This window comes from Eschrichtius robustus, chromosome 14 (assembly GCF_028021215.1).
Source record: "Eschrichtius robustus isolate mEscRob2 chromosome 14, mEscRob2.pri, whole genome shotgun sequence".
In the NCBI taxonomy this organism is placed as follows: domain Eukaryota; kingdom Metazoa; phylum Chordata; class Mammalia; order Artiodactyla; family Eschrichtiidae; genus Eschrichtius; species Eschrichtius robustus.
The window spans coordinates 97097298-97169386 of NC_090837.1; the positions used below are offsets into that span (position 1 = coordinate 97097298).

The 72089-nt window shown below is 41.0% G+C and overlaps 2 long non-coding RNA genes across 2 annotated transcripts; both read right to left on the reverse strand.

Moving 5' to 3' along the window:
- Window positions 1-5679: 5679 nt before the first annotated feature.
- Window positions 5680-15908, reverse strand: LOC137776617 (uncharacterized). The gene is made up of 3 exons (XR_011076273.1): window positions 15786-15908; window positions 6369-6473; window positions 5680-5825 (listed from the first exon to the last, which is right to left on the reverse strand). It is a non-coding gene; the product is annotated as an uncharacterized lncRNA (long non-coding RNA).
- A 12795-nt stretch (window positions 15909-28703) lies between these two features.
- Window positions 28704-49860, reverse strand: LOC137776616 (uncharacterized). The gene is made up of 4 exons (XR_011076272.1): window positions 49765-49860; window positions 43153-43331; window positions 35785-35993; window positions 28704-29173 (listed from the first exon to the last, which is right to left on the reverse strand). It is a non-coding gene; the product is annotated as an uncharacterized lncRNA (long non-coding RNA).
- Window positions 49861-72089: the final 22229 nt, after the last annotated feature.

The window sequence follows — 72089 nt, forward strand, 5'->3', positions numbered from 1 at the left end:
AGTAGGTCCTTGTTGATTATCTACTTTATTTATAGTAGCATGTATATGTTAATCCCAACCTCCCAGTTTATCCCTCTCCTGCACCTTTCCCTTTGGTAACTATAAGCCTGCTTTCCAAGTCTGTGAGTCCGTCTCCACTTCATAAATAAGTTTATCTGTATCATTTTTTTAGATTCCAGGTATAAGCGACATCATATGATATTTATTTTTCTCTGTCTGACTTATTTCACTCAGTATAACAATCTCTAGGTCCATCCACAACGCTGCAGATGGCATTATTTCATTCTTTTTATGAGTAATGTTCCATTGTGTATATATATATATATATATATATATATATATATACCACATCTTCTTTATCCATTCATCTGTCAATGGACATCTAGGTTGCTTCCATGTCTTGGCTAATGTAAATAGTGCTGCAATGAACACTGGAGTGCATGTATCTTTTTGAAGTATGGTTTTCTCTCGATATATGCCCAGGAGTGGAATTGCTGGATGATATGGTAGCTCTATTTTTAGTTTTTTAAGGAGGAAGTCTTTTCTGATTAAGGAATTAACATTTCTCTATTCAGAACATTATTTTATGCCTCTTCCCTCCCTTCTTCTCCTGGGTAATTCATATGCATTCTTCAAAATCCAAGTCAGACAGCCTTTTTCACAGAGAGTCTTCTCGGCCCCTGTAGACTAGGTAATAGTTCAACTCCACCCATCACAGCCCTGGTCGCACGTGACTGTGTCTTCCTTGGACCTGGCTTTTATCTCTGAGTCTCACAGATCACATTCATGTGCATCTAACAACATAGTGTGGTAGTTAAGAAACTGGGTCTGGGGACTTCCCTGGTGGCCCAGTGGTAAAGAGTCCACCTTACAATTCAGGGGACGCAGGTTTGATCCCTGGTTGGGGAACTCAACACCCACATGCCGCGGGGCAACTAAGCCCGCATGCCACAACTACTGAGCTTGCGCACCTCAACTAGTGAGGCTGCATGCTGCAAACTACAGAGCCCACGCACCCTGGAGCCTGTGTGCCACAACTAGAGAAGAGAAAACCCAAACGGCGTAACTAGAGAGAAGCCCATGAGCCACAATGAAGAGCCCGTGTGCCACAACTAAGACCTGATGCAGCCAAAAATAAATTAAATAAATAAATAATAGTAAAAAGAAACTGTGTCTGAAGATATTTACACTGAAGTTCTAATATGTGCTTTTACCACTTAACAGCATTGTGAACTTGGGAAAAATTAACATTTAAAAAAAATTATCTCTGAGTCTCCATTACCATGTACAGGGGACGTATCTGAAACATGTTTACTGAATGAATGAATGAATGAACAAATGAACAATGGGTGAAGGTAAAGGACAAGAGTACTGCACACCTGCCTTTTTCTTACCTTCAGAGACCAAGAGGACACAGGGGCATAGCAGGGAAGTGTGTGTTCAACCCTAGAAAAACCTAAGGTGGACGACATCTATCTCTGACTGAATACTGACAAATGCCAGGTACATCTCTACTGTATGTTTTCTCATTTTTCCCTATGAAATAAATACCCAGTGAGATAGATATGATTAGCCCTTTCTTACAGATGAAGAAACCAAAGCTAGTAAGGTCTACCTGAGTTCAGAGTCTTTTTCTGCTATAACGTAGCATCGCTCTAATGAACGGCTTGAATATCCATTTATTTCAAAATGAGGCATTGGGTCAATGCAAAGAGGATAGCTTTTTTACCTCAGTACTTTTGTCAAGCCCTCTTAGAATTCAGACTAATCACGTTACTGAATTGACAGTCTAATACAGTGGGACTTTCTCCAAACATAAATCAGAAGCTCAAGAAAACAGGAGCTAAAGAATTAGACCAAACTGATGCTCCAATAAGACCAGAGAGCCTTGAGTATATCTTGTATAATAGCTTTTCCTCAATACCAGGAAATGTGTTAGGTCATGTTTACTTGTAATGTCAGTTCCTATTAAATCTGGATTTTTAAAAATTCCTTTGATTTTTGCTCCAGATATAATTTCTATCATTTAATTTATTGTAGAAAATAGCTCTGTGTAACAACCTAAATGGGAAAAGAATTTGAAAAATAGATACATATATATGTATAACTGAATCACTTTGCTGTACACCTGAAACTAACACAACATTGTTAATCAAATATACTCCAACATAAAATAAAAAGGTTAAAAAAAACTAAAAAAAGGAACTAGCTCTATGTTACACTTTACTAGGAAATTTTTTTCTCTTGAAATTGTTTTCAAATTCATCACCCCTGTCCTGAATGACGGTTAATTCTCTCCTTACACACATATCTAGATGATTCAACGTAGTCATGCTTACAGATCGTGAAGTCAGACAGATTTGGGTTTTAATTCCTGTTCCACTACTTTAAATTATAGATTGGGGCAGAGAACTTAAACTCTCTAAGCCTCCATTGTTGTTCTTATTAAAAATGGGGATGAGAACACCTACTTTACAAGGTTATTATGAGGTTTAGGGAAATGCTAAACATAAATTGGCACCTACCGCAATGCCTAGTACTAGAAAGGACTCAATATAAAGGTAAGTATTAACTCAGTCGCTTCCCATCCTGATTCATTTTTTGTGCAGCTGCCACATTTAAACTTCGGAACTCATAAAACTAATCACGTCATATCTTGGATCAGAAATACTGTTGGCTTCACGCGAAATAAAGTTCAAAGACCTTAGTCTAAAACTTAACGGTCAATTCCTTTGACTACCCTTCATATATCCCACATCCTACTTAAAATGAACAAAGTATTAATTCCTCCACATAACTTAATTTTCTACATCTTTGTTCTTATTTCCTTGCTATTCAAACTATTCAAATTTGCATTTTTGGAAATCCAGTTTAAGAACAATTCTTATATTATATCCCCATGTATTCATGTTTTATCTCTCCTTAAGGGGACGAGCCATTTCTTCAAAGACAGAGGAGCACGAAAGATGCTTGAAATTTCACATGATTCAACAGTCTTCCATCCCCAGATGGGAGTGAAGAATTGCTCTTTAAGGAAGAGACACTAGATTCCTTTCCAGATCAACCCATGGGCATCGAACTTCTCTGCTCCTTGGGAAGATTCTGTTAGAAAGGAACTTCTGGACACCGACCATCATTACCATAAAAGGAAACTAAACTCTTAAACCTAAGTCTCTTAATTCGGTGACACATTAAAATCATCTGGGAAGTTTTTCAAAATGCATATGCTTGCCTTCCACAGACACATCAGGTCTGCATGTCTGGGGTTGGGACACTGGCCTGAACAAGCAGGGAATCTCCCTCTATAGATGATTCGAAGCTCCCTCCTCATCCTAGAGCCAAACGATTCTCCCATCATTTGCCAGATCGCATATTATAGCAACTTCCATCTAATTATTTAATTGACACCATATTCTCATATATATTTAGTCCCCATGCTGGACAAATATTAGACAAGTTTCTAGAACAAATAAGACTATCTCACTTTATTTCATCCTACTGTAAAGTCTCTCCCCAGGCTTTGAGTATCAGTGATTTTGGCTTCAGTTAAACTCTACGGATCTTTATAATCACTACAGTTTCTCAACATGCCAGAACAGTTACAGCTTGTATGAATGATCCTGCATTTAAACTCATGGAAAGATGTGATATTAAGATTTCTCTACACAAAGCTTATGACTTCAGATTTGGCAAACTGGTAACTTTGCAAATCTCCATTTCTCTCCCATACGGCTTTATTTATCTTTTCTGACTAGTCCTATACATTATTCAAAGGATACATTTCAGTGAATGTATAGAGTGCCTATATTGCTACGGGTGTATTGTTTGTCTTTAAAAAAGCTGCTTGGGGATGAGAACGCGTGCATTTAGAAGGAGGAGGGGGCGCTTATAACAATCTTTAGCAATTCTTAAATATTTTCTTCCCCAGTTCACTGTGGTCCAAAGAGAGAGCATGCTCAGTGGTACTTTGAGACATTTTGTGCCACCTGGTGGAATTTCCCTGAAAGAGAATTATCAGGGGTCTGAATTACCACTCAGCTGGATCACCACCTGAGGCATTTTCTCAGTGCTTAATATTACTAGTCTAAGTATAGATTCCCTACTGTGTCAGGCAATTTAACTGCACTAGGCCCATAATAAAGATTTTTTTTAATGCGAAAATTAGTCTTTAGTGAAAGAGACCGATTTTGTTGGCTGCTGGGTAAATTCAGGTAACACATCACACTTTGGATCATTCTATTCTCCTCTGGTTAATACACGGAGATTATTGCCAACCTTCAAGCAGGCAGCACACAGATGTTAACGCTACTTTCCATTAGTTAGAGACAAAACTAATTGTAATTAACCTTTTTTCCTTACTCTCACCCCCAGGAAGTCAAAACCATCTGATAATGTCATATTTAGCAATTAGTGATGTAACTGTTTACTCAGGTAGAGATTTTCACCAAACATAAAAGGTATTCTAAAAACACATGTGCTGAAGTGATAACTGATCTGGGGAGCTGAAAGTCTCTTTCCTGAGATGCCCAAACTAGTGCCAGTGAAAGGCAGCTGGGGGGGGAGACACCCGGCCTCGCAGGAGGCTGTCCTGGAAGCCCTGGTCCAGGTAGCCATCCTGCTCCAATAAGACACTAGCTTTCATCCTTCCATTAACCCAGCCGCCATGTTCTATGATGCAGAGAGATTCAGTACCGACAGAATCCATGGTTCCAACGCTAGTTTATTCATTCGGTTTCCTTTTATTCCACGAGATCTATGATGAAAAGAGAAAAATTTCTCTTCCAAGCCAAGGACACTCTTCATTTTGCCTGGGGCAAAAAGGTCAAATGAACAAAAGAAGGAGATAATGCATAAAAATCCCCAGACTTCCCAATTCAACAGCAACGAACAGAGGAACAAACAAGAACCCATCTTCTTTGAAAGTAGAACTGGCTGAATAGGCAAAGGGCCACGTTTGGGGGAATATTTATATAGAATTCCAAGGAGCATCGATGTAAGCCCTGCGTCCTCAACCAGACGGTAAATTGGTGGGGATGGGGGCAAGGATTGAGTCTAGCAACACTAATTCGAGTGCACTGATGGTGTCATTGTCCTTCGTGTTCAGTGAGGGTGCCTCTGAGATGCTTTTCTGTTGTTGGTATTGTTCAAGTTTGTCATGATCGGTTTGGTTTAATCCATGTCGGCATATTTGCTGCCAGGCATTCTTTCCACATTGACTCATGTAAAGACTTTTCCTTTGGCCCACAACTCTAGCCACTATGTGCACGGCTTATAACTTCTGACATTTCTATCTCTTAGATTCATGTTTGCTGGCTTCTCCTTCACTAAAAGACCCACCCAGCTCTGATTGCTCTGTGCCAGGCCGGTCCCAGCAGTGCCCAATCATACTGCTTCTGCTGGAAGCCATTCTTCACCAGCCCCAGGAGGAATTCCTTCACTCCACCCTGTTTGGAGATCTCCATTAAAGCTCATCCCACAGCAGCTGCTTAGGCGTCCTTTTGTCGTCTAATATCTATTTTCCATAAATGTCCATGGCAGCAGCATTGCTTGAGTATTTGTAGATGGGCTGTATTCCATGGCTCGGTTTTATAGCCGTGGTGAAAAATAAAGCACAGGAACCGAGGATCCTAGCTCAGAATCACTGATCCAACTTAATCCGAAAAGTGAGATATGGTGGTATCACTGATAGGACTGAAAAATTAGGCTATTAGATCAAGAATGTGTAAACAATGGGTCTGGGGGAAAAAGCATGTGGAAGGTGCTATATAAAAATCTGTGTGATTGGAGCCTAGTCCATGAAGTTCTCTGAACATCAATATTCCTATCTGAAAAAAAAAACAACAAAAAGCAGACAACAACAAAAAAGCCAAAACTAATTGTACCTACTTTGTAGAATCATTAGAAGAATTGGACACAAGTTATACAGATTCAGATAAGAAATAAAATCTCAAAGCAAATGTAATAGATATTGTTATTATTAAATAATTACCATTAATATTATAAAGCAAAGAAAATCATCACTATCTTCAAAACCTAAAGATGGAAAAGATTGACTGGACTAGAATAAAAATGGAAAAGAATGAAAGAGTAGGAGCTATAATAGAAGTCAGAATAATAAATCAGTTGGTTCTTAGCCACTCCTAAAAATTGTTACCAAAAGGGATACATAATAGACTGAGTTTACTAAGCTAAGCTAAGAATGCTGAGTCTGTGCTATGTCCTTTATAATTCAGGTTAAGAGGTGACGTTCACTGAACTTTTCTAGCGCTCCAGTAGGTCACTTATAAAATGCTATAAATTTGATTTTCCCCAGTGTTTTACCATTCTATCAATATATACCTTAATAAGACCAGGAAAGAGTCAAATACCTTCTCTGCTTATTCATGAGCCAGGTCCTGATGGAAGGGAAGTTGAATCCATTGGTTTGAATGGGGTCAGCACACCAGGCCTCTGGACCAAATCCTGCCCACTTCCTGTTTTTGTGAATAAAGTTTTATTGGAACACAGACCCTCATTCACTTACATATTGTCTATGGTTGCTTCACATTACAATCGAGTAGTTGTGACAGGGACCATGAAGGCCACAAAGCCTAAGATATTTACACCTTGAGCTTTACAGACAAAGTTTGTTGGTTCCTGTTCTAGAGACAAAATTAAAACAAAAAACAAAAGAGTAAACCACAGCTTGTCAAACAATTTTTTGAAGTTGTTTGGGGAGCAGTTTCTTATTTTAAAAGACAGAGAACTCTTGGGATTTGTCTTTTGTCTATTCCTTTTTTGGGGAAGGGTTAGTTACCTGTATGCAAATCATATTGGAGGTGATCATGAGAAACTCAATTCATGATTTAAAAGAGAAAAATAAGTAGAGAAAAAGAGATACATGTCAGGGAAATAAATTTCAACAAGTTCAGAGGATGGCTAAGAGACATTTAATTGGAATAAAATGAGACAGCAGAGTTGTGGTTGCTCATAACTATCCTTCTACAGATAGAAGAACAAACTTACCTTCAACCTTGGGAATAAACAAGGAGTCACATGTCCCCAGATACTGAAATTTTGAAGAAAATTAAAGCCTGAAATGCCTGCAGGGATTCTCCTCAAGTCACATCCCTACCTTCAGTTCCTAATTACTGACCATTCAATATTCCTCTTAGCCAGTAACACTAATGACTCAGAAACCAGCATGGCACCAAGGCACTTTTGAGGAACGTTTTCTGCTATTTATCAGGGGATGAATTAATCATCTAACACGCACGTGATCTTCAGCAGTAAACTCTTCCAGGGACCAAGGGTGTGCATGTCATTTTGTAAAGCTCTAGATCACCAAATACAAGTGCCAATGGCCCCGATAACAAGAGAGAGGCAAAGTTAGAGTATTCTGGTTTCTCTTCTAATATCGCAGAATCTTAGTGGGATGAATGAAACTAGGGCTATAGTCCCAAATGGTCAGTCATTTCTGAGAAGCCGTTTTGGGTAAATAACAATTTAAAAGATGAATATCTTATAATATATATGCTGATGAATAATTTATTTGGTTGTCATGTTAAGTTATATCCAACACTTTCTTTTTAATTCTTTGGTCAATCATGTCAGCTCTTTACCACCCCAGGCTGTACATTCGCCTGAAGCTCTCTCAGCAACGTCCCAGCTTTCTATGCGCTAGACATACTTTCCTGCCCTGTAAATCTCTCCTAAAAATTTCTTCCAGCAGTACTGTCTTCTCACCTTCTCTGTACCAGCCATAGCTGCACAAATGGGATTTTTACTGCTGGCTGCTGTCTCCTTTATGTCTGGCTTAGGTTGTAAACTCTTCGGGGCTGGGGCCTTGTCTTTTTCTGTTCCACAAAGTCATGTGGACACCTGCAGCCACCAACAGTGCAGAAGAGGGAGAAAACCTGTGCTCTTTACCCCCCAGCCTGCTTCACCCGGGAGAAGAAACCATCTCAGACGGGCTCCTACACCCTAAGTCAGAGAAACCATTTGCTGAGCAAAAAAGTTCTCCCCTTCCATAGGTTATTTGGAATGGCTACTCGTGTATGCTTTAAAGCCAAGGAAGTTGAAGTACGTCCAGCCATAAGAAACAAATGACACAACTTCTTGGCATCCCTTGGCTGACAACTCACTGGATGGGAAACAAATTTGGGTGCTACTGACTTGAAAAGGTGAAAGTGTCCCTTCGGATTGAAGGTTTAACTTATGATAGTCAGCCTGGACCTCAACTTTGAAAGGGATAAGTTTGAGAAGAAGAAAATCAACACTCGGCATCAAATGAGTTGAAAACTCCCGAGCGGGGGTAAGTGGATCAGTTGTTTAAAGGTAGAGAAGTAAATCAAAGAATGGGCTAAACGTGGAGCATGTTTGCTGGTGGTATTCACTGCTGGGTCAGGATCTGGGCTTTGTGGGGAGACTCTCACACCTGAACACTAGTTTGGGGGTTATTCCCTTGGACATCCTTTCCACATTTAGGCTGAGTTCTTGGCTTAGCGTAACTTTGGAGCTTCTGTCCCTTTCCCGCTGGGCGAATTTGGGCAAAGAACCAGCCTCCGGGATTCGCTGAGGGGAAGAGAGGAGACAGGAGCTCCACAAGCCCCTGGACCCATGTATGTGCTCAGTTAATAATCTCTATTGTTCCACTACCCATACTCCTGGTGAGTGACCTGCTATGTAGAACAGTGCCCTTGCAGTCTCTGCTGCTTACACACACACACACACACACACACACACACACCGCTTACATTGCGTGCTGTTACCTCTTCACTAATTGCAAACGTGGCTAACCTCCCCGACAACATTTGAAGCTCCTCATGGCTACAGTCTTATAATACCATTGTTGATTGATTTAGCATATTTCAAATAGCTTTGTTCCCCTATTCTTTGACTTAATAATAGCGTTCTCTGATGTATAAATTGGGCTGCTATGTATCTGAAAATGATATTCTTTCAGCTTTGTCATTTATGGGAGTTTATTTTCCCATCCATCAAGTATTTTTCCAATATCACCTTTGTGCTATCACCTAGCATGCCACAGAGGAAAACAGAAAACAGTGAACAAAACAAGCTGGCAGAGGGAATCCACGGAGACTCTGGAACCCGCTCTACTCGTCAGGTACCCCTGGGATCACCCGTGGTCATGGGCCCTTCCTGCTCTTTCCTGCTCCTGGGGCCAGTAGAAGAAGCAAGCAGGGCTTCTTATTTCCCATGTGGAGTTTCATGGGGGGGAAGAGACATTCTTGGTTGCCCACGCGGGAAGTCAAATTGAGAAATACAAATACTTCACAAGGTATTTTGTGCGATATCAGGACTAGAGTCAGGGTCCTGGGGTGTGGCATGCAGAACAGCCCAGGAGGGGCCAGGAGACTGAGCGAGGAGGAGAAAGAGCAGAGGCCAAGCGTCTCTGGATTCAGGGCAAGAAGCTCAGTAGTCGCAGAGAAGGGCAGGTGAAAGGTGATATGTTTTCAGCATCAAAGGTCAAAGTCAGGGTATCTGCTCAAACAGAGGGAGAGGCAAGATTCACATTTAAGAAATTTGGCCAGAGTCTGCATTTAGTGACCCAGGAGGCAGGGTCAGAGGGTCAGAGCAGAGGCAAAAACAAAATCCAGGTCTCAAGAATCCCAGTGAGGCTGGAGGAGAGGCGGGGCGGAGTCAGCACTGAGCCAGGCGCCGGAGGTGTCCGCATCACATGACAATTTGACTTCACCTGTCTGAGTCTTAGTTAATGGACATGATTGAACTTCGGCCTTCCCACCTCTAAAGCTTTGTAATTGTACGACTCAATACCAGACATGAGTTTGTGAATTTATCCTGTGCTAGTGGGCAAAGGAAGAAGAAAAGCCTTATTGCATGCTTGTTGCAGTCAAGACTCAAGCAAAGTAGGAAACAGGCAGGGAAGGAAGATGGGAACCGGGGACCTTCCCTGAGACTGTAGACTAGGTGCTGACTTTTGTCCCACTTTCCCATCGCTGCCCTTTACTTGAAAGCAAAGGTCTCACAGGTGAGGGACAGGGTTCTGCAGGGCCAGGTCATTGCAGCAAGATTCAATCCCTGGAGGACTCTCTGAACTTGGAATGCCTCGTCTCATCCTTCCTTTTTTTTCCAGAAAGGCCCAGTGGATGACATTCCCCTCTTGTAGGACATGGACACTTTCAAAACCAATGTCTGAGCTCCAAGTTCACCCAATTCCCATTTAGAGGTGAGCCCTCAAACCCTCAGAGTCCTGAGCCATGAGGAAGGGCACTTAGCTGGAGAACAGAATGAAGGACCCCACCCAAAATGAGTCACTGGAAGACGGTGGACATCTTGAGGCAACTCAGGCATTGGGGGATGTGTTATAATGAAGGTTCCATAGCACCAGTGGCTACATGTGGCAGCTTGAACCCCAATCTAAGGTGTGTCTCTTTGTTCTTTCTGGTAATGCAGAGGCTTTATACCTCATGGCCCCTTGAGTGGATGGGAGTGTGCCATGCTGATGATTTCCAGTGCCTGTATCACGGTTTTGCCTTCTCCAGTTACTGAATCAGGATGGCACGCGGGTCAATGCATTGGTCAATATGATCCAGTTTACAGCTCATCTAATTAGATGAATGCAGACAAAAAAACACCGACAGGGAGTTCACCAAATATGGTGGCAGTGAATCAAGGCATGAAGAATATAGGTGAGTGTGTAAACTCTGGGTTGATCAGAAGAAGAGCCTACCATCTGCTTACTACTCTCAGGAAGTTCTTGAAAATATAACTCAAAATCTTAATTCTGGGTGTGCAGTCATTTGCTAGGCGGGTTGAAGAAAGATGCAGAGTGGATGTGGAGTGAGGGCTTTGGTCAGAAAGCCACTGGGGGAGTCGATGTAACCTGCAGCTGCATCTCAGCAAGAGACGGGCAGTGCGGGGGTGGTGTCAGAGGGGCACCTGCCCAGGGAAGCCTGTGGATGAATTCAGTGAGACCACCGCTGAGGTCATTCTGTCCATGGAGAGAAGGAGGAGGCGGTGCAGAGAATGAAGTCATGGTCTGCAGGACTGGGCAGGGCGTGGGGATGGTTTCTAGCATGAGGTTCATTTGGTCTGGGGTTGCCCACTTCAGTGTTGATCCTGATGACCAGCTAAGACTGACCATCTCCAGCATGTTGGTCCTCAAACAGCGGTCCAAGTCCAGGTCCGTGGTATCGACACACCTGCAAGCTTGGCAGAAATGCAGACTCTCAGGCCCCACCGTGGATCTGCTACCTCAGAATCTGCATCTTCACAGGATCGTCAGGTGATCCACATGCACACTGAAGCTTGAGGATGATTCTAGTTCTCAAAGCGTGGTCCCCAGACTACCTGCATCGACATCACCCTGGACTTGTTAAATTTTCAGGTCCCAACTCAGACCTACTGAAACAGGAACTCTGGTGGTGGGTCCACCATGCTGAGTTTAGCAAGTCCCTTGGATGATTCCAATACATGCAAAAGTGTGGGAACCACTGCTGCAGGGTAAACCCAGAGGCAGCTACTGTACATCCTTGCTTAGGTGAAGGTCCCCTGAAATGACAGCATTCTGCTGGGTCAGCATCTAGAAGTCCTAGCACAGGAGCTGCAGGTTCTTATGGAACTTCTCTGGGTTTCACTACGTGCCAGGGGCTGCCCTAAGGTTGGAATGAATAAGACGATGATCTTTCCTGAGGATGATCAAGGTAAGTAAGCCTGTTGCATCTGTCTGCGGCTGCAGCACATGCTCTCTCTCCTACAGCAGTCCTGGCATGAAATCTCCTCCTCCCCCTCTTCTCACTGCAGAGCTTTGCACGTTTAAGAGACAAGGTAAAACCTCGGGTTGCATCTTAAACTCTAAGGCTCAAAGAAGGCCAGATCACTGCCCGCAGGTAATATGATTCCTCAAAGATAGCTTTGATCACTAAATAGTACTGGATCAAATTGTCCTTGTTTTATTAGGAGATGCAAAGGTCGTAGCCTGAGGCAAAGAAGGGTAGGTCCCTGTCCAGCTACCTTGGTCACCAGTCAGCTCTTGGGATTGGAGAGGAAGATGGTGGATTCACACTCAAGTGAACGTGACCTAGAACTAGTCAGATGGTGGACACTGAAAATGGAAGACATGAGGGAGACTCTCGACATAGTGTGTACAGGTCATTAACGATGAGGTCCAAGAAGAAGTCAGTGATAGATTATAATTTCCAGCCTTTTGAAGGAGCAACACCACGTGTAAACACCTGTCCCGCATGATTTTAATACTATTCTGCTGTTAACTACGTGAGTGTGCTTGCGCTTTCTTAATGGAAGAAACATTGTATCAAGTTCATGAGCACTTTAATTATGAAGTACTGATAGTTTGTCCGAGCACCGTGATACCCAAACAGGATCGCCTGAACGTCATACTGCACACAGCACGTTGAGGGCAGTCTTCTACTGTCTGATCATCTGCACATAAGACATAAACGTCTTTTTCTGCTAGAAATTTACACAACCAAAGTTCCCCTGGAGCTGCTTAAAATGATAAGAAATAAAAGTTTCTTGAACAACTACAGTGTGAGAGGCCCAGTGTCACTGCTGTAGGGGACACAGAGATGAAAACAAAATACAGCCCTGGCTATCAGGCACGCAGTGTCTAATGAAGGAGCCCACCATAGAGGGAACTTAAGTCATAGGAGCGGAAAGGAACAGCCCTATGGGGAGGCGCATGGATCGGTCCTGGGGCGAGGGAAACTGCACGGACCAGATGGCTTTGTGGAATGCGTAGGTTTCTTTTTTCTTTCTTTCTTTCTTTTTTAATTGGAGTATAGTTGATTTACAATGTTGTGCTACTTTCTGGTGTACAGCAAGGTGATTCAATTATATATATTCTTTTTCATTTGGTTTATTACAGGATATTGAATATAGTTCCCTGTGGGTAGGTTCTTGATGGGTAATGTTAAAGGGAAAGTCAAACCGCACTTTCCTGCATCCCTCCAGGGTGAGGGCTGTTTCCGGCCATGAGTGCAGAGAAGGGTGAATGCAGGGAGGATGGAAACTGGAGATCAGTTAGGAGTCTCTAGAAATATTTCAAGTAGTGGATTATGAGTGCAAAGGAAGTCAAGAAGATGGTTTAGGAGGCATTTTGGAGATAGAATCGATAAACGCTGGCAAATGTGAAGTCCAAAAAAGTCAAAGATGATTCCAAATGTTGTAGCCAAGTGACTGGGAGATGGTTGTTGAGTTACCTCCCTCTTCACTTTGAAAGCTGAATGTCACGTATAAGGCTCAATAAGCATTTGTTGGAAGAGAAATACGTTTTGGAGAAAAGAAATTGAAGTTAGTTTCAGATATGTGTTTGGAAATCAGGATGCTTCCGTGGTGGTCCTGCAGGCAGTAGAAAATGAGGTCTGAAGCTTAGGAGGGAGGTGAGGTCCAGGGGGGTAACCTGGAAACCTTGGGTGTAGGGTGGGAGTTGGCCATAGAAGGACAGATGAACTTGCCCAGCAGAGAACACAGAGGGCAAAGGGGAGGCTGGGGTAGAATACTGAGGATGTTTCTACTTAAGCCATAGAAGTAATCAGGGTGGAAAAACCTCTGGGTAAGAGCAGGCAGTGAGGTTTGAAGGGGACCCTGAAAGCAGGGTTACAGAGAGTAAGGACGGAACGCTTTCAAAGAGGGAAGGTTACTTATCCATGCCTCAGAGATTGCTGAAGGAAACCAAGCAGTTTACAATTAGAAGGTGACCACCAGAGATGCCAAACAAAGGCCTAAAAAGCCGACATCCTTCTTGGAGCGCAACTTAGCACATATATCAAAAGGTAAGCTCTATAAACTCTTTACCCAAAAATTCCATTCCAGGAATTTACCCTAGGGCACAAATTGTGGAAGAGGATGAACATCCGGGTATCTGGAGGAATAAGACGGCATTGTTAACCATAGTCTTCTTCAACAACCGGGGTTAGTTAAATACATATGATGAAATATCACAAAACAATGAAAAATTAAATATTATGCTTCTCCTAAATGTGATACTATGATGTGATTATTAAATAAAGCTGTGCATCATATTTTGAAGAGTGAAAAAGGCAGATAACAAAATAGTATGTATAATACCCTGCCTTTCTGTGAATATATATGTAGAAAAAAAAACTGAATGGTTTTCTCTGCCCAACAGCAAAAAGTAAATATCAGAAATAAGAAATGCCTGAGTTTGAATCCCAGCTCAACCGCTTCCGAGCAGTTGTGTGACCTCCAGGGAGTTATGTGTCCTCTCTGCCTCACTGTCTCAACCTGTAAAATGGGAGGATAATAATTGTACTACCTCACAGAGTTATGAGGATTAAATGAGCAGATGAATTAAATCACTTACAAGAGTAAATAGCATATAATAAGTACTCTATATGTGTGTGCTATTATTACAACAAATTATACTTTCTAATTTTTTTCTCTTTTTGAATCTCTTCTTATTTTTCTAAAAAGGAAAAAAGATTTATGTTAATTTTTTGAAAAAGCAAAATTACTGATGACATGCAAGAAAATACGTTTTTGTGTACGGGCTAGAGAATCTCTTCTTGGGGTCATACCATTCAGAATGGTGTCGTTGGAGGACTTTGGGGGAGTATTAGCGTGGCCATTTGAGACCTGATCATTCTTGAGTCACTGATTTGAAAGGTCTACTTTGAAACAGCACTTGTGGGTTTCTCTGAATCATGCATGATTATTAGCAATTAAAATTTACCATTAAAATAAACCATTCTGTTTCATCTTTACTGAGATATATTTATTCAAAAATATCAACACGGTTTTAAAAAGTTTGGAGACATCTGTCATATGGTTTCAAGTCAGATATTAAAAGAGAATATAATCTGGAATGTTTTATTAATTCTGGTTGGTTTTTAAACTATGCCTTAGTTTCACTGAGGATGTTTCATGCAAAGTTTTCCTTGTTTTTTCAAATTCAGAATAATCGTTACATGCTGATTCAATGGTATATACAGGGCCTAGTGAAATTTATACATATGGAAGATTTTTCTTGATTAATAAGTGCACATTTCTAAAATTACCGATGCCATTTGGCATGGAATTGTTGATAAATTTTGTAATCGCATTTTTCTTTCAATCTTCTTTTAAAATCACAATAAAATATACCTCTTTAGAGATATTATTTAATAGAAATGCACAGAATCAAGAAATTCAAAACTTCAAGAAACGAACATAAATTATAGAAATTAACATGTAACAGATACACCTCAGTAAGGAAAGAATACTATTAACTGTGAAAGGATTTGTTTTCAACATAAATCAATATTTTAGTTTTCATTCAAGGAAACAGAAATAGGCTGGTGCCTAGGACTCATGAATTATTTTCAAAGTAGGGCGAACTGCATCCAGTCATATCAGCCAATTGCATTGAGAGATTCCCTGTGTGGTTTGGAGCAGTCTGTGTAGATCTCTAGCCACAAGTTACCTGACGATTTGGACCAGAAGATATGTAAGGTGCTTTTGTGTGGTCATTACTCAAAGTATCTAAAATGAATAGATGTTAATACTGACCTGTTAGGAAGAGAAGAAATGCAGTAGGGACTCTTTCAGAATCTAAAGATGATGTATTCACTTTTTTGGTACGTGCTTCCAAAGCACCCTATGTCTGGCACCCTCCACATTATAATAAACTTATTTATTGTCTGTCTTCCCTGTTGAACTTGAAGCTAACAGCAAGATCAGAGATTGTGTCTTATCGCGTTACTTGATCCAATGCTGGTTACACTGTTCCACCAACAGCCCTCAGGGCTTACTTAGAATCTGAGGCTGGGATCCACTGCCAAGGAGACAGGAACAAATCTTACCAGAATGCCACGTGCTTCGTATCATTTCACATGGGAACAGAGGTGGCGGAAGTGAAGACAAAAACGCTGGAAAATCACATTTCTTCTCGCATTTTATTTCTAGCGTTTCTTGATTGTTGGTATGTCTTTCTGAATCAAAGTGGGAGAAACCAATTAAAATATGGCATTTAGGATTAAATTTCTCCTGGTGGAACACCAAGCTGATCACCAAAGGTCACTATTTCATCTTTTCGTCGGTGCCTTTTTTTAAATCCTCCTGTGCTGACTTTATCATTTTCAATACCTATTTAAGTAATTCAGACCACTCAATTACTCTTTAACAAATTTTTTATCAATGACCTCTCTCAAGTATGGTATGTGGGTTATCTGTTATTAGCTTAATGTCATACAATTAATATCTTCTCGGTACTCCCTCTTCATCCAACAAGTAACACTGGTAAGGGCCAACCTATCTTTTAAAGGTAAACCTTGTCCAGTTCAACAAAAGAATGAAATCGCTCTAGATCTATTATTTCTCGGAACAGAATATTCCCATTTGCATAACATATTCTTCCTTTGACAAGTTGCCAGGAAGAAACACCTCATGCCCATTCTTCACAGAGCTCTTTCTATGGCATTAAGAATAGAAGAAATTACCATGGTGGCCTTAACACTATTATTCTCTCCCCTTGCACCTCCTGGCCCCTCCTGATTTACAGTATCATGCCTTTTTGAGAGCTCTGTCACTGAAATGCCCAGATAGTGGACAAAGGGGAGCCTCCTACATAATGTAATTTCACACGAAGGAAACTGGTTCATAGGTTGCAATATTAGGGTCAAATGCAGAGCCTATAACCCTTGGGTTGGTTGAGAAATAATGGCTGGAGTCAAAATTTAAATAAAACTTAAATCTGAACATAGTCAAATGATCTATGATCTACTTGTCCAAGGGCAAGTAGAGTAGTAGACCAACATGCTTAAATACCAAGGGAAATAGTTGCTACTCTCAGGGGAGCACTGTGATATTAAAAATTATAGCTTATAGAAAAGTGGATGTCTTTCTTTAAAATATAAGTGTGCAAGATAATGCTGATAATGCTTCTAAATAGAAGCGTTCCGGTTCTTGAGGAAATGGGAAAGTGAACCATTTATGAATAAAGACTTCCTCTATCAGTAGGCAAGTGTGATGGTTAATTCTGTGTGCTGACTTGACTGGGCCACAGAAGGCCCAGGTATTTGTTCAAACATTATTCTGACTATGCCTGCGAGGGTGTTTCTGGATGAGATCAATGTCTGAATCACAGACGGTGTCAAGCAGATTGCCCTCCATAATGTGGGTGGGCCTCATCGAATCAGCTGAAGGCCTGGATAGAATGAAAGGCTGACCTTTCCCCAAGCAAAGGGAATTTCTCTTGCCTGACTGCCTTCAGACTGGGAATCAGCTTTTTTCTGCATTTGGACTCAAACTGAAACACCAGCTCCCTGGGTCGTGGGCCTTTGGATTGAAACTAACCATCAGCTCTCCTGGGTCTCCAGATGGCTGCCCACAGATGCTGGGACTTGTCACCCTCCATAATCACGTGAGTCATTTCCCGATAATAAATCTCTCTATGCGTACATTTATCTATACATCTCTACACTATATATATACTTCTGTATACATATACACAGTTGTGCCTTGAACAACAGGGGGATTGGGCTGTTGACCCTCTGGCAGTCAAAAATCCATGTATAACTTTATAATCTCCCCTCTGAATCTGAGGTTCCAAATCTAAGCTTCCAAATCCACGGCTCTGCATCCTCAGATTCAACCAACCTTGGATCCCTGCAGTATTGCAGTACACATTGATTGAAAAAATCCACGTATAAGTGGACCCATGCAGTTCAAACCCATGTTGTCCCAGGCTCAACTGTGTGTGTGTGTGTGTGTGTGTGTGTGTGTGTGTGTGTGTGTGTTTATCTCCATCCTACTAGTTCTGCTTCTCTGAAGAACCCTGCTCTACAGCAGCAGAGTTGTGGAGAGAGCTCACATCCAAGTAGAGACAAACCATCCCGTACCCCGTTGCGTGAGAGGCGTCACACCCATAGAAGAACCAGGGTCAGAGCATCAGGACTTTCCATGGTGTGACCAGCGGTGCTATTTGGCTACTAGCCACATGACATCCCCAAGGCTTAGAGACCCTTTCAATTTTCTGTGCCTTCAAATCGGTTTGGTAATTTTTCCAGTTGCCATTTGAGCGCGTGTTTGGCGTGTGCGCTTCTGAAGGAACCGATTGGAGAGCTGACGGAGCAGAGCACCCAGGCTGGAATGCCGTCCGCCTCCTGCAGGTATGTGTTCACATCCTCAGCTGGACGCTTTAATTTTGGAGATTAAAATATGGGGTATACTTGTGTCATTGGTTTACTAAAATAAAGCTGTCATTTTCGATTACTCAGTCATGAGGGACAGCTTTTAAAAAAGGGAAATGCAGAATTTCAAGCCCTGATTGGTTGGCTTCTGTTTCCTCATTTGTGGGGCAGGTGGTTCTCAGTTTACAAACGGGACACGGGTTGATGGTGTATCAGCCGGCCGATCTTGATATTCCAGCCCTTGTTTATCCTTCAGGGGCCCTAAACTTGAACAAGTCAGAAAGCTCTGGAAGACAGAGCTTTTTCCCCCTTTCCCCCTTTTATTTGTAAAAGGGGAGTGGGTTATGTTCCTGGAGTTGCTGTAACAAAGTACCACCGTCTGGGTGGCTTAAACAACAGAAATTCATTCCCTTGCTTCTGGAGGCCAAGAAGTCCAAGATCAAGGTGTCGGCAGGGTTGGCTCCTTCTGTAGATTCTGAAGGTGGACCTGTTCCAGGCCCCTCCCCAGCATCTGGTGGTGGCCAGCAATCCTTGGTGTGCCACTGCATCCCTCGAGTCTCTGACTCCATCCGCATGGGACGGTCTACCCCCTGGGTCTCTACAGTTTTCTCTTTCCCTCTTTTCTTATAAGGACACCAATCATACTGGATCAGGACCCACGCTAACCCAGTACGACCTCAAATTAACGAATTACATCTGCAGAGACTCTACACCTACACCTGCTCCTCACAATCACACAGGCCATCGCTTTGCAGCCTCTGAACACACTTATAAGGAAGGAGCTATAATGGTCGTTATTTTGTAGGATGTTCATCAAACATACATCCGTCCATTTAGGTCACCTTATCAGAAAGGTGTCTAGTGACAAGATAGCACCGCCCCTTGCCTACGACCCTCTCTCCCTACCCTGTTTTGTATTTTCCTTAGGAGCACCGGCTACCCCCTGGCATGGTGTATACAGTTGGTCCTTGAACAATGTGGGGTTTAGGGAAAGACCACATGTAACTTAGGGTAAGCCTTCTGGTTACACAGTTTTGTATCTGCAGATTCAACCAACCTCCAATCTTGGACTACTGTCGTATTTACTATTGAACAACACAAGTATAAGTGGATCCACGCAGTTCAGACCCGTGTCGTTCAAGGATCAGCTGTATTTGGTTTGTTTGTGGTTTTTCTACCCACGAGACCAGGGATTTTTATCTCTTTGGCTCCCTGCTCTATCCCTGGCACCTAAGATAGGATGAACAAATCCTATCTTATAAATAAGTGAACAAATTTATTCTATAAATGAATGAACAAATAAATGAAAGAAAGGATAGTTTGGGAAACAGAGAGGTTAAATGAATTGCCTGTCACAGCAGATATAGGACTCAAATCCAGGTTTTTCTGACCCTGGAGCCCGCGCTCCGTGAGCAGTTCTGTCCTTGTGCGTTGCAGCCCAACCGTGTCTTACAGTAACCCGCCCCCCATCCCTGCCAAGGTCTTAGAATTCCGGGCAGAACAGAGTTGCTCCAGAGGGGGCAAGGCCTTGGGATTCGGTTTTCTTTTCTCTGTACTCACCTGTGCCCCCAAAGTACTGCTGTGGATAAAACCATTCCCTTTCTAGAACCAATATTTCTAGGGGTTAAAAATAAAAACAGACTTACTGCCTGTGACAGCTGATGTTGTTTGCCCAAATGCTTTGTGAAATGTCAGAAAACATACATACAATCTAATGTCAGAGTCTAAAGATCTAAAGATCTGAGAGATTATTTTCGTCCAAAACCCTCGTTTTAGCTGAGGGTCCTTTGACGTGTGGTCCTTCCAGCTAACTGAAACACATATGAATATCTGATGCACACTTTATATTTTTTTTTCTCAGATTCATAAGGCTTTTTTTGTTTTCCAAAGGAACTAGGAAACTCCTCTGCATTAGAGATCAGGCTACGTTTCTTTGTATTTCCCACATCAGTTATTAAAACAAAATGCTGGATGATTTCTTGGTCATTTACTGTCCAGGAAAACCTATTTCAAGTAGCTTGATTTCTTTTGGGTTTTTTTTAGATTTAGGAAATACAGAACTTTGTTACTCTGTTGACCAAATACAATATTAGGAATAACCCTACATAAACATCTGCCTTTGCTGGACAAAGAGCCTTCTTTAAAGAAGTGAGATGGGGAAGCACCGAGCAATCCTGGGGGCAGAGGTTCCAGCCTCGATGTTGGGTAAGGGACAGACTTACAGTTGTTTAGGGGCCTTAGAAATGGATAGAAATGTCTCCTAGGAAAGAATCTGAATCACTCAGAAATGCAGCCACGTGCCATGGATATGGGGCGGGGGGTCAAGTTCTCCCCTCAAGAGTAGCATCTTGCGTTACCCATGCAGCAGAGGGAGGTGGGCACATCCTACGTGAAATATTCCAGCACTCTCTGTGTCCTGTAGAGAAGGATGAAGAACCGCTTACCGACACGCACAAGTGAATGCAAACGCACACCAAGAGTGCCCTTTGGGGGCCTGCCTGGAATCCCACACAATCCCCTCTGCTGCCCAAGGAATCGTGTGAGAAGAGCGACCCTGGGGCCCAGCCGATTGGGAAACACATCACCGCTCCTCCGGGACCCGGGCAGCCTTCAAGAGGGGATGTCGGTGACGCTGGATGAGAGCTGGGGTCTCAACACAAGCCTAGGAAGCCCGTGAGGCCACAGGCGTTGCCTGATTCGTTGTTAGAAACAGTTAGATTCTCTATTTTATATCTGGAGCTCACCGTCCCAGCCATCTCACGCGCGTAGAGCCACAGAGATTCCAACAGACGGGAGGGTGGGTCGGTCCCTTTTAAAAATTTGGCCGGCTTGGCTTTCAATGCCTGGCAAGCCGGAGCCGCTCCTAGGAGCTAGGCCCCCTTCCAACCCGCATCCATCCACACTGCCTTCTGCCAGCCCGTTAGCAGCGCTCGTGGAGCCAGGATTTAAGTGCAGTCTGTTTGCCCGCGATGAGTCGTGGACCCCGCGCTGCAGCCCCGCGCCGCTCTCAGAGAATTAAATTACCTGCTAACCACCTAAAGTGGTCCTGGGAGAACGGGGGTCCCTGCTTTCACTTCCACAGGACAGGAGGGGACGGAGGGGACGGGAAAGGGCAGGAGATGGAAATGGAGGGCAGCGGGCTCTTGGAGAGCGGGGTCTGCTTGGCACCGGGCCTGGCCCTGGGGGGCCGGCAGCCAGTGCGGCCCTGGCAAGAGCTCCTGGCGCCCGCGCTGCTCCTTCCAGGGGCGGGCGGAGTAAACCTGTCGTTGCTATGGCAACTAGTCTCCCTGGTTACCTGGAGGGGATGAGTCCTCGGAGAACGGAGCGAGGAGCAGCTGAGGCGTGGTGTGAACGGCCGGCTCTGGGCTTGGAGGGCGGCGAGGCTGGGAGGAGAGGCGCCTCCGACAGAGCGCCCTGGCTGGAAAGCATCGGGGGGCCCGGCGCCCGCCCCGCCCAGACGCGCGCCGGGGGGAGGGGGCACCTGCAGGCACCGCGCCTGAGATTAGGGGTGTGCTTCAACGTGGCAGCAGGCCCGCCCGCAGGTGCCGCTCTGGGGACCAACTCTGATTCCTGAAGCTGGTCTCCAGGGACCTGGGAGGCTTTACAGGAACGATTCCTTAGGGGCAAGTGTGGGTCCGAACATCCCAGGACCGAGGCTCCAATGAAGGTGATTCAGAGAGATCTAGAGAAATGGGCCATTACACAGAGAACAGAGAACCCCTCCCCGGTGAAGCGGTGCAGGATCGGGAAGACCCAAGTGAGAAGGGGAACTTCCCGGGGCCCGGACAGAACCTTCGGAGTCTCAGCTTCCCGGGTGCTTTTCCGCCTCTGGGTCTCTGCTGGCCTCTCTCTGTCTGTCTCTGTCTGTCTGTCTCTCTCTGTCTCTGTACAGAAGTAACTCCGGGCTCACACCTTCCCTCCAGCACAATCTCAGTTTCCTCTTCATGTAAATGCTGAAAGAACCAGGAAGCCAGTACTTGAAGATTTGAGAAGGACCATTTAACTAGCGTCAATCTTTGCCAGTTTATTTCTTCTTGTTAAAAGAAGGAAAATAAAAGAAACAAAAAAGCACATGCACGGCCCAGAAACACGGCCTCTGGATGGTTCTCCTGTTGGAGTTGCAGCTCAGCTCCATCAGGTAGGGAATGCTATGGACGCAGTTTCCCAGGAAAACGTGTTTCTAGAGCAGACTGCATAGAAGGTTGTCCAGGGAATTGAACCCCCTGCAGCCTCCTGTTCCCCACCTACATCAGCCACTTTTCTGTAGCAGGGAGCCTTTCGGAACCTATAGTGCCACTGGGGTTACTACACGTCTTGTGAGGAAGAGCCTTCCTGCGTCCGGCTCACACGGGGGCAGCTCTGGTAGCCACTTTCCCCTTGACGCTGCTGGGAAGATCATCTGGGACACTCAGCCCATCCCCATGACCCTCCAAACTGCCAGACTCACCCACAGAACAGCCTGTGGTCTGGACGGCTCCCAAGGTCAGGTGACCCGAGCCTTTGGTAGTCCCTTTGCAGGGACCAGGAGACCACACACGGACTCCACACCTGTGTGCCCCAAGTGAGGCCGGCAGGACAGCAAGAAGCCCACAGCCCCTGCTGCCACTAGAAAGCGCATCGCTGGCGCCAGGGCCCTGCCGGGGGAGCACTGAGGCCTGAAGGGCACAGGCTTCGTCACAACACTTTTGCTCCAGGTTTCCCTTCAGGAGCAAGCGACACATACACCTCTGGGGAAATTCCGGAAGTGATGACCTAAGTACGCACCTTTTCTTTGTAGCCTCTGACACTTAGGAAGGACCTCGAATGTGCCTTAAGGGCCAAATCCACTGGTTTAGCAAAGTCAAAAATATGGGAATGACCCTGCTTCTATGCATAACTCCGAAACCTCCTATACCTCCCTTTCACAGAAGTGCAAGGGGATTCATCATGAAGGTTTATAAAAAGCTCTGGAGAAAGAAATCATTACTCATCAATGCTAAGTATTATTAAGGATGTGGATAACAATATCAAGATAAATATAAAGTTAAAAATGCTGTGCGTTTGCTCCATGTATTAGTAATAACCTTCCGGGCTGCAGGTCTGCTGGCAGGAAGAAGCACCCACATTATCCAGTGTTCCTTTGGGGTCATTTGAACACCTGACACAACTGAGGTTAGAAAGACATTCAAGAGGACTTCTTGTCCAGGGATACAGAATTACACAGACTTAGGTGACTGCCAGGAAGTCTGCTTTATTGGTACCTTTGAGACTGTCTCCTGGGCCATCCAGGGCATTAATAAAATGGAACAGGATTTGTATCCCCTACTCTTAGAGACCCAACAGGGATAAAAGTGAGTGTCTGCTTGGGAACAAATTCCTTGAAGAAGTTGCAAAGTAAAAGCACAAAAAAAGAAAAGTGAAGAAAAACGAATTCATCTGCAAACGTTAATGTATGCACAGAGCAGCAATTTCTAGGTCTAACTGAAAAGCTTGCTTTGTTTTCAACCACCCTCAGATGCACAAAATAAAGACCCCAGCCATACAACGCCACCCATCGTGCAAGGAAGATACAGAAGGTAACTGCTCATATGAAGGCAGAACAAGAGAAAAACACTAGCTCTGGGTCCCAGGTGTCCCAGGACGCAGTGTCATTGGCTGCCTGGCTTGGATTTAGAATCTGGGTACACCCCGTGGGCGCATACTGGGGGAGGAAAACCAGCAGAGAGAACACCAATCCTGAAGCTTCTGAATAGACCAGTGGAAAATGGATGTATCCCCTAAGAGCTCATGGGCCTAATTAAGATTTTTTGAACTTGATCAAAACGTTAATTACTTTGCACATACTGAGCAAACATATAGATGTCACATCCTATGAATGTTTCTTTCAATTGCCATCCTGGGAAGATAGATGGAAATGGAAAACAGCACCTCATTAAGTAGACTACACATCTCTACCCCCCCCTCTCTGGTTCTCCTGGGTGTTACATCTTTGCTGACCATTTTGTTTTTCTTTATAGTCAACCAGGTAGCATATTATAATACCAGTGACTAATATTTATTGAACACTTACTTCTGGTCAGGCCCTTTACCTTTGCTTCTCTATTGGATCTGTCAATAAAATTACAAGATGGACTTTAGTATTTGCATTTTATGGGCATTCGTACTCAGAGAGGCCAAGAATGTGCTCTGAGTGACACAGCTGTAAGTGGTGGGGCTCCAGCCAAACCCAAGTCTGTCCGGCCACACAGGCTCCTGCCCCTGTGCTTCCACCTCATGGAAGAAGGACGGCAAGTGGGCCAATCCTGCTACATCAATACCTGCCCTGGGGCTTCCCTGGTGGCGCAGCGGTTGAGAATCCGCCTGCCAATGCAGGGGACACGGGTTCGAGCCCTGGTCTGGGAAGATCCCACAAGCCGCGGAGCAACTAGGCCCGTGAGCCACAACTACTGAGCCTGCACTTCTGGAGCCTGTGCTCCGCAACAAGAGAGGCCGCGACACTGAGAGGCCCGTGCACCGCGATGAAGAGTGGCCCCCGCTTGCCGCAACTAGAGAAAGCCCTCGCACAGAAACGAAGACCCAACACAGCCAAAAATATAAATAAATAAATAAATAAATAAATAAATAAATAAATAAATAAGCTTCCTTGGGGGCATCTGACATCCTTCTCCTGAGCAGCTCTCCCACACCCCCGCCCCCCAGCATAAGAGAGCCCAAAGCCTGAGGGTATTAACACTGAGGGGATTCATTCCACACCTGGGTGGAAGGGGAGTTCCTCCAATTTTTTTAACTGCTTCTCAGCTTAGATCAGAAAAACCGACCTTGTTTTAATTTCCACACTGGAGCAGCATTTGTTGCATCCCTTTGGTGGCTTTACAGAGAAGAGGTTTCAGAGGGAGAAGTCTGGAGGCAGAGAAACTAGTGGGAGGCTGTTTCGAGAAGACCCAGGAGAGGTAGGTGATCATAGCCTTACAGGAGCCCTTAGATGTGAGAGAGCCTGGGGCGGTGGGTCACAAAATGGTACACGGCTGTAGAGCGTGTGTGAGCGGGAAGCTGGAGGGAACCGTCAGTGGGAGGAAGAGAAGGTGCCTGGGTTGATGCTGAGTTGTCTTGGTCGAGAACAGGGCAGGTGCTGTTCCCTGACACAGAGAATGTGTAAGGAGGGGCAGGTCTGGAGGAGAAGTTAGTCAAATCCGACCTAGGAGTTGCAGCAGGGAATAAAGTTTCTGCAGCGACTTCAGGGTGTGGAAAATGCTTCTGCAACTTTTAAAGCCTTCATATGCATGAAGAATTCCCTTGGGATATGTCTCCCATCATAGCCATTTTTATTCCCAGAGAACCTGTGGTTAAAGATTTACCAGCATTCTTGCTTGTAGCCCACAGAGCGTGTATTATTTTCCAGTACATACTTTGGAAAACCTTGTCCTAACTTTCAAAGGAGAGGCATAAAGCAAAGTACAGTAGGATCCTAGCGAACAAGAAGGTTTAATTCCAGGAAGTAGTGTTTGAATTATATGGAAAGGATGCATCAGCTTTCAAAGGGCAGAGACGGCAGGACAGCCAAGCCGGTGTCTCTCCACTTTCATCCTGGGGAACTTTCTTTTTTTTTTTTTTTTTTTTCAGTAAAACAACTATTGTTTTAGATTTCTTTTTTTTTTTTTTTTAACATCTTTATTGGAGTATAATTGCTTTACAATGGAGTGTTAGTTTCTGCTTTATAACAAAGTGAATCAGCTATACATATACATATGTTCCCATATCTCTTCCCTCTTGCATCTCCCTCCCTCCCACCCTCCCTATCCCACCCCTCTAGGTGGTCACAAAGCACCGAGCTGACCTCCCTGTGCTATGAGGCTGCTTCCCACTAGCTATCTATTTTACATTTGGTAGTGTATATATGTCCATGCCACTCTCTCACTTTGTCACAGCTTACCCTCCCCCGTCCCCATATCCTCAAGTCCATTCTCTAGTAGGTCTGTGTCTTTATTCCCGTCTTACCCCTAGGTTCTTCATGACCTTTTTTTTTTTTTTTCTTAGATTCCATATATATGTGTTAGCATACGGTATTTGTTTTTCTCTTTCTGACTTACTTCACTCTGTATGACAGACTCTAGGTCACCTTATCTTTGATAAAGGAGGCAAGAATATACAGTGGAGAAAAGACAGCCTTTTCAATACGTGGTGCTGGGAAAACTGGAGAGCTACATGTAAAAGAATGAAATGAGAACACTCCCTAACACCATACACAAAAATAAACTCAAAATGGATTAAAGACCTAAATGTAAGGCCAGACACTATAAAACTCTTAGAGGAAAACATAGGCAGAACACTCTATGACATAAATCACAGCAAGATCCTTTTTGACCCACCTCCTAGAGAAATGGAAATAAAAACAAAAATAAACAAATGGGACCTAACGAAACTTAAAAGCTTTTGCACAGCAAAGGAAACCATAAACAAGACCAAAAGACAACCCTCAGAATGGGAGAAAATATTTGCAAATGAAGCAACTGACAAAGGATTAATCTCCAAGATTTACAAGCAGCTCATGCAGCTCAATATCAAAAAAAAACCAAACAACCCAATCCAAAAATGGGGAACTTTCTACACCGAGCTTCCTTGGGGGCATCTGACATCCTTCTCCTGAGCAGCTCTCCCTCACCCCCGCCCCCCAGCCAGCCCTCACCTGGATGGGCCCTTGATGGCGCTCTCGTCCTCTATCATGGAAATCTGTCCTTCCCTTACGCTTGCCCTTATCGGAGTTTGGGGTTGTCACCCATGGGCTTGCTCTCCTCTATCTTTGGTCCCAACCCCTGGTGTGGGGTTCCCAGGGCAGCAGGATGCTGACTGACTTACAGCTTTGCTCCTGGAACAGCCAGCCCCTCAGCAAATGTTTGGTGATTATTTGTTCACTCATTATGTGCAATTAATGATGGATGGAAGGAAGGGTACCAGTAAGCAATACAGATGGGGAAACTGCAGATATGCTGACCAATGGTCTCTTAAGACTAAACTTAGAGGTTATGAGACCGGATGGCAGAAGCTGGCTGGCGTCTGATCTAGGAGAGTCCTGGAACATTATACACGGGACTTGGGCTTCGTCCTTGTGTGACAAATGTGTAGCCTTCTGTGGATACAGATCAAGAGACAGGCTGCCATCATCAAAAAATCTACAAACAATAAATGCTGGAGAGGGTGTGGAGAAAAGGGAACCCTCCTGCACTGTTGGTGGGAATGTAAATTGATACAGCCACTATGGAGAACCGTATGGAGGTTCCTTAAAAAACTAAAAATAGAACTACCCTATGACCCAGCAATCCCACTACTGGGCATATACCCTGAGAAAACCATAATTCAAAAAGAGCCATGTACCACAATGTTCATTGCAGCTCTATGTACAATAGCCAGGACATGGAAGCAACCTAAGTGTCCATCGACAGATGAATGGATAAAGAAGATGTGGCACATATATACAATGGTATATTACTCAGCCATAAAAGGAAATGAAACTGAGTTATTTGTAGTGAGGTGGATGGACCTAGAGAGTGTCATACAGAGTGAAGTAAGTCAGAAAGAGAAAAACAAATACTGTATGCTAACACATATATATGGAATCTAAAAAAAAATGGTTCTGAAGAACCTAGGGGCAGGACAGGAATAAAGACGCAGACGTAGAGAATGGACTTGAGGACATGGGTAGGGGGAAGGGTAAGCTGGGACGAAGTGAGAGAGTGGCATTGACATGTATACACTACCAAATGTAAAATAGATAGCTAGTGGGAAGCAGCCGCATAGCACAGGGAGATCAGCTCGGTGCTTTGTGACCACCTAGAGGGGTGGGATAGGGAGGGTGGGAGGGAGGGAGACGCAAGAGGGAGGAGATATGGGAACATATGTATATGTATAGCTGATTCACTTTGTTATACAGCAGAAACTAACGCATCATTGTAAAGCAATTATACTCCAGTAAAGATGTTAAAAAAAAAAAAAAAAAAAAAAACAGAGAGAGAGGCTGCCTTTCTAGTCCTTGAACTGCTTCCCTGATGTCCTGGAGAATCTCAGGGCCCGTGGATAACTGGTCCTATAATTAACTTGAGGTGAATCTTCTCAAACAAAGCGCAACATGTCATACTAAATCATTTTTGAAAATAATGTTTAACTCAATGTGGAAAATAAAACAAAATATGAAAATGAATGCCCTTTGTCTTAAAAGTAACAACAATTCAGTTTCACTTAGAACTTAAAAAAATAGTTCTTAGAATAAAAATAAGAATTTTTTTTTTTTTTTGGTAAAAATTTTCAGGCAAAATTTTGTGGTAAGATGCTAGAGCATTCCTTCTCTTTGTGGTTATTTTTGTTGCATAATCATAAGAATCATCACATCTGCAAGTAAGTATTTTAGGTCTTCATCATTTTGCCCAAGGATCTCTCTTGGTAATTATTTGATCTCTGTATGATTCTCTTTCGACGAGCCTACTATATCAACATCTTTATGGAATTCTTCTAGGGTGAAGTTAACAATTAATTGTTAACTGCCAGATTCTCTTTGTAAATGTCTTTGTGTGAGACTTAAGCAATTCTCCAATATACCTTTTATTGATTTCTAGAAGTTGTATGCATTTCACAGTTTTTACAAATTTTCTTTACAATTCAGTTGTATTTTCTTTGCATTGTATTGTCTGAATCTCTATTATTGAGTGGGTCACCATCAACTTAATGGAAATTAATAAACCATTGCATTAAACAATAGCAACTAATTTATAAGTGGTCAGCTCATTAATGAAGATCCTCCTGCTTTGACGACTTCTTCTTCCCTGTGCAACCTTGCACCTCTGAGGACTGGATGACTGAACGTGGACCATGACCTTTCTCTTCTCTGTGCCCCAGTCCAGCAAGATTCTTCATCCTTCTGTACCACGCGCCACGCTTTCCTGTCTTCATCCTTGCTCCATTTCTCCACCAGGAATGCCCTAACCCATTTCTCATCTGTTATTTTTTCCACATAGTGTTTCCTAATCCTTCTAATCAGTTTTATAGTCACTTTCTTGCTCACTTACTTTTTCATTCTTGTTTTCCTTTAACCTCTGTAACATAAAATCAAATATAAGTGCTTTAATGTGGTACAAAAGAAGTTATGTTTGTTCCATGTGGCTGACCTTTTCCATCACTGTCTGATATTTGATACTCAAATAAAAGCATAAATCTGCTTAAAGATACTCCAGCAAGTGCTACAACTTGCCTTTGTGTCTGCATATTTATGACCTACCATAGTTTGTCTATTCAAAGATTGACATGGACACGTAGACACACGCACAGAGACATCATGCACTACTTTTGCTTGACTAATTCACTTCACTTGATGAATGTTTCTCACACCATCACCTGGCTGGATGCTCTAAACCCCACATTTGTATTACTGTAATTCCTTGTGCCTATCACATTACCACTACATACAGAAATGAATTCTCATGATCTGCTACATGTTGGTCTCTCCACCTAGACTTTAAGTTTCTTGGGGGCAAATACTGGATCATACCTTTCTTTAAATCTCCAACATCTAGTAGAACATGATACATAGCAAGAGCTTTCTAAGATTAGTTTAATTAAGCAATGAATATTTATGAGCTTTTTGTTATAATTATGTTTAGCTGCAAACTCCTAAAAGGCAGAGACTATACTCAACTAAGATATAGCTCAGTGATCAATACCCCCTGGTGGGGAAAGGTCCAAGCAGGTCACCATGCATTCTTCCCCTTAATCTTCATCCTGCCTCTCCTGGTTGTATAACCCTGGGCAGATCACTTAACCATGGAGTATTCCCACCATCTGTAAAGTGAGAGGACTGGGCTAGCTGGTCCACAGGAACTCCTCCAGCTCAATAACTCCATGAATCATTGGACAATATGTGACTTACTGAACAGGAAATTTCCTTTATAACCATCTCCTGATTTTTTACTTATATATACAGTAATATGTTTTTTAAGCCTGTATTTTATATTCAGGAGTAATCTGCCAATATATCAACATCTTTCTAGTCTAATATTTAACCCAGTAATCATTTTACCTCACTGATAAAGTGGATTCACCATCTTGGGATGAAAACTTTGAGATGCTTATAAGGCAATGATTTGTTTGGAGCACTGGGTTCCTTTCTTTTCCAATAGAACTTTTAAACTATTTCAGGTGTGACCACAATGTAGAAAGATACTATGGTCCTCACTCTAGAAAGGAAAAATTAAAGCACAACAGTTTCAAAATAGAGGTAACAGACAATAGAACATTCATTCAGAGGCCATCAGGAAAGGCCATTCCTTCTCGTTGTTGAAAGACACTCGGAAGAACAAACTCTTCCTGCATATATGTACCACAGGAAACTATCACAGATGAAACTGCTTTCGCTGTTTATCTGGTATAGACACAGCTTTTGAGTATGTTATGAAACTTCTCACCTTGAAGCAACAGTATTTTCAGGAAGGAAAAGTCAGTTTTGTGCTAGCATCTGAGAATACCAGTGTATGGTGTTTTATGTTGTTATATAAGTTCGTTAGCATTATTTGGTGCAAAGAATGTAATTTTCAGGAAGTAAAACAAATCTGCAAGTGAGAAATCTGGCATTGTAAAAGAAGCAAAAGCAAGAGCGAGAAACTTTGACTGCCACAGGAGATTTTTAGAGCAGGTGAGAAGATGTCGCAGGTGACGTACAGTTATGCGATCATGTAGGGGATGCAAGGAAATGCTGAAAAGGTCAGAGATTTGGCTGATTCAAATACATGATTAACTGTGAGAATGATGGCTGAAGAGTTCAATTTATACCAAGAGACAGATGCTCGCATATTCTGAAAGAAAACGTGAACATGAGGAAAGTTTCTGCGGAGACTGCACCAAGCGCTTTGAGTGACGAACAAAGCAGCAAGGTCTTGACGTCTGTGCTGAGCTTTCAGAGGGAGCTGGGTGATACAATGCTTTAGGAAGAAAAGAGTGACCAGGAGTGAACCAAGGAGCAAGAGAACCGAGACTCAAGAGAAAGAGAGCCTTCGGCAGACACATCACAGCCCCAATACTCCCCACCAAAAAATCCTGTATTAAATCATCGTTTAGTTAGTCAATCCACAGCGGGTGAGCACACACTAGGTATACAGAATTATGTTGAGCATAGCAAGAGCTGTAAATATGAGAAGACCTCATGCCTGCCTTCCAGCTCTTCATAATATAATGAAGGAAAGTAAGACAAGCAGAAGAATCGTGATAAATATCATGATATGAAGCAGGAAATGGTGAGTGGTGAGAAGCAGCACAGCCTAGCACTTTTATGAGGCACCTACAGCTCTTTTCAGAATGAACACCGATGTGTTTCTTTTCTATCAGCGGTATACTCAACTTATCTTTCAAAGTAAAAGAATATACTGATGTATTTGGAAGGAATTCTGGGGTGAACTTTGGTATTATGCAAAAGGGGGGAATTAGGATGAGTATCTTCACTATCCAGATTGCTTCAGAGTGCACTTTGCTCTAAATTGATTTTGATCTGTTTTGTTGTGTTGATATGGTGGATCGCACAGATGTAAAACAAAAATTTAAATAGACTTTAGAGGGATAGGTTTCCCACTTCTGAGAAAAGTTAAGAAGATGTGATGTAAGTTTTGAAGGGATTCTCCAAAATGAGTCCATCTATGGCTTCTCCAAAGGATGTCTCTAAGTAGGATAATGCCCATTTCGTCATTGGAAAATTTGGCATATTTATTGTAAAAAATCATCGCTTAAGATCATATATTTTATAAGTGTATTCATTCAAAAGAAAAACATGCACTGAGTTCGTATGGTGTGCCTGGCATCTGGTAGAGCTAGATTTATGCATCCATCTCATCTAAAGTTTATAGACTGCTTAATTTTCATCAACAATCAGCAAATTAGTGGATTCCATGTTGACTTACATTTGAACCTAAAGGCTTATTTATTTTACCATCCACATTAAGGAAACATTATAGAGAGCTTTTAAAAGAAAAACAAATAGCTTTGGGGTCACAGGAGTAGAAAGAATCCCAATCTATCATTCAGCCAGGTTCAGCAAACATTGCATTATGAACCAGTAGCCCCTAATGAGGACAGCTCCAATACACTAAACAAATACGCCATTATACTTAATTGACTTAGATAGAAATCTTCTAATTTCCTGATTGTTTATGGACTTGAGCCCGTTGTGGATGACAAAGTGGAGTATATGTGTGTTTGTGACAAGCATGAAGGGATATCTTAGGTATTAATGATAAAATGAATACTTTTTACCATGTGCACCCAAGAGGAGACAAATAAGCTTTGGACACTGCTTTGCACTCATTCTAATTCAGACCAGAGCATCATTAAGAATGATACTCTTACGTATCTGCAGCCTGTATGAATTTAGGGGTTTTTATAAATGTAGAATGCACCAAGAATGTAGTAATATGAGTAAAATATTACCAGACGTAGCCAAGAGGAAAGCAGAAGTGAGGAAATAGAGGAGCAACCATGTAATGTACTGAGCTAGATACTTTCAAATAAACCAGTGTTAAAGCAACCATAGTAGTGATGAGAATCAAAATCAAGCACCTGATTTATGATTTGTGAATGATACCCTCATTATCTTCTGCTCCAGTGACTACTTGAGGGGCAAATGACTTCGGAAGAAGAAAAGGCACTTACGATTTAAAATCCCAGAAAACCAATAACCTTATTTGGCATTCTGGATAAATGCTTTCTTTTCTATTGGGCATTACCATGAATTATGACACCAATGACCAGTGATATTAAAAGGTCTTTGTTGTTCTTGTCTTTAAGAATCTAGCCATGGACGTTTTCACATAATGAAAATACCAGTCTTGTTTTGGAATGTGTTACAATAGAGCTTAAACATACAAATAAAAAAATTTATAAAGTCTAGACCCTAAGGCTGCCTCTGGGGTTCACTTTTGTTAATTATTGTGTGTCCCAGGTTGTCTTAGACACTTGAGCTTAGTTTTTGTTAAGGTAAAATGAAGAAAATTTGACTTACAGAGAGATGAGAACTATTCTCCATAAAAATGGCTCTGAAGATCCTAAAAGGCTGAACTTCAGCAAAATGATTCGTAGCAGCTATTCATCAAGCATTTATTTTGGTTAAGGTTGTAATGAAGACTTTTTTTTTCCTTTTGCTGGGAACCACTATTTCATGGTTGCCATGAGTTATTCAAACAAAACTGCCAACCAAAATTCCCATAGTTCAGTCATGGAAGATTGTGAGGTATTTTAAGTGAGTAGCAACCTTGGTGAATCCAAATGGAAAAGAATCTATTGTAAATAAAGTGTTTGATGTAGTCAGTGCCAACATTTCTCCCCCAAATTATTTGTTGGTGGTATTTATGGGGTGGGTGAGTGGGAGGTGGGTTATGACTGTAGTTGAATTATTTTAACCCATCCATTTCAGGTGGTTGGGAAAAATGATAAATAGAGGGGAGAAATGTGTAAAAGGAGGAATAAGGAGAAAAATTTTGTAACAATGTTAGCTTAATTTAAGGAGGTACATGTAATTTAAATTAAATTCACTTACTCCATCTTGGAGGCTATGCCACCCAAATTTACATAATATATAGATCTAGATGAAAACTAATATGTCCTCAGACCAATGAAAGGAAATATTCTTGGTCTAAAAAAAAAAGCTAGCATTGCAAAAAACTCCCTGTAAAATTTCACCACTGAGATCTTTCACACGCCTTTAGAAAGTAGAGGGTTCATAGATTTTGCCCTGAAAATTCCAACAATCATTGTCGTACTGGGAGGGATCTGACAAATTCTTATTGTACCATCTGTTCGGATTTCTAGAAGCTTAATTCTACCCTTCTGTTTACAGGAAATATGTGTTTATAACATGGAGGGGGGGGGAAACACCCCTTTTTAGGCTCCTACAAGGTAGGCTGGTTGGAAAAAACGAATAAGTCTAGCCAGTACAACAAACTATAGAACGGACTTTGGAGAACAAAACTGACAATTTATTCTGCAAAACATGTTCACTTTTTATTCATTGTTATTCTTTACTCCATCTAAATAAGCTCCTTGTTGTAATAGGTGATAAATGTGTTTGTAGTTCTTGTATATTTCAGGATAACAGGATATGAGGTAAGGATTCTATATGGTAATATACGGAATTTTATCTTGTTTGCTCAATAAACAAATCCGTTGACAGCACCTCCGTATTTTGACTCACATTTCCCCATTTTGAATACAGCTGTCTTCATTTAAGAAGACAGCTTCTCTTGCAATGTGCCGAGTATCTGCTATATCTGAGGCTCTGCAGAATGCGTTTCCTCAGTGCTCTGAAGCTGGCAACTTCGTGCCGGCCACCTGTGCAGTTTCCATCGGTACAAACACACAATGAGGCTCAGAATAAGTTACACCAGGCTGCATAGCGGTAATTCATGTGCAGATGTAAGATTAAACGATATAAATAAAAAGCCAGAAACTGTGATTAGCATTCAGAAGCAGGATCAGCAAATTTCAGATGAGATAAACCAATGTAGGTAATTTAACGACTGTTTAAAATACATTAGAAATATCTAGTTTCATCTCAGCGTAATTTGTTGGACATTTGATATTTGAGTCTCTTGGAGGAAATCTAAATTACTATAAAATAGGATCAACAGGAATCCACAGTGACATATTCATAGCAAGCCCAAGTGAATGCATGCTTTTAAAATACCTTCAAGTTCACTGAAAAAACAAGTTTTTTATTTGAATACGTATGTTGATTTGGGAAGGGCTATAAAAAAATGAATAGTCTGCCTCATTTTTCTAAATCATGTTAACATTAACTTGCATACATATAACAAAAAGACCTATGTCTCCTTGTGAATTAATCATTTCCATTGATAAGAAAATCTTTTAAAAGTAAGCTCACTCTTCCACAGTGGCTTTCACAAAATCTTATCTTTCCATCTGGAAATATTCTGTGGTTCCGGAGGATTGTTATGCCTTGGCTCTTCCTTTTCTATAAACGGAGGCATCGGAGGATGGCACAGAACCAGGAAATCTGAGCAGTTTCCTATGTGTGTCACATCCTGGACTCTACTCCTTAGGAGAGAAATTAATTTTTTCTTTCTTTTTTTTTTTTTTTTGAGTAACTGTAGGATTCCAAGAATGAAAACAATCCTGAGAAATAGTGACTCCCTATCTAAAGGTATAGATGGGAGGAGATTACACCTCTGTATTTAGGGACATACGGTGTGTTTAGACAACTTTCTACCATTACTAAATCAGAATACCTTTGGGTGGGTACTTTTTTGCACTGCTATTGCCATTATAGAAAATCTTGATATTTGTAAGGGGCTTAGAGTTTCTGGAAGCAAAGAATTCCCCTGGGGATTTTGTTTTTGTTTTTGGTGGGAGACGTGAGGGGACAGATGTGGTAAATATGCAACTCTTCAACAAAATGGCAATGGCCCATAACTAGTTAAGCATATTTTTATGGGTAAAGGGAAAGTTTTTAAGTGTTTTTATGTCCTGGGCATGTTTTATTGCTTTTTTTGTTTACAATAAGACAAAAATCAGTGAATGCTGTTTGAGTTTTATGAACCCTCGTAAAGGCAAGAATGTATGCGTACACAAATATTTAGACATTCAGCTTACATGCATTATGTTTATGGAATCTCCATAACAGTAACAAATGTCACATTTTCATTGTACCCACCTCTGAGGACTTCTGATTTTCACAGGCACCATTTCATTAATGTTCACAATGTTCTGGAAACACCGAATGAGGATGATTAGTTTTCCTGTTGGTGCTGCAGCCTGAGAACCAGGGCCCAGAGAGATTGAGCAACCTGCTCAAGGTCACACAGAAGATCCTAGGAGCCCACAGGGGGTCACAGCAGGACACTTTCCATAGATCATCATATCCTTAAAAAAAAAGAAGAAAGTAAAGCACTGAATTCCAAAAGGCCAGAAAACTTGATGTAAATCCTTGGGGCCTCAGTTGTTTTGCATATGCATATTGATTACAATTTGAAAGAAATATTTCCTTATATTGTAAACTACATAGCTACCTAGCCATCTCATTTGCATCACAAAAGTGAAAATACACACACACCAAAGATTTCTGATTGCCTCATGCAAGACTTTTAACATCCCATAAATAATTGGGAGGCTCTGAGTTTGTGTTTTTTATCTTCTTTTCTTCATTTGTCAATTTTTCATAAAATCAGAAATGAAGAGGACCACCATCCACACATGCACCCTAATAACAGACCAAGGAGAAAGGAGGCCCCCAGTGTAAGCAACCGGCTGATGTCATGTGTGCCAGGCTTCTCTTCTCGCCCTTTGCACACTGTGTTTTTGGAAAGAAGTCACAATGCACAGCCCACACTTAGGATTTGGAAAATTATGGTCCACCTCCTTCAGGGAGCAGTAGACTGATGTTTTTATTTATGAGATTTAATGCGTAACTCTTGAAATCAAACAGCAAAGTAAAGAGTGCACGTGTTTGATGCTCAGTGTTTACAATGTCTGTTTCCCATTCCCTGTTGCATGAACATAGGACTGGGATACACTTCCCACCTACAGAGCCCAGAGATAGTCGCGATACATGGTGACATTAGTGAGGCACTTGAGGGATCACAGACACTGGGAGTTGGAAGCCCCTAGAGGTCGTCAGTTCACCCCCCTCTGACCAGAGGTGGACAGAGCACCCTTAGCAGCTCAGGGCCAGCGAGGCCTCACCGGGCAGCTGGGAAGTCGTGCTACGTACGATGCCACAGGATGAGGGCAAGTGTGAAACGTAGTAAATGAGGTTAAACAACATGCCAATAAGAAAACTAGAAAATAGAATTTTAGGTTTATGTTCGGTATAACTAAACTAAAGTATATTTCTGTTCATGTAAGTTTGTCCACAGAAAAATATTAAAAGGAAATATAAAGTAATAAAATTCTACATTCAGAGGGCTCAAATCTTTGTGTTATTTAACTTTTGGAAGTTCTTACATTTAATCTACATTCTTCCACTCTGTTCTGGAAAATTTTACATTATTCTACTAAGAAAAAAATAACACCAAATGAGGATTTATCCTATGATCTTGCAAACTACAGTTTTCCTGCTTGAAATACCACACAAGGTTCAGCTGGTCACACGCCTTTCTTCTTTCTACTCTCAAGTCCATGTAAACAAGAGCAGAAAGACACATTTGCACACAGATTCACGCCCTGGTCAGTCTCGGGGGGGCCCAGGTCCAAAAGCTTCAGACCCCCAGTCTGCCTTCATATGGGGCTTATTCAGAGGAAATGTGCCCCAGTCACTGCGGCCTTGCAGATTCTCCTGGTCCACGGTGGCTGCCCGATGGTGAGTCTGCGTGTCACGTGGCAAGAATAACCGCAGCCCAAGTCAGTAGCGCGAGGCGAACAAATGGGCCCCGAGATGCCTGGAGTTCTCTGACGCTCCTGTCAGCTCCTGCCTCTCCTAGGGATGGGTACTTTGTTCGGAAGCCATCAGTCACAGTGACTCTGACCTTTGGGTATACGCTAGACTGTTTCCATCACGAGATGTGCGTTTGCTTCCAAAGAAATGATCAGTGTCTCTGTAACTGATGAATTTATGAGACACAAATAAAAGAAAAATGGTCTTTAGAAAAACACAGCATGTCTAGAGGTGGGCTTGGGGAGACCTCCTTCCTGAGTTCTCCCCCAGTGGGGCGGGGGAGGGGGTCCCAGCGGACGGCTTCTATCCCTCGCGGGGGGGGGGGGGGGGGGCGGGAAACACCGGACGCTGTATGAAACTCACACATTCTGAATTTCTAAAATGTTAACTCCTTTTCCACTGAAATGTAAACTACAACTGGGAGATAAGATTGCTTACATTGGGCTACGGAAGTACTGATGACAGAATAATAATATAAAAGCACCTCTGCTCTCAAATTGCCAAAAAAACGAAGCCCAAACAAAATATACTAAACAAACAAAATATACTACAATTTAGTATATTTCCATGAGAATTGCCTATCATAGAGAAAATTCAACCATAAATGGCGCAGTAATTGGCTGTTGTCCTACAGAGGTCAAAGTTCAAAGTAGAGGCTATCTGGAGAGTGGGCTGTGATTCGAGGTAGGTTTTTAAATGGGTTTGATAAAGTCTTGTAAAAAAGCCAAAAGAGATGCTGCAATTTTAATGCTAAGTGGCTTTGCATTGGAAAAATGCCCAAGGGCTGTGTCTAGCACAGTCGCTTACTAATGAGTGACCGGGAGATCAATGGGGAAGGAATGCACAGGCTTTGTCACCCGGACACTCTCTCTCGGGCTGGCTGGTGTGTGATCGGCCTTAAGCAGCCGAGGCCGGTGTCCTGCCCTCCGGAGGCCGCCCCCAAACCCCCCGGGGGACCAGTGCCGGGGAGGCGCAGGGCCTGAGGGGGCCACTGCCAGCTCCTCCTCGGAGACAGGCAGAAGTCCCCTTCCAGAGCTGGAGGGGAGGAAGCAGGTTAGAGAGGAGGTTTCATGGGTTATCATTTCAACACTGCACTGAGGTCGCTGCCAAATGAATCAAATACTCCTGAGCCCCAGGGCGCGCCAGGCGCGGGGACCAGAGGGCGCTCCGGGTCGGGGAGATGGTCCTGGCTCTTCCTCAGCTCGGCCCGGGGCACCTTGTTCCTCCTTCCCACCCAGCCTCTTGCCACGGGGTCAGTCTAAATCCTCCTCCTCAAGCAGACATACCCTAAGGCCTTTTGCTGGTCCCCATAAATTCGTCATCTTTCTAGTGGGGCGGGTCCGTCCCCCAAAACAGCTGCCTGGGGAGCGTCTGGCCCGTGCGGACACTGCTAGAGGGAGACCAATCTAACTAAGCCTCTCTTGCGACAATAACTGAACGGGGTAAGGCAGAACGACGCCAGGGCCCTGATGTTAGGGGCAGTTGCTTACATCAGACCCAGTAACACAGAAAGAACAAGTACAACCTCGGGGGAGAAAGGGGTCTGGTTGTCTCGACTCAAAAGTCATAAACATTTTTTAAAAGGGAGAAAGAAAGAAAGAGAGAGAGAGGAAGGAAGGGAGAGAGAAGGAAAGGGCGAGAGAAAGAAAAGGAGAGAGAAAGGGAGAGGAGAAAGCACACAGGCAGCTTTTCTGAGCTCAGGGTAGGGATGGGAGCTGAGGCATGTAGGCAGCCTGTGCTCCAAGGCAGAGCCGAGATGGGCAGTGGGGACACTGGCTCCAGGACACCGAATCTGTGACCGCGCCCCTCCCCTCCTCAGGCTCTGTGTTCAGAGCTGCGATTAGTACTGGGAAGAAGCCGTTGTTAATAGATCAGCTAATGTTTATAAAGTGCTTGAAAGACCAGAGAACTATAAACAAGTTTACCAATATCCGTTACTGTTATTAATAAGCGAATAGGCTTTTTGAACGTTCGCTTAAGTGCGCTGCGGCTCTTTCTTCCTAATGGTTCCAGTGAAGCTTCTCCAGCGATTGGATTCCTGCTTCCTGATCGCCTTCCTCCTCCGCTCGCCCAGGGACCAGTGACCTTGGGTGTAGGGCTCAGGCCTCCTCATGCCCCCGGGGGTGATGCCACGGCCCGGCCGGGTAGAGCCAAGCTCGCCGGGAGTGAGGGTGTGGCGACTGCTGACAACTTGTTTGTATATTTTGTTTCTGATTCATCGTTTTAATTGTCAAGAAGTTTCTTCTGATGAAATCTTCCTCTTCCTTAACCACTGCTTGCCCCCAAGACCTTTTTATTCCATTGGAAAGAAGATATTTTCAACACTTTCCAGTATTCTCTGAACACGATGACTGGCTGCCCCCTGCGTCATATACTCAGTCAGCAGTGCTGCGTACCTCGTGTGTGCACCGAAATTCCAGGCCGTTTGGTGGCCTCATTGCCTGACGTTTGAATCCAGGTTTGAGCTGACAGCATCAGCAATTGCCACATCTCCAAATTTTATATTTTTCAAGTTCCCTTCGTGCCCTCCTCCATCAGACCTTCCCAGATCTTTCTAGCTAGAAATGGTCTCATCTTTCTACGGCCTCTTGCAGACGTTTCTGTAAACTATTTTTATGTCACTTATACATTCAACTTTCTTGTTATTCATGTTGGTGATTTATCTCCTTAAGGCAAAGACTATGTCTTGGTCATTGGTTTATCATAAAATACCTTACACACAGTACATTCTCAATGAATATTTAATGACTAACTTCAGAAGTTCTGACTGCATTTACCCTGAAGAACTACTAGAAAGATTTTTGAATCGTAGACGTAATTACTAGCAGATCTGTAACATCCCAAAATAAGATTAATATTCTGGATCAAAAGTTCCCCATCCTTGATTCTGCACAATAAAGATGACATATCAACATAGGAAATATTGTATTGACAAAAGGATTAAAGGAGATCTCTAGTGAAGTGGCAGACTGACTCCAAACACATAAAAATGCTGGGTGAAATACAGAAAAATTTTAAAAATCATACCACATTTGGAAGAAAGGGAAATCTGCATTGAAAGGGAAATCCAGAAATAAGTCCTGGACAGGGTGAAAAGCAGAGAAGACTCCCAAATATCCCCCAGGGGTGCTGTTCCATGGGGTCTCTGAGCCCCTCTAGCCAGGATGCATTGTTTTCTGCCCAGTGGGTGAGCTGGGACCAGTAAAACTTTACCAGCTGGTGCTGGGAAGCAGCAAGGAAGCTTGCCACCTGGCCAGGACCTTGAAGGGAAGGGGAAAAGCATCTGGGAGAAATCAAAACCCTCAGAGTGGTGTTTGGCTTTGGTGTGCCAAGCAGAAACTCTGAACTAAGAAATTACCATAAATGTTGGATCAGGACCATTGAAATCATTAGGGGCCCAGCAGGAGCAGAAAATCAAAACAAAGCAAAACCTGGAGGTAAACAGGACAATGGCAAAACGAACCACCCCCTCAGAAGATAAACTCACAATGAAGTACTTCAATCCACATGATGGAATGAAGCAAGAGTCAGAAGATTCCATTACAAGAATTAGGGCCCTTCAAGAACCAGAAATGATGCAACTATATGAACAAATATGAAATAATGCAGCCATATGAGCAAATATGAAATAACATTGAGGTTGAAGATGTTTATAGACATTTTAAAAGTAGAAACATAATAAAAATAGGACGATATTTTTAAAATAGGCATAAGCTTAATTGCCTCTCCCACAACTTCATCCATGAGCCAGGCTGCACTTTGTGACTTGCTCCCCAAAAGTCATACGAGACATAAGGAAGCCAATGCACAGAGGAGAAAATCTGGCCGGTACCACCATGGCCAGGTGGTCAAGGTTCACCTCATCAATAACAAGCGATATTGACAGGATGCATCCTTGGTCCAGTGGGATGGAAAGGGTACTTTCCCTCTGCAAAACCCATAACCTCAGTCTAATCATGAGAAAAACATCAGCCAAATCCCAACTGAGGGACATTCTACAAAATACCTCACCAGTCTTCCTCAAAACTGCCACAGTCTTCAAAAACAAACAAAAAAAAAAGTATGAGAAACCCTCACAGCCAAGAGGAGCCTAAGGACACAGGATGATTCAGTGCAATGTGGTGTCCTGGATGGAATCCTGGAACATAAAAAGGGAATTAGGAAAAACTAGTGAAATCCAAATAAGTGTGGAGTTTAGTTGGTACATTTAGTAAAGTACCAACACTGGTTTCTGGCTGTGACAAATGTACTATGGAATGGAACACATATAACAACAGGGAAAACGGGACTCTACACTATCTTTGGAAATTTTCTGAATCTGTTCTAAAAAAGGTGATTAAAAAAAAAAGAATAGGCAACTCTGACAGCTTTCAAATAGACTTCTGCAAAGATTACCAGTGAAACAAATACAGTGGCTGTGAGAAAATTTCTTAACAACACAATAGCTGCCAGAACAATTGAATAATACATTTGAAGCACTAAGGGAAAATAAAAATGCAAAAATCTATATTCTTCCAAATAATCTTGTGAATTTGAGCAAAAGTAAGGTCATTTGCAGACAGCCACAAAGAGACTTGGCCGTTTACAGACATTCATGAGAAGTGCTAGTCCTGAAAGACATACCCGAGAAAAAGGGAAGTGGATTCAGAGGAAGGTGTTGGGTAGCGGAAGTAGTGATGATTAAGGAAGTTAGCACATCTAAATAAGCTTTTATTGTAAATAATAATAATGAATTCGGAAGGCAGTAGTTAAGAAGGTATAACAAAATTAGTTAACATTAGACAACAATAACATAGAATAAAGAAGAGGAGATCAGTGAAAGAAAGCTTTTTATAATCCTCGGATTTTGGGGGAAGAACACATGAACGTTGACTAAGTTTGAACTTCATTCAGTCAAGACTGCTTGTAAATATATGGTGCCTGACACTAAGAGTTAGGAATGCAATACTTAACCTGAGAATCAGCATGAGGCTGTTGAGAATATGGCCTCTCAACCAGTCTTTACTACCAATACATTAGCCAAGTTACTTAATTCTTCCGCACCATAGTTTTCTCATTTCTAAGTGGAAAAACTAACCACAGATATCTCATAGTGCTGTGGTAAATGTTGCACAAATTACCAAGTCCTTAGAACACAATAAGCTCTTACCCATCAGTACCTGCTGTTACTGCAAACCCAAACCACTAAAGGAAAAAGGAGATAGAAAGAAGGTATGATGAATCCAGTAGAACATGGGAAAGGAGGGAAAAGGAAGGCAAGAAAGAGTCTGTTAAATGGAAAATATAAAATATGATGACAAGTTCATCCAAATGTGTGTCCGTTTAACAATAAATGTAAGTGGATTATATTCATACCTTAAAAGATTCAGATTTTCAGATTGAATAATAAACAAAATCAAGCCATAAGAGCTTTATAGCAACAACCTTTAATATGATGCACAAAGACTGACTGTAAAGAATGGAAAAGGTACCAAGGTCAAGCTGGGGCAGCACCATCAATATTAAGTAAAACTGACATTAGGGCAAAAGTCGTTATTAGGAATAAAGAGGGTACTACGTAATAATTGTACTGGTCAGGGTTCTCCAGAGACACAGAATGTGTATACACATAGAGAAAAAAAAGAGATTTATTTTAAGAAATTGACTCACAAGATTATGGAGGCTGGCACATCCATGATTTTCAGAGCTGATGTCTCAGTTCAAGTCCAAAGTCTGGCAGCCTGCTGTAGATCCAGGAAGAGCTGACATCCCAATTCCAAGGTAGTCAGGCAGGAGAATTCTAACTCAGGAAAGGGTCAGCCTTTTATTCTATTCAGGTCTTCAGCTAACTGGATGAGGCCCACCCGAAGTTGGGAGGAAAATCTGCTTTACTTAGTGTACTGATCTGAGTGTTACCCTCATCCAAAAACACCTTCAAAGTAACCCAGCAAAATGTTTGACCAAATTTCTGGGTACCCAGTAATCTAGTCAAGTTGAAACATAAAATTAACCACCATAGAGTTCAAAGGCTGTCTTCTGGCAGAATTCCTTCTTGCTCAGGGGACTTTAGATTTTATTATATTAAGACCTTCAAGACCCACCCACATCATGGAGGGCAATCTGTTTTACTCAAAGTTCACTGGTTTATTTTTTATCAACTTTTTAAATTGAAATATAGTTTATTTACAATGTCATGTTAATTTAGGCTGTACAGCAAAGTGATTCAGTTATACAATTATATACATTCTTTTTTTATATTCTTTTCCATTATGGTTTATCATAGTTTATTGAATATAGTTCTCTGTGCTATACAGTAGGACCTTGTTGTTTATCCATCCTATATATAAAAGTTTACATCTGCTAACCCCAACCTCCCACTCCATCCTTCCCCAATCCCCCCCCCCCCCAAACCCCGCCGCCGGCAACCACCAGTCTGTTCTCTATATCCATGATTCTGTTTCTGTTTCATAGGTAGGTTCATTTGTGTCATATTTTAGATTCTACACATAGTGATATCATATGGTATTTATCTTTCTCTTTCTGACTTACTTCACTTAGTATGATAATCTCTAGTTGCATCCATGTTGCTGCAAATGGCATTATTTCATTCTTTTTTATGGCTGAGTAATATTCCATTGTATATAAACACCACCTCTTCTTTATCCATTCATTTGTCGATGGACATTTAAGTTGTTTCCATGTCTTGGCTATTGTGAAAAGCTCACTGACTTAAATGTTAATCTCATTCAAAAATATACCTTCACAGAAACATCCAGAATAATACTTGATCAAATATCTGGGTAGAGGGGCCCAGCCAAACTGATGCATAAAATTAACAATCATAATAGTAAAAGAAGTAACACACCAAAGAGATGAAAAGAGTCCTAAATGTGTGTTCTCTTAGCAAAAGGAACCATAAAATCTATGAAGAAAAATCAAGAGCACCGCAGGAAAAGTTACAGTGAAAAAAACCCACAGACATTGTGGGAGATTGTAACGCACAATTTTTAACAAACAGCTATATCAAATGTTGGTGAGAACTTGGTATATTTGAATATCATTTTGAGCACGATTAACGTAACAGAAATATATAGAGTTCTACATACAACATGTAGAGAATACAAATCCTTTTCACGTGCACCTGAAGCTTTAAAATTTTTAAAAACCTTGAAAATTGAGTACATACTTTGCTAGAAGAGAATTTTCCTCTTAAACATTATACAGACATATCATTTGACCCTAAAACGGTACAATTAGAGATTATTTACACCTAGACAGAGAATCACTACCCTCTCCCACTCCCCTGTATTTTTGAAAACTAATAAACACACATCTTAAAATAAAGTAAAAATGATTATCCACTATTTTCTTTGTATATCTATGGAACACAGACCCAGTAAATTCATGGCATTATAGCTACATATTTATGTAGATTTATGTTCAACTTATGGACTATTAAGTCTGGCCTAAAATGTTACCAATTTACACAGGTTTTAAGCTGTCAAAACCTAGGATTTTTTTTTTTTTTAATATTTCTTGGCATCTCCTGTCTTTTTAATAATCTTTTATTTATTTATTTATTTATTTATTTAATATTTATTTTTGGCTGTGTTGGGTCTTCGTTTCTGTGCGAGGGCTTTCTCTAGTTGCGGCAAGTGGGGGCCACTCTTCATCGCGGTGCGCGGGCCTCTCACTATCGCGGCCTCTCTTGTTACGGAGCACGGGCTCCAGACACGCAGGCTCAGTAGTTGTGGCTCACGGGCCTAGTTGCTCCGCGGCATGTGGGATCCTCCCAGACCAGGGCTCGAACCCGTGTCCCCTGCATTAGCAGGCGGATTCTCAACCACTGCGCCACCAGGGAAGCCCCAAAACCTAGGATTTTTGACAACTGTTCCATATGTGTAGGTAATAAATTTTCACTGTCTATTGTTCTGCCATAGTTGAGAATGCTTACTGAAGAGTGTCAAGCAAATTTTAAATCTCATTCTTAAACAAGTTAAAGTCAGTATTAACCACTCAACACGCAACCACCGAGAATCTTTATGAAAAACAGAGACTGAGGAATGATCGTAGATTGGAGCAGAATCAGGGCACAAGACAACAAATGAAATGCAGAATATTGGATTGGAAATTGGACCAGTAAAAAGACATTAATGCATAAACTGGCAAAATTTCATGAGTATTTAGATTAGTTCAGGACATTGCATTAAAGCTAATTATCCAAGATTTTTTGATAACTGTACTAGGCTTTGTAAGCTGTTAACATTAGGGGAAGTTAGGTGAGAGGTATGTGGGAACTAGGTGTATTGTGTTTTGCAACTTTTCTCTAAGTCTAAAAGTATATTAAACTAAAAAGTTTTAATCTTTACAATTCAAACTTCTCTCTTCCCAAGTCCTCCACCATATAAATAAAACGTTTTTTGCCTAATATTGGGGAAATGTCACCCAATTCAAAATGGAGAGAGACAGCTGCTTACTTTACCTTACTCATGAAGGTATTTAAATACATTACACATGAAGGTATTTCTACCTTCATGGCTACAAAGCCACGAAGACATGGCCATCAGATTCAGCAGAGCAGAATTAACCAATTCTGAAAATGAGGGAGTTACTTTGCCAGGTATCTGGAATTTTTATTTACCCTTTATCTACCACTGACCCGTGGTCTCCAAATCAATTTGAATAGCACACCGTTAAAATCAAATGTATAAACCAGATCAAAGCACAGAGGTTCTTATCAAAGATAGGATGGGATGGGGGCCTTAGACTCTTCCATGTAACTTTCCCACATGCCACTTCCCACCCACACCCCAGACCCCTGAGGCATGCTCCAGAACATGCTGGAAGAGTTTGAAAACTACTGCCACAGAATAGGAGAGATTGAACTAACACCATACTGATGATGAGTGCCGTCGAACCCCAATAACGATGTTAAATCTACTACTTAATGGATTCCCTAGGAGCACTGTTTCCAGTTAAGGGACTGAATTTTTCTCTCTTGTCCCTCCCAAAGCAACAAGCTCTAGAAGGACCCTTCTGGGTGACAAATGCAGCAGTCAATCCTACACCCCCTCCTTGGCCATCTCTGTGTCTTCCAGGTATTAGATAGCAATAATGCATATATAAGTCTGTGTGTGTGTGTGTGTGCTTTCAGTCATATAAACTAGATATAAGAAGCACATTGTGTGAGGTTTTTTTTTTTTATGAAAAAGGAGGGAGAGTCACGCAGCCTGGGATAAATACTAGAGAAAGAAAGGCTCTGTAGAAATCAGTCTCCCGCTTTTATAGACTCCCAAATTATACTCCTCAAGAGGCAGCCCCCAGCAGTACTGTCAGTCATGATGAAGCGATCAGTCTGAGATTTATTATGAGTTTTCTTTTCATGTATTCAATGGAAAACATCCCACAGGTGTGTTTATATTACCAGAGATAGATGAAGATTAATTGTGTGCCCAGATGCTGAAACGCATTGACATATTTTCTAAGATTTAAGTCTTGTTAAGTCTTTAAAAAAAAAAAAAAGGCTGTCCAGAATTCTCACATAGTGAAGGAATACAATATCCTCAAGGACTAAAAGAAAAAGCAAACCATCATTTATTCAGGAAAAAGAAATTCAACTTTCACCTTGAGGCCTAAGATTTTATTTTTATTTTATTTGGAAGGTCCAAAGGGAAGTCCTTTGAGGTCGGGAAGATACCCCCATGACCTCATCACCTTAGCCTCCCCACCCAACATAATATACCTATTCCTGAAGTTTTCCTTCACTCACAGCCTAAGATCCAAGGAAAAGGGTCAGTTAACATTTAAATACAAGTGACTTCAACCAGAAAGAAAGTTAAGTTAAAGTCCTTGGATCTTTCATCTTCCTGCATTTGCTTACTTTGTCCAGAATACCAGAGCTCCATCTTATACATCTTCCCTTTACAGATGTCTAAGGATTACACGTGTCGATGACAACATTATCTTACATTGTGCGAGACTTACGTCCTCTGGTAGTAAAAAATAAAAAAAGATTTGCAGAGAAGTGAGTCCCTTTCTGTTTTCATTGTTTGGGGCAGGAGTTTAGGTGATGGTGTCAGCAGATGCCTGTGTGTTGTGGGAAGGGCTCTGTGGAGCTCCAGCAGTCAGCCCACTCATGGTCAACAGAAAGAAGACATTTTTGAGGTTTTCTTTAGTGAAATAGTGAAATTAGCTATTCGGCCGAGGAGGCCCCCCAACGAGATGCCTATTGCCAGGGGCTGCAAAAAACACACCTTGGAAGAGCAGTGCTGTAGATATGTTTCTGTCAAAAAGAAAGGAGATAAGCATCCCTAGAATTCACTGCGCAGTGACACAGGCTGCTCCCACCCGGTGGTCCTGTGACACACGTAGCACACAGCTGTCCTAAGGGCAGACTGGACTTGGGCAGGCAGAGGCTCCAAGTCTTGTCAAATGGAATCCACATGACATGCTCTAGTATTTGCCAGCTAACCTTCACAAAATGGAAAAGTGGCTTGAAGGTTTCAAGAAAGAGAACTTCAGCTTTGAGATGATACAACTGGACAGGGAGACGAAACATGAAGAAATAGCAGAGGTGAACTTTCTCCTACCTCTTTTGTGAGTTTGTCTCAGCCACATTAAAAGGGAAAGATTTAATTTCCACAATAATAGGAAGATAATAAAGAAGAGAGATCCTTTTTTTCTCCCTTAACCTAATCCTGTCTGCTCCGGAGGCTCCCATGACTGAGTACAGGACGACTGGAGCAACAGCAGTTATTTTGTAACCATGAGGTGTCAGCATGAGGAGAAGAATAAGCATTCTAAGAACGGCAGAAAAGAAAGAAAGAAAGAGCCTGGGTCCTTGACAGCATCACAGAGCTCCTATTCCATCCTGTAAGAACTTCTTATTACATAGTTTGTTTAATACCTTCCTGGCTTTAACCACTAAGTCAAGTTTTCTGTCATTTGCAGCCAAATGCATACTAACCATAGAGTTTTATATCAACAGAATGATAGAAAGCATTGCTTACTGAAAGAAACAGATGACTGTGTTTCCTTCATCTGCAATTTGTGGTTTAAAATTATGTAAATGCATTGTCCCTAAAAAAAAAAAAAAAACCCACAGCTGCAAACTTTAGAAACTTAGAAACAGAATCCTCTGATGTGCTTAAAAGTTTTTTTCCCCCCAAAACAGCTAAGAATAAAAATAAAAGACACATCTTCCTATTAGCTTGCTGGTGCAATTGATTGATAAAGGAAGATGGACCTTTAATAGCAAGAGTTCAACAAAACCTTTACATAAAAGTTCAAAAATCAAATACAGTAGGTGTGAAAAACAAATATAATTTAATTAAATAAAGCTCTTGGTGTGTTTCTCCCACTGGGAATTATGTACCTTTGTGAAGGGTGTTTTATTTCTCAGTTATGACACCTATTGACAGCAAGTAGTAGAATAAACTGAACTTATGAAGAGACATTTAAATTACTGTATTATAAAACTGAAACCAAAGTTTTCAGAAATAATAAAGCATTATTGCTCTCACTATGTTATTATTAACTTTCTACTATTAGCACATAGTAGAAATATTACTTAAAATATTGTTTTTAAATTTATCTAATACTTGAAATTCCTGTTTAGTGAATTTTTTATAACACGTGATTCATAATTGATTTATATATTGAATAGATCCTTAACATTTTATAGTGGTAAAGATCATATGACAGATTTTGAAAATTATTGTTTCCTTTATCAATAGATTTATCATTTTGGCACTTGGCTGCCTGCTCCCACCCCCTACCCCTCCCTTGGCCTGGCAGAGAGGTGGATACACAAGAAGGCTTGCATTTTTCTCACGTGTTCTCACGTTGGAGTTTTGGGGGGTTTGCTAATTGCTTTATTTTCTTGTTAGCATCCCAGGATCATCACTTTAGAGACAAGAAAGAAACTTTAAGAATGCATTTTCCATACACACACTACTATATATAAAATAGATAACCAACAAGGACTTACTGTATAGCACAGGGAATCTACTCAATATTCTGTAATAAGCTATACGGGTAAAGAATCTGAAAAAGAGTGAACACATGTATATGTATAACTGAATCACTTTGTTGTAAACCTGAAACTAACACAACATTGTAAATCAACTATACTCCAATAAAATTTTTTTAAAAAAGAACGCATTTTCCTTTTTCTCATCTATTGCCTTTAAAAGGAATAACAATATAAGAAACAACAGTAGAAGAATATAGCAAGCATATTTACCAAACCCTTGGATGAGGCCAGGACAAATGTTATCTCACCTCACGTTTAGCCAAATTCTCACGTATAAAAACAGAGGACCAGGTTTTGTAGGAGATAAAGATGAAACAAAAACTTCCAGTTTTCAAAACCTGATGATTCCCAACTAGTAAATGGAAAGGCATAGAGTTGATGCAAGGAATCCACTGAGTTCTGAAAAAAGCCACAAGAAGCTACGTGACTGAGAAATGACTCAGATGAACATTCTTTTTGAAAAGATGAAAAATTAAAAATGGAGTCTTGGGTTTTCCTGGCATGAGGAAAGGTATTAACAGAGAAAATCGAAGCCAAGATGGCTTTTCAAGTCACAGAAGGCAGCCTTGAGCAAACACACCAGCTCTGAGAAAGTCTCTGCCCAAAGAGATTAACTCATACCCAAAATGTGCTTCCAGTGAGGGGATAGGGCTGGTGGGGTGCGTATGAATGAATAATAATACCTCACCTCTCTTCTGCTTAAACATACTTCTTGATGGGAGCAGACTGTCAAAAAAAGGCCCCATGAAAATGACTAGAAGTGCTCCTGGCAAACTAGTCCAATTTTCCGTTAATTCAATTATTAAAGAGAAAGCAGGTCACTCTCTTCCTCAAATTGATCTTTCTACCAGGAACTCGGTTTAGTTTTCTAATTGTTTTTAAATTACTATAATTTTTTAAATGAGCCATGGTTTCCTTATAAAAAGCTCTAAGACAGGCGAAAGCAAAAAGTCAAGTTCAAATATTTACTGTTTTGTCATGGAGCAGTTAAAAACCTACTTCAATTAATTCTTATCTACTCTATTTTAATCTACTATTATTGAGCAGCTGAGTTCTGTAGTCTGCAGGAAACATTAGAAATCAAACTCCAAGTTCAAGTATAATTTGAATGTCTGGGTTCCTGGGCAAGCCACTTAATCTCTGGGTCCGTAAAAAGAAAGGGGAATGCCGACCTACCTCCCAGGGCTAGTGGGAAGATTAGCTAATTAATAATCGTTGAGTACTTTGAAAGTATAAAGTGCTATGCAAATGCTAAGTAGTATTATTATTAATGTTTCACTTAAAATCAGAGCTTGCAGGGATAATCATTTTTGATGTTAAAACATAGTGAATATTCCAGAATGAATTCTTTAATATAATTTAAATCATAAAGGGAAATATGCAACTGAATATTTTGATGCTATCATGACATAAATATAATAATAACTTGCCATTTTATTTAAGGGAGGACTAGCTAACATATAAACTTCTAGAAAAGAAGAGAAAGAATATGTTTTAAGGGCTTTTTCAAGTCCAGAAAGCCTTGGGCACAACTCAGTTCTAAACCATATAATTTTATTTGGATGGGTCAAATTCTAGGCAAAAACAAACAAACAAACAAACTTCTAAAGACTTCCTTAAATGTACGATCTGACCCTAAAACTAGGAGAAAACAGGGAAAATGTACCTTGACATTGGTCTTGGCAATGATTTGTTGGATGTGACACCAAAAACACAAGCAACACAGCAGAAATCAACATGTTGGATTACATTAAACTTCTGCACAGCAAAGAAAATAATCAACAAAATGAAAAGGTAAACTATGGAATGGGAGAAAGTACTTGCAAGTCATATATCTGATAAGGGGTTAACGTCCAAAATAAATAAGGAACTCATACAACTCAACAACAAAAAATCATCACCATAAAATTAAAAATGGGCAAAGCACCTGAATAGACACCTTTCCAAAGACATACAAATAGCCAAGTACACGAAAAGGTGCTTGATATCACTAATCATCAGGTAAATGCAAATCAATACCACAGTGAGCTATCACTGGCTATTATCAGAAAGACAAGAAACAGCAAATGTTGGTCAGTCTGTGGAGAAAACAGAATCCTTGTGCACTGCTGTGGGAAAGGTACATTAGTGCAGACACAGTGGCAGACAGTATGGAGTTTCCTCAGAAAACTAAAAATAGAGCTACCATGTGATCCAGCAATTCCACTTCTGGGTATATATAATCGAAGGAAAAGAAATCGCTATGTCAAAGAGATGTCTGCACCCCTATGGTCACTGCCGCATTATTTATGATAGCCAAGACATGGGAGCAACTAAGTGTCCATTGATGGATGAATGGTAAGGAAAATGTAAAATATCTATCTATCTATATAATTCAACCATGAGAAAGAAGGAAATCCTGCCATTTGCAACAATGTAGATGTACCTTGAGGGCGTTATGCTAAGTACAAAAAGTCAGAGAAAGACAGATACTTTATGATCTCACTTATATGTTGAATCTAAAAGAGCTGAACTCATAGAAATGGAGCGTAAAATGGGGATTGCCAGGGGTTCAGGGAAATGGGGAGATTTGGTCAAAGGGTACAAACTTTCGTTATAAAATGAATAAGTTCCAGGAATCTAATGTACAGCCCGGTGACTGTAGCTAACAATACTGTATTGTACACGTAAAAGAAGCCATGAGAGTAGGTCCTAAATGTTCTCAACATAAAAACAACAACCGAATGGCAATTATGTGAAGTAAAGAATATGTCAGCTAACTTTATTGTGGTAAACACTTCATAATATATATGTGTAGCAAATCATCACGTACACCTTAAACTTACCAATGTCATATTTCAATTATATCTCAATAAAACTGGAAAGAAAGTAATGAAACTAAAAAGAAACGTCCTATATGGTAACCATCGCTTTTATTGCCTGAGCATTCTAATAATATTCTATGAATATTATCTTTATATTATATTCTATGAATGTATTATGCTTGAATAATATTCTATTATTTTATATATCATTCACTTATAAATTGTACTGTACTTGAAAAACATTTTTCAGAGCTTACACTCTTAACACTTGTAAAATTAATATTCAAAATTTAAAAGATACAAACATAGGAAAAGACAAATTTAACAACAAAAGGTCTGTTTATTAATGCAGCAAACGTCATAGCGTTTGTATATCAATTTGTATTTTACAAAGCACATTTCAAAAAAAGCTCATTTAATCACAGATTGTATTCATCTGTGAGCCTCTTAGCAACCAGAGTGAAAAAAATAATATAGTCTTAACTAAAAAAAGGAAGCTTATGAATTTTCTTGGCCTATTTCCTGAAAGAATGTGTTACTTGGACCTTACGTTAATGACTTGGGAAACAGCTAGTGTTCATCTTTAGTAATATTTTGTAAAATAACAGAAATTGTCTTCCTATGGAGTTTTGCCGATTCATTTCTCTACGTTTGCAGAGCTTCCATCTCGAAACCCTAATTCAGTGCTGACAAGTCTTCAGGAGCATAAGCTAATACGGTCCAGATAAATAAAGGGCACACCTCAAACTTTTTCATTGTGTTGAATGCTAATGCTAAAAGTTAATGAAACACAATATGCTGAGTGTGTGTGCGCGTGCGCGTGCGCGCTCTAATCAATTCAATAGGGAGCTTTCTAATTAGAAACATTACAATTCAGGCCCTGAACGTGAAAGTAAATGGCAGCTATTACAAACATTTAAAAACCATAGGAAAACAGGAGTGCAGTTTTTATTCATCTTCATGTGCGATGTGAAGTACAGGAGAGAGGAAATTAATGTTTGTGAGATGTAACAGTGGACCAGGTGCTTGACAGATATTTTCTCACTGATCTTCCCAACAACAGTCTGATGAAAAGATTTTACCATTTTACGAAAGAGGAAACCAAGGTTTGGGAAGGTTAAACATCCCGGTATCTGAATGTGGACCCTTCACTGCACTGCCAGCCCCATTGCATGCTTCCACCCACACACAAAAGCTATTTTTTATTTTGTTTAAAATCAAACCACAGTCATTAGACCCAAAGATCAATATTGTCTCAAGTGTGGATCTCAGTCTATGACTTTAATTTTTTCAAACAAAAGTCTTAGTTCCACTTCTGATGTATCCTTACATTATTGGTACCTGTTCCTTTTTTCTAACAGGAAAAAAAAAAAGAATCCTGATATTCTCTTACGGTTTCACAGACAGGCAAATAGTCTTAACTTCAATTACATTTACTACATCAGAAAACAGAATATGCTTGATTTTGTCCTTTAGACATAACCTAATGACAGACCAATATTGAAAGTAAGCAATTGCCTGAAGTCCATTTCAATTCACAGCATCCAATATGTCTAGTATAAAATAATAAAGTGTTCCTAGAAATATTAGAAGAAACACCATTATTTAATTACCATAAGGCCTTCCGGAACAGAAATAAAACATGATTTACGTGGATGAGCAAGGGGTGCAGGGAAGACTGAAAAGATATTATACAGATGAAGCATGAAATGCTAGTAGAAAAGAAAGCAAATTGTGGACCAGTCAGCAAAATGATAGATGAAATGTTAAAATAAAATAAAATAATAAAGAGGGAGAAATAGATTCTACAATGATATTTTGTATTATTGAGGATGAAACAAACAGTTGAAGCGTAAAGGGGAAACAACACTTCTGAGATTCAGTAATGTTTTTTCAAAGCCGACAGGAAAAGAAGTCATGGAATAAACTTTTAAGTTTTTATTTCTCATAAGATGGTACATTCCTTGTAGAGAATCAGATTAGGTAAGCAACTGGTTTGGTCGTAAAAGCCACTGGGTCTATAAATGGAGGACCTAGATGGCTAGAAACAAAATAACAGGTATATAAGGAAGATCTATTCAATGAGAGATTAAGAAAAAAAAATTAATTAGGAAATATGCATAACAGCCTTAGTAATCAAGTAATCAAAATTTTCCAGGAAAACTTACTATAAAACATCAGATATTTTACTATATAGTTTTGAGATTTACTCTTCAGAAATATAGATAGGAGATGCCAGATCAGTCGCAAAAGTTTGGATATGTATCAACAGATGAAGCAAGTCAGCATGCAAATTCACTTTATAAAGTGCTTCAAAACACCATGAAATAGTTTATGATCACTTCCTCTCTCTGTGAAGATGTGAGTTTCTTTCTTTGTGATAGCCTGAGTCTCAACACCCCCATTGTTTCAAGGGATTCCTAAATGCATTACAAAGGGTAGGTTTTGGACACGCTCGGATCTTAGTTATTTCCCTTGGTCAAAAAATAATAAGGCTTATTTCATTTGAATTAATATAAATAAATTTAAAATAATATGTAATATATATTTAATTATATATAATTATATTTTAAATATATATAAAGGATCTTGTAAATATTGATTTATAATTTTTAAAAACTATAAATCGAGTAAAATGGCAACATCTTGATCAGAGGATGCTGCGTTGTCTTGAGAACTTAGGAGGACTGGGTTTATTTCTTGCTCTTATTATGTGTCCTTTGGGGGCCAACTGGGGGCTTTGCTCTGCATTGTCTCACTCTGGGACCTGGATGACCACAGCACCTGTTGGGACACTGCGTGGACACTGGCAGAGGAAAGAGACCACACCCTGAAACTTGAACTGTCTGCCCATAAATGACACAGTCCAACCACAGGCGGCAGAGATGGTGATCTGACCAGGAGCCTGGAAGGCAAGGACCACGGCACACCTGGGATGCTCTGGCAGCTGTTGGTCCCATCGTGTAGAGACCAGTGGGGCAAAGCAGTCCCGGCAGGCAGTGGATCTACTCAACAGCTTATTAATAACTGAGATGAAGTCAGCAATGCCTTCACCCTCTGGCTGATCCCATCAGTGTGAAGCCAGCACTGTCCTCCAAAGGTCAAAGAACCTACTGCAACAGGAACTCAGGAGCTACCAATGCGAATGGAGAAAAATACTGAAGCTTAGAGTTTTTCAAATTTTCCCACATGGTGAGACATTCCCAGAGACATTTTAGCGGGTGCGAACATCCCTGCAAAGTAGGGAGTATCAGAAAAATAAATAAGGAGTGTGATATTAGTTCCACTGGGACACAACTAAAATGGAAACATCTCACTCTCAGTTAATAGGATAGAGAATGTTCTGTGATGGCCAAGAGGGGAAAATAAGGACTTTACATAAATGCACACTACCTCTTACACGCCAGTTATTCTCTAAATATCTAAACCCAAGCTGCAGCTGTGTGCGGAAACGTTCATTTTACCTTTGGGTATAACTAAGTGCACATCCCTTAGCCATGCAGCCAAGCCCTCCAGATGCTGCATCCCTCTGGCTCACCCACACCTCGGGCACTGGGTCTCTGTATCCAGTTGTGGCCTCGTTACAACCCAGGATGGCAGCTCTCTCACCCAGGGGCATTGATTTGTGTGCATTTATTTGGGATCTGTTTTCCAATTAAGCTGTGCGCTTTTTTTTGTAGTCTTAAATTTTAGCTAAGGGTCTCACTTCTTGAAAGTTATTGACCGAAATGAAATTGAAAAAAAATTAGCCAGGTCAACAACAACAAAAAAGATAGCCCAGAAACAAAACCTGATATGTATGAGAAATTTATATTTGACCAAAATGGCAATGCAAAACAACGAGAAAAAAGGATTATTTGTTAAATAATTAGCCAGTTGAGGGAAAAGTACAGAAGTAGCTTGCCCTCACAACATACAACAGAATACATTCCGAGCAGATGAAATTATTAAGGAAAACAACGTTAATAATAATAATAATAGAAGAAAATACATACAAAAAATATCTACATGATCTCTGGTTAGAAAATAAATTTCCACACATAAAATTAATAAAAGAAATCACAAAGAAAAGCATTACTAAATTTGATTATATAAAAATATAAAACTTCTGTATATCCATAAATGTCATAAATAAAATTTAATTTTGCCTTCTCTGACAAATAAGAGGTGAGGAAAACATTTTCAACAAACTGATAGACAGCGATACGTAAAGAATTCAAAGAACAGATTTAAGAAAGAGATTCCAAAGGATAAATGTTCAGTAACAGAGAATCTTGCTGTGTAAAAGATGACATATAAATATTTAATAACTATATCAAAAATGCTGGGGCTTCCCTGGTGGCGCAGTGGTTGAGAATCCGCCTGCCAATGCAGGGGACACGGGTTCGAGCCCTGGTCCGGGAAGTTCCCACGTGCCGCGGAGCAACTGGGCCCGTGAGCCACAACTACTGAGCCTGTGCGTCTGGAGCCTGTGCTCCGCAACAAGAGAGGCCGCGACAGTGAGAGGCCCGCGCACCGCGATGAAGAGTGGCCCCCGCTTGCCGCAACTAGAGAAAGCCCTCGCACAGAAACGAAGACCCAACACAGCCACAAATAAATAAATAAATAAATAAAACAAAACAAACAAAAAAAATGCTGAATCTTACTAAAAATCAAAATTTGCAAATTGAAACGCAAAATAAGTAATTCAGTCTTTCCTATCCATGACGTTAGTCATTTGAAAATAGAAGTGAAGTTATATACTTTCTATCCTTTGAGCCCAACAATTCCATTCTAGAAATGTTCCTCAGGAAATAAAAAGAGACGCTGTTAAACACCTGTTTTCAAAGATACTTGTTACAATGTCCTTTTTTACAACTGTGGAAAATTGGAAGCATCCTCCGTGCTCAAGCAGAAGAATGACTAATTACAGGTTCGACAACGCCATAGCGGCCATTAGATGGTGTGGGTGCATACTATCTAATGATGTGGGGAAATGCTCACATGTAATGTTTAGTGAATACAAGCAGCATGAAAATTCATATGTAAAGTAAGTCTCCAGAGAAGAGGGAAGGAAGGTGATTCAGCAAAATTGTTCACAGTATTTATCCTTGGGTCCAGTGACAGCAACAATTTCTATTTTTTTCTTTATAGTCGGTGGTATTTTCCAAATTTTCTGTGATGAAGATGTGTTCATTTTAGAATTAGAATAGAATGATGAATAACTTACAGTTATAATACTTAAAGGCTAGTATGGGTGCAGTGAGCCATGAACGCTTGGACTCTGCGGGTGGGACGAGGAATTGGTAAAACCACTGCAAACAACAAAATATTGCAACAGTCTTAAAAGGCATTCATGCCCATGGGATCTCTGATTCTATCTTTAGAAAGATAGCCAAAGCATATAACAAGTGTTATTTATTCGAAAATAAATTTCTATACCTAAAATTAAAGAAAATATGACTAAACCTGATTACACAAAAATATGACTCTTCTTTATATCCATAAATTCATAAATAAAAGTTCATGTCTGCCTACTTGGGCAAATAACAGGTGGGAAAATTATTTGATAAATACCTTACTTTTCTAGAAGTACATATCCATGTATTTATATTTCACAAGCAAATATTTATATATTAATATGAGCGTATGTAATATACAAATGATACGTATGTCTTGTGGTTGTATTTTATCATGACAAAAATTCAAAAATAACCTATATGTCCATGAATAGACATGGGTTACATAAGCTTTGACCATCGATGTAATAGAACATGCTTATGATATATTAACTTGGATATAAAGTTTCCTAGAGAAGACAACATCAGTTAAGTAAAAAAGTTTGAAATGGAGAAAAGACTCAAGGAAATACTGAGGAATATGTTAGGTGCATATTATGGAAACTTTTCGTTTATATCTGTATTGAGGGTATTTACGGTTTTTCCTCAAAGTATACTTTTATAAAGAAGAAAATCTATTTAACTTTTTCAAAGTCAAAAGAAATACTGGTTGGAGTTGAAAGAGAACTATTAAAGAATTTTAACATTGAATCTTAAAATTCCAATACATCCCAAGTAGCAACACAGTCTTTTTGACCATTAATTTTTTCAGGAGGAATATTTTAACATTTTTTTCTTGTCTCATTCTTTAATTGGTATGACACTGATACACCAATTCAGACATCTAGCTCAAAGAAAACCAGTGAAGATATTTTTCATTACACATTTTGTGATGAGAGGGGAAATTTGCCTTGACAAGCTTGCAAAATTTCCTCGGAATAAGGAAATTGTTTTAGGTGACTCATCTACACCAATGTGCCCGTTTGTTGTGGGTAATCCCTCTAAAAAGCTTTTTGAATGAAAGAACTGTTTATGACATCAAGTCACTAAGTTATACTCCTGCCTACAAACTGGTAGAAAGGAAATAAAAGTAACCCGCTTCAATCTAGCCAAAGAGAGATCTGGAGAGATGAGCGATGATGGCCAATCAAATCCATCAAGGAGACACACTGTGATTGAAATGAATGGTACCCACAGGCTCACAAAATCCAGCCACAGCCAAAATTATTCATATGTTCTTTAAGATCTCAGCAAGGTAAGGAAGAAAGAGCATCCGTAATCATTGTCTTATTCAACTAAAATATCGACAAATCTCATTTTCTTCAGGTCATGGTTCTGGAATTAGGGACAAAATTACTGTAGAATCACAGATGTTAATGAGGATACTGAATCACTTGAAAATGCACCACCTAAATCTATAAGGATGGATAATTGTGTTTGTATTGAATTATGAGGAATATTAAAACAAAAAACAAAAAAAACTACTGTGGAGTCTGACGACCTGATTTGTAGTTCTAAGCTCTGTGATTGACCAAAAGACTTTGGTCAAGTCATCAAATTTCTTTTTTTTCCTCGTCTGTAAAATGGGTATAAAAAATAACCATCACAAAATGCGGGTTTTTGAAGCTCAAACACAGAAAGAAAAATAAATAAGCCCTGTGTAAACGGAAGAAATCCCTGTAAACAATAAAGTGTTTTACAAAGGAAGCGACATTATACTAATTCATTGAACATGGAGCTTTGTAACCTGACAAGCATTGTGCACTGGGGATACAAAATGAAGGTTTCAAAATCTCAGCCATGCCTTGAATTCATCTCGAAATTACAGTCAGAAGACTGATTGCATCACCTGGAGCAGTCCAACATAAACAAGCCTTCCCTGCATCATCTCATCGTCCATAAAGACACCTGCCATCTGCAGGACCAGCCCCTGACCTCCTGCTCTCCCAAGGTCCAGTCAATACCGGAAGGAGATATGTAATGCCCACATCCTAATGATTCTGCAGCCAGCTCAGTCTTGACCCAGAGAATCTAATCTGAAATTAGTAAGCATCTAAGTGCTTTTTAATTTAAAGCCATTAGAAAGAAGGGTGCCACTAAACACCATTTGTGAAGAAAGTATCACGATGAGAATGACTAAAGAAATGTAGGTTGGGCATCTGTGAATTGCAAATGTACTTCTCTGCATAACTAGCCCTAAACTGCCTGAAAATCAATGAGTTGGAAAGGAAAGTTATTATATCTGCCCACAGTAGCATGTGGCCATAATTGTAATTGTTTCATTTTAGAATATGAATCCTTTGGGTTTTCTCTTTAGTAACTTATCCTGTAACTTCATCACAACCCTTAGAGTTGCACTGAAACTCAGAAGACGAAGCCATCCACTGGGTCTTGAAACCAGGAGGAGGAGCTAGGTGTCGATCAGCAAGTGAAGAAAACCAGAAATGATGCCGTTTTTCTTCCCACACTCCTCCCTCTCTCCCTCCCTCCCTCCCCTTCCTTCCTTCCTTTTTCCTCTTTTCCTCTTTCCTTCCTTTATTTCTTCCTTTCTTCTCACATTCAATAAATACTTACTCACTACTTCCATGCCATGCTTATGGGAATATAAAAATGAAACGGAACTACCATATTTCTAAGTATAACACAAAACCGTAAGAAAGGAGAAGCACCGAATTTATTATGTGTTTTTCAGAAGATTTCAGCAATTCTTTCTACGATATATATCAAGGAAAATATACAAGAGTGCAGGGAATAGTGGAATTTGGGGCTTTTCCTAAACTGGCAAAGAGAGTGACTTAATTCAGGGCCAGTATATATTTAAATTCTACAATTTGAAAAGCATCTGTTCCCTGGATAATAGCAAACAAAATGAAAAAATGATGGCCGGGTTCAGGGGTTGGTGTACGGGAGACGGGGGTAAATATGCTTAAAAGAGTACAAGGTCGCATACTATCTGTAAATTTCAGTGTGGTAACTATTTTAAATAGACATATATGCGATAGGACTGGGTTTGAATTTGATTTCTTTTTCTCACAAATGAAAAGCTTTCTACCAGTAGGCCCCAAACACTGTGCTAGACCCACTAGGAGCTACAAGGATGAGCAAGAAAGGGTTCCCAACTTCAAGAGGCATAGAGTCTGGAGAGGGAGAGAGAGAAAGAGAATTTATCTTCTCACGCTAAAACTTGATGAACACGGGAAGCAGTGCAAGCAAAGAGGGACCCAGAGCACAGAAATACAAGGCTGGAAGAAGATGAAAACTGCCTCCTGGCTTCTGGGATGAACCTGGGAAGATAAATTGGGATTTTAAAAGGGTGGGGAAGGGAAGCAAGAGAACCAAGGGTTTCAAGGAAGAGCAGAAGCAAAGATAAGCGATGATAGATCTGCCCACATGTGTGGTGCTGGGATGGAGACGGCAGAGGCCAGTTCGGAATTGGAGACTCACTGGGCGGTGGCGGGGGGGACTTGGTGGGTGAAGAATTACTCACAGAAGGAATCACGGCCAATGCTGCCAGCCGCAGTGGTCCTCTGTCTATTGCTGGCTAAGTGTGTTTGTCCTCTGGTCCATACAACTGCGAATGTCAGTGCCCTTACGGACCCTTCTTCCCTGGGATCCCTGCGGTGGGCAGTCCTTGGCTTTGTGTGCAGCGTCTGAGATCATCCTGGAAGGTCACGTGTACGGGGGTGATATGGCAAAGTCACATTGTGAAGGGCATCCTGGTACCCTGGGGCCCATCACTAGGGGGATGTATCAGGTGTACCGCTCATTAAAACGCGTGCACTCCTTAACTTGTGTTTTCCTCGTCTCCTAACACTCCTGGGATGACATGATTCTGGGAGACTTCTAGATGTACAGCTGTGAGGCAGCCAGTCACTGACAGCAAAAGCATTGCCAAAGCCTTGCTTATTTTGAACTTGGCGAGGCTCCTCTTCTGCCGATGGCAAAGCTGTGCCCCCCGACCAGCCTGTCTCCTTCGGGCACCCCTCAGTCCCTACCTTCTGGAAACGTGCATGCTGCACGTTCATTTTAATAGCGAACAATGAAGAAATTACAATCGTTTCCATGCACGGGTATTCTAATGAGGATCGCGTGATAACAGAGGCAGTTGCATGAAAAGCTGAAACTTTTCAGTTACAGGAAAAGCTCCTACATGTGGGTAATTATGTCCCGATTCGAGGCTTTCCAGAAGAATGAAACAATATATACATAGTTTTATTTTGTTTCGTTTTGTTTTCTCCCAGACTAATGGAGAAAAGGGGGGGGGAATAATATCCTGGCTAGGTATGAAAAACTAACTGATTGTGACGGTAATAGATGATTACGTCATGCATCACCATAGCAACTCAACTTATAAAACAACAATTATGTTAGCAGAGTTATTTGAAATAGCTTTCTTGATAGCTGATATACAACCCCAGTGAAAAGATGAGACAGATAAATAGAAAGATTTGTTCTTTCAATTGAGGTTTGATTCACTATTTGTCTCTGTTCTTGATTTTTCCCTATTATACTCTGAACTTCTTTAGAGGAAAGAAATATCCTTTTGTCTCTTTGATGGAATAAAAGCAATGCTTAAACCTCTCTCTCTACCATTTTTGGCTTTGGAAGAGGGCTACCATTATTTACTTTACTCAAAAGGGAGCAAAGCCCACATTCAACAAGTACAACACATGTAACAATAAGAAAACTATCATGGGGAAGTATTTCCCCAGAACAAAAAACAGAAGGAAAATAAAGCGTCAATGAAACCAGCTACAAAGTTCACTTCCATTTTGAAGGCACAAAATGGAAGGGGTCTGAATGTGTTCCTTGTGTAAGTTAGATTTTATTTTTGGTTTAAATCCACAGTATGAAAGAAACATAATAGGCTAGATTTATCTTGTAGAATTGGAATTTATATTCAAATCTACTTTGCACCTACCTTGCTACAAACTCCTTTTAATGTTTAAAAAGCTGTTTGATGTCTACAGAATTAAAGTGTTCCTAATAATTTAGGTACCTAATAGACTTACTTTACAGCCAATGTTTTCTTTCTTTCTCTTTTTTCTTTTCTTCTTGCTTTTTTTCTCTCTTTTTTCAAGAAATGTGGAAAACATTAGCTAAAATTGTGTTGGTCTGTACAATTTTATTCTGTTAAAGACAGGTTTTATGATACATTTAGCCCTTTAAATGACACTAATAGTCTCTGGAGACACATGGGTTTTCCTCTCGTGTAACAATTAAGTCCATTTCAATACTATTTGGAAAAGCTGAAACAATTCAGTGACTATATGTCTCCTCCTAGGTCTGTACTGTAAGCCCAGAGGAAAGCACCAAAAGTTACCTAAATAATAAAGTCTTAGCCAACGTCAGACGTGGACCAAAGTATTCGCTTTTTTCATATTTCACTCCTTATTTCACTTCTCTCATTTCTTACAGAAGGGGGATAATGAGACCTTCTGAGGTGTGTGGTGGTCGGAGGAGAGACTCAGTAATGAGTGCTATGAATCACACTGGGTGTTTTTCTGCCCTCCCTGGAGTTTGAAATGTGTTTCCCACCAGAAGTAAGGGTAGTTTATTGGACTTAACTTATTTTATTTTTTTAATCAAGTAAGTTAGGATAAATATGTGTGCAAATTAAACACATGCGTTCTGCTTTTCAGAGGAAAGCACACTTGTATAAGTAGAAATCTGTTCAGAATATATATGTGTATGTTGCCCAAATATGAAGCTCAATTATAATCAAATTATTGCTGCCTGAGAAATAAGGAAGTCAGAGGAAGTAATTTAGCGAATTCCATATCTACACATTTGGCCCAACTCATACTTCTAAGTTTAATCACGTAAAGGCCAGGAATGCATCCACTTCAGCAAAAAGTCCCCAGGTAATATTATTCACTTCTCTCAGACATCTGATCTGTTTAAATTACCTTATTAGAAAAATTGCTGGCAAAAGTGTTTGGTTTGGTTTTGTTTGGTTTGGTTTTAACATGGGCACATGTTCTTTTGTCATTCTTTGGGAAAAGAAATGGAGATTCTTAATAAAGCTGGAAAAATGATTTCAAGATTTTGAAGACTTGAAGGAATTATTGATGAGTTTCCATCTTCCTGGTATCTAGTCTCTCAAACCAGAAGCTTCAAGAAGCAGCAAAAGAAAACAACCACCAAAACAAACAAATCAGCCAAACACAGGACCCTCCATAGAAACCTGGTTTTAACTGCTAATCAAATTGAGATCATGGTAAACATATTTTCTCAGGTGCTGCTTTTTTTTCACAATTTCCTCTTAAATTTATTAATATAATAATAGGAAATAGAGAATCTTGTCACTGGTCCTTGTGAGATATCTAGGATGAGTCAGAAACATGGATTTTCTTCATTGTTTGTCGCCAGACAGTTAAGAATGCCAACGTAAAGTAAATCTCTCTCCAGCCCATAGCAATCTGTGTTCTTCCAGGATTAGTTCCCCTGCTCCTTCTGCAACAATCAAACAAGCAATAGCACAGGGCATTGCAAATTCCTCTCCACGTGGTTATGCAACACTCCACCATGGTTTTGTCCTGGGCATCTATATGTCCTGTCTCCCCAGGGACATGATAACATCCTTAAGTGGTAAAGCCAAAGGTTGGCACTTGTTGATACCAATGACATGACCCTACCATGGTGTTCAAAAATTTTGCGAGCTAAAGTCAGGCCCTCCCAGGATTTATGGGTTAAGAGTCACATTAAAGTTACCCTACACCACTGAAACATACTCATGAAAAGCAAGGAAGGAAGGAAGGAAGGAAAGAAGGAAAGGAGGGAGGGAAGGAGGGAGGGAGGCAGGGAGGAAGGAAGAAAGAAAGGACCAAGGAAACCAAGGTAGTAAGCATCTCACCATGGAAGCATGAAAAAGGAAATTATTTTTGCAAATCCAAAAGAAAAATAGAGTAAATATGGATTTATTATCATATACATAGATATTTATAGTAGTGAATGAGGAATTTCTTCAGTATTTGGATTAAGCAAGTTGAAGATGTATGTATCTTTATATAGTTAATGTTGAATAAACAGTTATTTTTCAGCAAGTTTTCTCGTTCAAAACTATATAATAAGCCATTTTATTGTTTCAAACAAGAGAGTTGTAAGATAAATGAAAATGTCTGAAAGGAACTTTAAAGCAGTCAGAGAAGGCAACAGATTTTTAAATGCAATGCATTTTTAAGTAATTAATTTTTGTAAAATCCTTTCAACTTGTCCACAGGAACGCAATTTCTATGGTAAATGTAAAGTGGTAGGTTTGAAGCTTATACTAGAACTTCAATATTGAAATACTAAATGTACAATTTCTATTTCTTTCTCTGTGTAATTGGACAAAGAGAAAGTTAGTTTAGTGGCCAGACTAACATATTATAAGAGGAGAAAGGGATCAATACAATTTTCAAACTAAATAAGTTCTCACTGCTTTTTTTATTTCTCTTGTCATTTATGAAACAAAATGCCATCAGTGTTTCTGTCCACATTTTTAATACAGCAAAAAATCTCTAAGCCAGACAACGTTGTTAACATAATGATAATGGTTACCTAAATTTCTCCTGGGTATTAGAATATTAAAATATCATTTGATACTGTTAATTTTCCATCATAACCAGGTGTCTCATCCTATTTATCTTAAAATTAACAGGATTGTTATCAAATTCATCCAATATTTGAATACATGTAAGTTGGGAACCATGTAAAATGCTTAGAATTAAAAATAAATGCCCAGTTTCTAAGATTTAGGAGCCATAGAATTTGGTTGAGTTCAATTTATGTATGATTTCTAACCAAGAACACGTTGACCCGATTTGAAAAACTTCATAATTCCATAAAAAAAAGTTTTTATTGTTTGTAATTTTATTTTCTTATTTATTATTTATCTCAAATGTTAAGTTTAATGACAAAGTAGGATTAAAGCTAATTCAGAATTCAGAGGAATGCTGTCAGACCAAAGTCCTTCAAACAGTAGAGGTAAGTGAGTGATGTCAAGAATAACTTTTTTTTTTCCAATTCTTACCAATTGAAGATAATACTTTCTCATTCTAGTTAGACGAGCATAGACTTTGGAATAAACACAATCTGGGTTCAAATCCCAACTGTTTTTCTTACGCGCTCAGGTAAATTACTTTCCCTGTCGGAAGAACCATTTTCTCGATGTTAAAAATGCAGTCAAAATACCTCCCTACTAGGTCCTCTGAATGACCCAGGAATGCAGGGCTTATAGAGTCCTGGGATGAATGAGCAGTCATTTCGTGGTAACTCAAGTTCATTAACCAGAAGAAATGTAGCCTACCTTTGAAATTACAAAAATGTGATCGTTATCAATAAAAAATATGGGTATGTGTGGAGGTTTTAAATTTAAAATGTTTGCAGGACAAACTTATACTTTATGCTTCTGGTGGAAGGTCAGATCACCCTTAAGCATTTATTTCCAAATTTAAACAATTGTAGGAAATTTATGGATTTCCATTTATGGATTCTATTTATTTCAAATAAATAGGCCAAGTTTGTTTTGCAGTAGATCATGAAAGGATGTGCTTGTTACAGCAATGGCAACAGGAGACCAGTTGGGTAGATTTCACGACTGTGGAATCTGGCATTTTAGACTCTAGCTCCAGCCCCTCGGGTCCCGGCTGTGTTACTTTGGATAAATTGCTTAATCTCTCTGAGCCTCAGCATACTCACTTAAAAACGGGATGTTAATCGGATTATTACTATAATTTCATAAGCTAATGCTTGCAAAGTGCCTAGCACAGTACTTGGCACAGATAAATGGCCCACAAATGTCAGCTGTTAACAATATTGTTGCTGCTGCTTATAACATTGATGATGAAGATTGTGATGATGTCGCCAAGCAGACCTTCCAGGGACACAACAAGTAAGTAAACATCTTACTTCTTTTAAATTATGGAAGCACTGCTCTAAAAGGATTTGGTTGGACCACAACTTGCGTATCTCAAGAGCTGAGGTTTCCCAGCTCTATGGGGCGTTAAAATGGATGCAACACTGAGGAAGCCCAAGACTGGAAACACTTATTTCCATGATTATAACCTGGAGTTCCATGCAGGAGAGCCATGGCCTGGTAGATATTTCAGCTTTAATATTCGGAACAGGCCACACTTGAAGGAGAAGAAATCGTGTTTGGTGCTTGGTTCTCAATTCATGAAGACATGAGATTTTAGATATCTTCTCAGGGTCAAAATAAGCCAAATACTCTTATCATTGAGAAGCTAACAAGATGAACTTCAAATCATCTTTAATTTATGTTTATAAGTTTGATGGGGAAAGCAGCAAGAAAGCATTCTCAGATTACACATCCATGTATTTCACGGCCAGGATCAATTTTGATATTTAGTGGAACTATTTAAAAACACAACTATACAGAATCAGGAAGCCACAGGTCCCATCACTTTCCCACTTTCCCAGGCACAGAAGTAAAAACGTGTGCATAATTCCATGCTACTTCTGTACCCTGATGCGAATAGTACATGAGCCACGGGATCAAGGTCCCCAGGATGTAACCCCAATCTCATGCCTGACTTGAATATCACCACCACCACCTTCCACAACTCGACTGTGCTTGATGGTTGGTGAAAATGCTGATTTCCAGCAGACCAGCACACGAAGGCATCACGCAGTGAGACGCTGTCCAGCTGCCCATCATCCCCTAGCAGGTTTGTTGCCCTGGACACAGTGAGGAGGGCACCCGGCCCCCGCTCGCTCCCAAACAAGGCGACTCTGCATGGTTCCCAATGACAATCTCGTGTCTCCCAAATTATCAAGCCTCACAGTCTCCCCACGGCCTTCAAGAGAAGCCAAAGGACTCAGGAGTTCGTGGAAAGAACAGTGGACACCAGAGGGGCTTAGCAAAGGAGCCTCAGTAAGAGAAGGAAACGTGCATTAGACCTGTCACGTGGAAAGTTACTGTTACCTTCTTTTAAAGGTGTTAGGGAAAGAAAATAACATTTTCAATCACGCTGCTGAGTTTGAGGAATCTATATTAAATACTTCCTAGGTGTCAACCACGGAGCTAGTGTAGGGGATGCGTGGTCATGGTGACCGGCAGAGGGTCTGCCCTCAGGGACATTAAGTTCTAGAGAGAAAGGCAGTGAGTTGGGGTGAAGAACAGCCGCCACTGCCCTGCACCCCACGCCCCAACAACAAAAAAAAATCCACATCCTAACTCCTGGAACCTGTGAATACTTCCCTAAAAAGCAGAAAGGGACTTTGCAGGTGGGATTAAGTGAAGGATTCTGCAGGGGAGATTATCTTGGTTATCCACATGCCCCTTAGTGCATCCCCGTGTCCTTAAAACTGAGAGTCCGAGGGATGCTGAGCTCCAGGAGGGGAGGCACCCTGGGACCCCAGGGACAGAGATGGAGTCATGCTGCCCCAGCGCCTGGGACCACCAGAAGCCGGAGGACACGAGAACGGCTTCTCCCCCTTGATTTCAGGCATTGCTACTCATTCCAGACTTCCAGCCTCCAGAACTGAGAGAGAATAAATCCCTGTAGTTTTAAGCCATGAGGTTTGATGTCATTTGCTACAGAAGCCATAGGAAAATACTATAGACACTGAAAAAGTAAGAAATAGGTAAATTACGTGATCACAGACGGTTTTCGGAGCCTCAGAGGAAACAAGCAGAGCGTGGTAAGAGGATAATTTGGGAGGCAGCTCACCCCCCAGGAGGACCGCCGGGCCTTGCTGCTCGGGGGTATAGACCCTCGCCCTCACCCACGCCATCTCCAGGGACCACTTTCAGCTCTGAGACTTCCCTTTTCCAGCCATCCCGTCTCGGTCTGGGGCGCCTGAATTGGGAGCCTGAGACGGATGGTGACTCTGCTTTCTCCCTTCACCCCCATCGGCCACTGCGTCCACTCACCTCTCACGCATCTCCTGACTCTGCGCCTCCCCTTCATCTTCTGGGACGTATCCCTACTCAGGACTCACCTGGACTACCTGAGTCTCCTATTTGGTACCTCAGCCTGCAGCTTACCTGCCATCAGCCCATGCAGCCATCTTCCAAAAACCCTAATGCGGTTTTCCTGCTCTGAGCACCCTTCCTGGCTTCATGCTGCTGGGAAGACCGAGCCCAGCTGTTTGGACAAGGTCTACGGGCCCTTCCTCATCTCCTTCTCAGGCTCTGAGGCTGAGTACTGAACCCCTGTGCGTGCCTCCCCCATGCTGTGCTCCTTTGCCCTTGGGCCTCCGCGTGTTTTATTTCTTCTACTGGAAGCACTTCTTCTGTTCTCCAAGTTAGGCTTCAAGGCTCCATTGATGTGTTACTTCTCAAAAGACATGTCCCTGTTATGTTGGGCTCTAGTGGTCCCTCCCCTCCTCCCCCACGGCTCTCCTCAGATCATATCTTCATTCTTTTGTTTAATGACTGCCTCACACTGTAATCTCCAGGAGGGCAGGAAGTTGCCAATTCATTATGATTTCTTGAGTAGGATTAGAAAAGGATGGAGGGGCTTCCCTGGTGACGCAGTGGTTGAGAGTCTGCCTGCCAATGCAGGGGACACGGGTTCGAGCCCTGGTCCGGGAAGATCCCACATGCTGCGGAGCAACTGGGCCCGTGAGCCACAACTACTGAGCCGGCGCGTCTGGAGCCTGTGCTCCGCAACAAGAGAGGCCGCGACAGTGAGAGGCCCGCGCACCGCGATGAAGAGTGGCCCCCGCTTGCCGCAACTAGAGAAAGCCCTCGCACAGAAACGAAGACCCAACACAGCCATAAATAAATAAATTAAATTTTTTTTTAAAAAAATAGAAAAGGATGGAGATCCACCCCATGAACCAGATCTTCCTTGGGAGTGTGTCGGGGTATATATTTTTCATCAACATAGCATTGCGGTGAACAAAAATAGACCCAGAACATCTTGTTTAGTGGTACCAGGAAAGAGGCAAGTAACAGAGACAGGTCCAAATATGTCATGTCGCGGAAGACATGCTGCCCGGGGGGCTCTTGCTGAAGCCAGCACCTGAAAAGCAGCTCTTCAGCAGTGATCGTGCACGGCATTCCAGGTGAGAGAGTGTCAAGAGAAATTTCATCACAATAAAGCAACGGAGTTTACAACTGACTCTTCAAAAGCGTAATAAACCAGAAAAGATTTAAGGTCATCCCTAGGGTGACAGGGCTCTCATACCCTTGCATTCCGATGGGCTTAATTGAGAGTGATGGGGAGGTTAGGGTAATGGAATTCAGCCTCATTGCTATACACTCAGCCTGTAATAAGCACCATCATTGACACACCATCGATATCCCTGGCAATTATAAATATTGCAGTGTTTCACTTTCGGGCAAACTCAGGGCCTGGGGGAGGGACTGGGTTCCAACACATCATAAATATCATCCTTCACGTGTGTTCCTAGAAAAAACGCTGGAATCACTGCTCTAGATCAGAGGTAAGCAAACATTTTCTAGAAGGGCCATACAATAAATATTTCAGGTTTTGTGAGCCCTACGGTCTCCGTGGTAACTAACAAACTCTGCTACTGCTAAAGCAGCGTTCGACAATACATAAATGAGTGGGCACGGCTGAGTGCCAATAAAACTTTATTTGTGGAAAATGAATCACGAAATATGATTCATCTTCTGATTTTTAAAAAATCATATAAAAATGTGAAACCATTCTTAGCTCAGGACCATACACAATCAGGTGGCAGCTGGATTTGGCCCATAGGCCAGAGGGTGAGAATCCTTGCTCTGGATCATTAAGAAAACCAAAAAAGACCAACAGTGAGTCATTCATGATAGATTAGAATGTGTAATAAACACAAAAATGATTAAACATATACAAATATCCAAAAACTTTTTTCAAATAGTAAGGATAAAAAAATTGCAATAGAAAACACGTTTTAAAACACAGGATATAAACAGGTTAATAAAACTGGAAATGCAGCAGAAAGTTTAAAAAAATAATAAATTCCTTATACTGCATAAAGGGAGAAAATTTCTACCATTTAAAATCTTAATTAGACTAATGCAATATTTATTTTTAAAGTTTTAGCTAACTACTGGTAAAATTTAAAACATGGCATTCACTTTCCAAACCACAAGAGAACAAAAAAAGAAAGAATAAAGTGAAGAAAATGAAGTCTATATTGCCAAAGTCAGGAAACAAATAACCAAAAAAATAATTCTTTAAAATTACAACATTAGAAGAGAGGACTAAGACCCCACATTCTCATGTATTCATTAAACAAGAGATGACCTTCAGAGTCACAACGACAATTCATTTAGAAAACATAATAAAACAGGTGACGAATAACAAAAATTTAAGGAAAAACTTCTTATACACTTAAAAACACTCTTGCAAATTACTACATGGTCAAAGAGGAAATTAAAAGTGCAATAACAGAAAAAATAAAACATGAATATTACAGATTAAAATCTATGTAACTGAAGCTGTGCCCACAAGTACTTGCATTCTTTCTATATAGAATACAAGTACTCCCTCAACTGCATTCTATACGGAAAGAAAACTGATGAAGTGTTCAAATCATGTATTTGTAAAATAATTTCAAGCCTTCGTAACTGAAAGAAAGCAGAGAGGAAAACATAATAAAGAAAAAGGCGGAAAACAGTAAATCAGAAGGACAAACTCTAGAGTGGGTGAATGGATCTGCAGACAGGAGATTGGGAGGAGGGGAAAGGAGAGGCACCGGAGAGCACTGGGCAGGTCTGGGTGGCCCATCAGTGGTCACCAGCCTACCGCTGGGCTGTTCCTCTCTGGAGCCCAGTGGGTGGCTCCTGCAGGACCAGGAGGGGGACTGGCTTTCCTTCACTTGTCCCCAGCCGGTTTGCTGGTTCCTCTGGGCCAGTGCGCTCCAGTGGTCGTATGCAGGATGCAAAGCAATACGCAGCGTGTACTCATCCCCCCAAGTCTGCACACACGCCCCTCCCCCAGACCTCCTGCAATTCTGCTCCTTCCAGCCAAGCTCTCGGCCGCTGCCCAGATATCCATTTACTACTTACCTCTTATCTCTGCCATTCCATTCAGAACTCACTTTGAAGTGGACTCAGGTCAGGGCTCTGCATTTTAAGTGATCTCCCTATGCCCCCATTTTAATGGGGAGGAAGGCAGGTTAGTGTTTGGGGTCCCTGGCATCAGTGTTGGCTCAAGCTCTGTATGCAGTATCTTGATGGACCTGGGTGTTTTCCTTCCCCACCATGTTCAGTTACTCTAGTGAATGGCCATAGTCCCCCTGGAGAAAGAGTGGAACCAGTTATTGCACATAATTAGCATAACACGGCCAGATCCTTTCTCAAGGGGACCTGTCTTCTCTTCTACTGATGGACTTTCACCTGGAAACTGGGCAAGGGATCCAGATTTTACCCTAACTGACATACGACTTTTTTAGATCATTTTGGTGATATAAGTCAGGCAATACCTTCATCGGCCCTCTAACTGTTTCACCCTTAGGAACACCATGGTCTAGTTTCCAGGACCACAG